Source organism: Arctopsyche grandis, chromosome 8 (genome assembly GCF_051622035.1).
Source record: "Arctopsyche grandis isolate Sample6627 chromosome 8, ASM5162203v2, whole genome shotgun sequence".
In the NCBI taxonomy this organism is placed as follows: domain Eukaryota; kingdom Metazoa; phylum Arthropoda; class Insecta; order Trichoptera; family Hydropsychidae; genus Arctopsyche; species Arctopsyche grandis.
In genome coordinates, this window is record NC_135362.1 from 3018641 (window position 1) to 3087418 (window position 68778).

A 68778-nucleotide genomic window follows, 5' to 3' on the forward strand; every position below is an offset into this window, starting at 1 on the left:
AATTTCAAAATAATAAAATTAATGTTCAAATTACATATGTACACACAAAGAAACGTACATACAAAATGTAATACAAATTAAACAAAAACCACACATACAAAGAAAACATTTTATAAAAAAATATAATATCAATCTATCAGTGTGATCTTTGGCATTGCATATCATTGGCCAGTGCCTCATAATTAGGAGAGTATGACGATAATCCTGTTAGTAAACAATCATAAAGATGCTCATCGGTGAGTCGAGATCTATATATGTACATACATATATTTTTGGGCATGCTTGGGTATAATTCCCTTGAACTTCGGAGAAACTTCTCGTTAATTCGTTTCGTTCTCCAACTATTGCGTGGTAATACGTCATGCCCGTTGTTGCTGGAACAGTTGGGACTTTATGTCCCTAATAATTATGTGCGTGATAGAAATAATCATTTGATGGTTGTACCTGCTGCTCGCACAGTTCTTTTTCGAATGGCTCCTATTCCAAGAGCTATTCGACTTCTCAATGAAATCATTGCTGCTGTCCCTGAATGTGATATTTTCCACCTTGGGGAGCGTAGATTATCGGATATTATTTTAACATATTTATCTGGTAACCTGCGCTCATCATTACTTTCTTAATTTGAATGTGATGTATGAGTGGAATCTTAATCTACTCTCTTCCATTTGGGCCTCGCTGTGATTTTATTTTTTATTCATATTTTGTTTTATTTTATTTTACTTTTTCTTTCTCCTTTGTACATTTTTATATACTATTTTAATTTTGTTCAGTATAAAGAAAGAATGGGATTTATGGATCTTATTTTTGATTTTTACACTTATCTTTTGATATCGCAAACATACGAACGAATATAATAAACCTAGGTACTCAAACAATTTTAAAACTCTCACAAATAGTGTTTGTGAAAAAAATTCTGTCGCGGTCGAATAGTGGCGGGCGCATACAAATCGGTGTGCGGGCGCGAAAAGTACTACAAATGAAAGATAAAATACCCGACTATAGATTCCAATATTTATTTTGAACAGGAAATTGACAGATTTTGAGAAATCGACCGAACAACATACAATTTGGCGATATTTTATTTATTTCATCATATGTGGTTAATGTATTTTTTAGTTTTAAAGTACATGAAATATAAATTCGTTATCAATTGAATTATTTACATATATATATATATACATGAGATACATATATTCTTATCATAAGCACTAAAATATGTATTTCACGGCAAATGCGATATTTTCAATAGTTATCTTCGATTAGTCGACTTAAATACATTCAAAGGTGAGTACATATCATATACCAAATTTATGTAATACAAAAAACAAATCTTTTTAAACTTCGATTTTACGATAATTCTCTGATTTGTGTGGAATTGATGTAATGATACATATTGAAATTGATGTTATGATACAAAAGTTTAATTTTCAACTGAAAATCCTTAAAAATAGTGCTAATTTAAAAATTTCGTATACAATTGTAACAAAAATATACATACATATGTATGTAGACTAGTTAGTGTTGTGCAAATTGATTTCAACTGGTGGTTTTGGAAAGGGATTGATACACGAATTAAAATTAAGTTATATGTTCCAATTCAATTGGTTGAATATTATATTTTTTCCATTCAAATAAATTTAATAAAAAACAAATGAATATTTACTATTAGATTCGCCATTTTTAAGCTGTTTACATTACAAATACTGAGCGAAGCCGGGTAAAACAACTAGTTATATATTTTTATAAATTATTTATATTTTTTTAAATATTTTTATAAAATGAATTTTTATAATTTTATATTTTTTGAATATTTTTATCTGAACCGGAAGTAGTACTTTTACTCTAGAGAATCGAGGTTTCTTATTTTTTTCTCAGAAACCTTTTGGGTTATTGAACTGAAATTTCATATTTAAAAGTTTAATACCAAGTTATGTATAAAATTTGGTAAGCATCCGTCAACCGAAAGTGGCAGTTTACTCTTGTTTGATTTTTCTTCCACTTTAACGTGTATAATTCTTGTATCAATTTAATGAAAATAAAAAAAAGTAGGATTTTTTCCTCTTAGAAAGGTCAAAAAAGGCCACTTCTCTGTCCACACCCCTGAACGTATCAAGCTGAAAATTTATATTTGTTTTCTTTATGTACTTACTTAGAGCTGAAATCGTAAACCGGAAGTATTTTTTTTAAAACAATGTTTCATTATTTTATTTCGACCTTTTAAATTATTTTTATTTTCTTGATATTTAATTTGTATACTACTGATAGTGATTTTAAGTAATAAAATTTGAACAAAATCCGATAACCGGAAGTAGAACTTTTGTCTTGTGCAAGTTATCTGACATCTGCATGAGGTATATCTTAATATAAAGGACGATTAACAGCCATGTTTTTATAAAGGTTTTACCTCTTAAAATTATTTTTGTTATTTTTTTTAAATACAAAAAAAAAATATCGGATTTTTCCTACTTGACAAAATTTTGAAAACTTATGGTGCCTCTATTATTTTTTTCTGTTGACACAGATCGTTGTATTTGTTTCTATTTGATTGAATAAATATTTTACAAACAAAAAAATAATAACTGACTAACATACTAGTATAAGCAATTAACTGTGAGATTTTGGTGTTTTTACTAAAAATCTTTAAAAATGAAATAAAAAAAAAACCATAAGACTTTGGACTGAGGTATGCGTGGCTCAAAATGTTGTAAATTATGTAAGCTTTCAACCCTTCAAGGCTTTGTATCGAGCTACCAAACACCCCGAACATATATTATATATACATACATATATATGTACATATATATACAGCATCATGACGGAAATAATGATCGTCAAGAAATAGTACACCTTTGTTATGCTAATATTTCAATTATGACTAGGTTGACACAGTTATTATAAATTGGGTTCATTCTTGTATTCTGAAATTAAATCTCATTTCGAAAATGAATTGTTAAGCTGATATATCAATAATGTACTTGGTTAATGCAAAATTTTATTTTAAATTCTTTAAGATTCGCATTCGAAAATACATAAAATCTCATTTCGAAAATGGACGGCTTCTATCATCACGCTCAAATGCTACACGGATTCTACCACATGCAATGTATGCGTATATTTTTTACGTTAGGAATGTATTACGACATCGAATTAATTATCAGAGACAAAAGGTAAAAACGCGTTATTATTATATTAAAATATTAATAAATGGCCGATTTCATTTCAATTTTTAATCCAATTTCAGATACAAGACTCACAAATCCATACTACATGCTGCGAGTCTACTTTTCAGGACCAAACTTAACCAAAATATGCGGGAATTAGTGATGGATTGCAAAGGGATTCACGACGAGTCTATAGCCAAGGCTTTCGAATTCCTATATAAGGGCACAGTGGGTGAGTGACCATTGACGAGTGTTATTTATTATTCCTCCGTATAAATTTAACGATTTTGTTTTTAAAGAATTGAGGCAAGAGCAGATCGCAAATGTTATAAAGTTGGCTGAAATGTGGCAAATAGATGAGCTTAAAAAGTATTGTTATTCATACTTAGAGACAGTATGTCGAACCAACAGAAAAGTTTCCCAAAAAAACGAAAAAATTGACGACTACTTACTGGATAATTTTCTGAAAGTAAGTCCGGATATTATTTATCAGCTTTCGTTATTGCAAAAATCACGTAAAAGTTCACTATGATTTTCAAGATAACAAAGCATCAAACGTTTCTCAACATGTCTGCTGATGATGTGAAAAGGTTGCTATCTTCTGATGATTTGCAAGTGTCTTCAGAAGAGCAGGTGTTCGAAGGACTATCCCAGTGGGTCAAACACGACTTCATCAACAGAAAGAATCACCTGTATTCATTGATGAAATGTATAAGATTTCCGCTTTGCTCAGTTTCGGTTGGTATTCTTATTTTCATCTACACCTGATGATAAACCGATCGCAGCGTTTTAATTTTCACGTATTGTTTGCTTTAAAAGTTTTTACTGGAAGAAGTGATGTCACTCTGTTGTGAATCTGTTAAAGGATGTCAGTTGCTGTTGGTTGCTTTAAATTGGCATGAAATGCCACAAAAGAGGTCTAATCTTCCTTTGATGAATTCCAAACCCCGAAATAAAAATAAACAAGTTTTAATTATAGGACAAAGTTTTGGCGTAAAAATATTTTATTATATTGCACTTCTTATCTATAGGTAATTTGGTATGGTTATGAAATGTTAATTTTTTAATTTTCTTAGGATCTTCTTACAATTGATGCATACAATCTAAAGTCGAAATCATGGACTGATTACCCTACAATGGATTTAAAAATCGAAAGCTTTTCGACAGCAGTGTTTAAAAACAACATATTAATGTTTGGAGGGAGGAATTCAGTGAAAGAGACACATGATAAAGTATGCAAATATGTCAATTTTCAATTTACAAATTTCAAATTCTCATTTCTTGTGAGATTTTTATTTAAAAATATTTAAACACTATTTGTGATGGTTAAATTATTTTTCCATTCCAAATTGACACTTTTTCATTTCAAATTGACCTTAATTCATTTCAAATTGGCCCTTTTTCATTTCAAATAAAACCTTTTTCATTTCATTTGAATGATTTATTAATTAATTTTCTTCCTATTATTAATATTTTTATTTATTAAAATTATTTATTATTATTTATATGTATATATACTGCATTTTTATTAATTATGTTCGTTAATCGATCAATTTCAACTATTTTCCAACCATTTCAAAAAATAAACAAATTTTTGTTTCCATATCAAACTCGATTGGAATTCGATAAAAAGGCATTTCAATGTTTTCCAGATTTAGTCACTCGAAAATCTCCAAATCGAGGTCATCTGATCTGGCTTTTCTTCTGCAATGTTTTTTTTGTATGTGGAAAATATTTGAAGGTGTAAGATACAATGTCACGATCAAAAATTTGTAATGCTTTGATTAAATCAAATGGGTCTACCTCACGGGCCGGAATGTGAAATGCCGGAAAACGCAAATATCGGAAGGCAAAGACCGAAAGTCGAAAGATAAAAAAAGGGTGCATGGTAAACGGTACATACTCACTTAATTTGCGCGAGCAGGATACAACAGGAACAAGAGGAACAGGCTTTTCCTCCCGTATTCTGCGCGCGCACAATAATACGGGAGGAAAAGCCTGTTCCTCTTGTTCCTGTTGTATCCTGCTCACGCAAATTAAGTGAGTATGTACCGTTTACCATGCACCCTTTTTTTTTGATCTTTCGACTTAAGATCTTTCGATTTTCGATCTTTGCCTTCCGATAATTGCGTTTTCCGGCATTTCATTTCCGGGTTAACCTTAAATCGGTAAAATTGCGAGCAAAAAGCTCGTACTAGTGTTTAATCTTATTTACACGAATCTGAATTGAATTAATAGGGATAATATATGAAATTATCTTTATATGAGAATTAAATAAAATTCCACTTGGAAAAATCATATTTCGACTATTCTTGTGGATTAATAACAAAAATTCGTTTATTTTATCGAGGTAAGCCAGTTATCAATAGAACTTTTGTTATTAATCCACAAGAATAGTCGAAATATGATTTTTCTAAGTGGAATTTTATTTAATTCTCATATGAAGATAATTTAATATATTATCCCTATTAATTCAATTCAGATTCGTGTAAATACGAGTAAACACTAGTACGAGCTTTTTGCTCGCAATTTTACCGATTTAAGGTTTAGCACACTTCTAATTAACCCTTTTAAACGAAAACAAAAAATAGTGTGGTCAGAACACTATCTCAATGAACATGTTTCAATAGAAAAAACTCAATATGAAATAGTATTAACAGTGGGAAAAAATCCCAAGTGAAAATACGTACTTTTGACTTTTGATTTGAACTGGACAACTACTTAGAGAGATTTGAAAGCTGAAAAGTACTACAAATGAAAGATAAAATACCCGACTATAGATTCTAATATTCATTTTGAACAGGAAATTGACAGATTTTGAGACATCGACCGAACAACACCAAGATATAGAAAAATCGTGCGATTTAAAAAACACATATATCTCCGAATCTCGAGCCAATCAACATTTTTTATCACCAGATTCGTGTTTACTGGGCATATATCTATAAGAGAAGTCATATCTCGTCTCTAAACCATTTTTCGTGTCGAACAGTGTAATTAATAAAATGGAATAAATTAATAATTCACAGAAATCGTTCGAGTGCAATCCAAATTCTCAAACGTGCCAGCTAGGTTCATCCCTGTTCTATACTATTGTATTTATTATCTATATATTATTTATATGGACAATGGGGTTTGCACCCTTTCGTCTGGAATAATATAGTTATTATTATTAGTATTTTTTAAAATTGACCTTGAAAAGGGGTTCAATTTGAAATGAAAAAGGTTAAGTTTGAAATGAAAATGGGTCAATTTGGAATGAAAAATCTGTATGTATATTAAATTTAAACCTCTTTCGCTCAATTTGAAAAATAAGGAATTACCATAAGATTTTATATTTCACTGTCATTTTTGTGAAAAAAGTTATGCTGAATTCTTATTTCTATGAAAATCAAGTTGACATGTCACTGAAATTAAATTTAAAATAATAATATTATGTATGTATGTATGTATGTAAAATCATCCGTGCTTTTTAAAGGCGTACTCGTTTGATCTAAATACCAAAGCGTTAAAACATTTGGCACCGATGAAATACAAACGGAGTGAATCAACAGCAGCTGTGGTCAATGGAAGGACTTTCGTAATGGGAGGATATTGTGATGAAGATGAATTGAATGCTGTTGAAGAGTTAGTACATTTTGCTTTAATTTCATATTATCTCCGTGTCGACCGTGTTATTTTTCAGTGCTATTTTTCAGATATGATTACGTCGAAAACAGTTGGAAAAATGTTGCCTACATGAAATGTAAAAGATACAACCACGCGTCAGTAGTCTATAAAGAAAACATTTATGTTTTCGGTGGGATGGATGATAGAGGATGTTTGAATTCGGTTGAAGTGTTTAACATAAAGAAAAATCAGTGGAAGATCTTAAGTCCGATGAAATGGAAGAGACGATCGGCCGCTGTAAGTATAAAATACCATCTGTAGAATTATCGCGTAGAAAATTAACAATGGTTTTTTCGTAAATGAAAATTATTTTCTTAGAAGAAAATGACAAATGAAAATGACTCGCAATGCCCGAGAATTTCCCGCAGTTAATTGATTCTGAAACTGTTTTTATCAAAACCATAATTTGTAAATAGTTTTTGTTCAAATCCCGTTAAATAATCGAATTTGATTTTACTAATTCAATATTGTTCGACGTTTCACTTTCAGACGAAATGAAATCAGAATCATTGCTAAAAATGTATTAGTTTGGTATTTGTTGAAGTTTAATCAACCAATGTGCTTCCAACTAAGCTAGTTTAAAGCATTTTTTTTGTGTATCTATTGATTTAATGTTGTTGTGACTTTTAGGCGGTCGTTGTCGACGATTACATCTATTGCATTGGTGGTTATGGTGATTCTTCACTTAACAATGTTGAAAGATACCACGCTGAAAGCGACTCTTGGACTGAAGTGAGCGATTTACTCGTAGAAGATTTTGGACAAAGTGCAATTTGTCACGATGGAAAGATCATTTGTTTCGGTGATATTACGCTTACATCTGTTCGATTGTTGAGATTAATCAAAATTATTTTTCGAATTCAATTCAACAATTTGCTTTGGTTTTTTCAGGGGGCTACTGTTACAGATCAGTCCAGGAATACGACCCAGCAAAAGACCAGTGGAGAATCATCAACAAAATGCCGACTTTGGGATTTCGTTGTGGGGCTCATGTTGTGGATTTAAATTTATAAGTCGTTTTTCTTTCATTTTTTGTCTGAAATGTATCATTTTAATTAATTTACTTTAAAATACATATTAAAAATTTCTAAAGACATTTGATTTTAAAAAACGTATGTACATATGTTTATGTAATACAAGAAATATTCATAATTGAATTTAAATTTTCATAAATTGAAATATTTTAAATGAAGAAAGAGGACGGGTAAATCGATCTCTGTATTAATATTTTTATACTGTTTTTTTTTAAATAAAATATAAATTTAAACAATTAAAAAGATCATATGGTCAAATGTGTTTCATATGACTGTATTTTGGAGATATTTGAAATATCTTTCATCCTATCAAACTGAAACATAGCATCAGTTAGTGAAATGTTTATCGTTACGATGTGATTTTTTTTCAAAATTTTAAACTGACTTGAAGTGGTAGGGTAGACCGGGGACAAACTTAACATTTTGACTTTGGGATTTTTTTCTAATTTAACTATTACATTTACAATGAAACAAACGTAGCCATAGTATAAACCATATATTCAGGAACATATAAATATTTATTTATTTCATATGATTCATAAAAAAAGAGATAATAGAGTTTAAATCAAGATTGACAAATTGTTACAATTGTCCCTTACCCTGGGACAATTGTAACAGAGGCAGGGGACAATTGTAACAAACTGTTATTATAGACATATTTGGAGCATAGTTTGAAAATATAACATTAAAAATTTCAATGAAATCAATTATAATGAAAACGAAAGAAAACAACAATGAAAACACAATTTACCATGGCAATATTGATGAGTTTTTATTAATTTGAGTTAAAGATGATACAAAGACATAAAAATAAAACAAGACGCAGAAATAAAACGAAAGACACATAGAAATATTATATATTGCTGTCGGTTCCCTCATCACTGAGGATCGTGACTATCATGTCCGGTCAACCAGCTGCCTCCATTCAGTTCTAAATTCGGCCAGGCGAAGACTTGGCTGCAGATACTTGGTCAGTCCAGCGTGCGGGGGATCTGCCTCTGGCTCTTCTGCCTTCGACGCTACCAACCACAACCAACCGCTCCAGGCTCTCCTCACCTCTTCGTGCAATGTGGCCGAAGAACTGCAATATACGTTTCAGGCATATTGTTGACAGTCAATCCTTGATTTTTAATTCTTCAAGAATAGACACATTCGTGCGTTTGTCGGTCCAAGGCACGCGCAGTAGCCGTCTCCAGGACCACATCTCGAAGGCATCGATTCTCCGTCTATCCGCCATCTTCATGGTCCACGACACCATAAAGGCAGACAGAAAAAACGAGACTCTTCACGAGACGGATTTTGACAGCAGTTGTAATGGCTCTATTCTTCCAAATCTTCGTTAGTTGTGACATTGCCGATTTTGCTAATGTAATCCGGCGCCGTATTTCCAATTCGCTGCCGCCGTTGTTAGATATGAGTGACCCCAGATAGACAAAATTATCGACCACCTCTATACCGTTTAAAGCTGAGTTGTCGTTTTGCAGCTGTTGGTGACGGTCAATTATCATAATTTTTGTTTTGGGGCGGTTTATTTGGAGGCCAAGCACATTAATCTCTGTCTCAACACGACGGATCAGTTCGGCCATTTCTTCATGATTATTAGCTATGTGCGTTGTGTCATCCGCATACCGAAGATTGGATAGTTTGTTTCCACCAATGGACACTCCATCCTTCCAACCATCCAGTGCTCTACGCATTATATACTCTCCATATATATTAAATAGGTCTGGAGATAATATACACCCTTGCCTTACTCCACGTTGTACTCGAAAATTTGTCGAGTTTAGCGAATTGATTCGAACTACTGCATTGTTATCATTATACAAGTTATATATTATTTTTACAAGATGCATGGGGACTCCCATGTCTAGTAGAACTTTCCACAGATAGTCCCAGTTCACAAAGTCAAAAGCTTTTTTATAGTCTATAAAACAAAGAACGGCTGGAGTTCGAAACTCCCGACATTTTTCAATAAGCAGACGTATATTCAGTATTTGTTCCCTCGTTCATTTGCCTTTTACAAACCCTGCTTGTTCGTTCGGTATTTGCCATCCAAGGTAACTGCTCAAACGATCTTTAATTATATACAGCAATACTTTACTAGAGTGCGATATTAAGGCTAAGGTCCTGTAATTCTCGCATTTTTTTGTAGATCCTTTTTTGTGTAAGGGAATGAATATTGAATTGACCCAATCTTTCGGCCATACTTCGTTTACCCAGATCTTGTTGCACATATTACATAGCGCCTTTATCGCAGTTTCACCAAGCTCTTTCAGAAGTTCAGCTTGTATACCATCGCTGCCAGGAGACTTTTTACATTTCAGTTTCTTTATGGCATTTACAACTTTAGATGTCAATGTCAGGCTCCCTGACATCATCAATTAGGGAAACAATTGAGGTCGACGAACTACCACTGTACAATTCCGAACAGTATTCTTTCCTTAAATAATCGAATTTGATTTTACTAATTCAATATTGTTTGACGTTTCACTTTGGGACGAAATGAAATCAAAATCATTGCTAAAAATGTATTAGTTTAGTATTTGTTGAATTTTAATAGTATATTAAAGTATTTAACACAGTGTTTCTTAACCATATTGAAAGAATCGCCCCCTTTACAACAGTAAAATTTACCAGCTCATTTGCTTTTTTCTGAAAATATCAACCTGTGTCGGATTATTTATTAAAAAAAAAGAATATTTTTTTCAGATATACATATGCTCTGGCCACAATGCTTAATCCAAAGGATAATCATTGGGAGCTATAACAGTATCATTTTTACCTTTACTTTCTTCCTCATTTTCTTTTTCAGAAAACTGTTCTTCAGTACTTTCAGGGGTCTGTTCTTCAGACGTTGTAGGATGCTGCTCATTAATTTTTCCAAAGGGGTCTTCATCAGTTCTTCTACAGGGCTGCGTTTGATCCTTTCCAGTGGTTGGTCTTCGTTCCTTTCAGAGCGCTGCTCACCAGTTCTTCTACAGGGCTGTTTTTCGGCCTTTTAAAGAGGTTGATATTCATTCTTTTCAGGGAGCCGCTCTTCAGTTCTTCTAAAGGGCTGCTTTTCGGTCCTCTCAAGAGGTTCGTTTTCATTACTTTCAGGGAGCTGCTCTTTAGTTCTTTCAGAAGACTGTTCTTCAAGTTGTTCCGATATTCTGCCATTTTTAATGTAATTAATTAGCGAATTCTTTTGTAGCAGTGAAATTTATCTAGAAAGGCCAAACAATCGACGACGGCGAGTTTTGTACTTTACATAAAAAAGTAGTCGTGAACTCCAATATTTTATGGAAAAATGCATAGGAATTTCCGAATTATAATTTTTCTCAGAACGATTTGGAGGCCCCTTAAATTTAGAGGCCACAGATATGCGCCAATTTTGCTGTTCGATAGTCCGCCACTGCATGTTATTCTTAACGAATCTAATAGTTAATTTCGAAAGAGCCTTTGTAAATTCATAAGTATTGTTGGGTGGTAAACAATACAAACTTTCCATGACGACATTTCAATTGATTGAATATTAAATTTTTTTCGATTCAAATAAATTTATTTATATTTTTTTTGTGTTTATAGTGCTATTTTATTTTTGTATATATAATATAAGTGCAAAGCCTTAAAAGATCGATAGCTCATATCATTAAGAACATTTTGAGCCACACATACCTACGTCTAAAGTCTTTCAGTTATTTTTAATTTTCTTTTTAAAGATTTTTAGTCAAAACACCAAAATCTCCCAGCTAATAGATACTAGTGTTGGGCCCGTTGATTTCAACGGGTTTCGAAAAGGAATTGAAACTCGAATAAAAATAAAGTCAAAGATATTGAATCGACTGGTTGATGCACGAATTAGAAATTGATGCACGAATTAGAAATTACGAAGTGATTACGAATTACGTTTTGTGCATCGCCGATGCCCCGACGTCTTTACCCCCAGTGCCCCCGATGCTTCCGGCACCCTAGGGCCTTCGCCCCCAGCGCCGCAGACGCCTCCGTTGCTCCCAGCGCCCCCGATGCCTTCAGCACCCCGGGGGCTTCGCCCCCGGCGCCCCCGATGCCTCCGGCACCCCGGGGCCTTCGCCTCCAGCACCACAGACGCCACCAACGCTCCCAGCGCCCCGATGCCTTCGCTACCCCGGCGCCTCCGACGCCCCGGGGCCTTTGCCCCCAGTGCCACACAAATGAAAAATATGAATAAAATGAAAAAAAAAATCAAACTCTTTTCCGATCAAAGATCGATATTGTCACCTTGAAGGACGACTTTACTTCAATCGTGTAATTTAGATAAGGTATTTTTGAACAGATTAACAAAACTATTTTTTATCTACAATCTAAATCAATAATCCCACGGTAAATCAACCGTTCTTTTATATAGTATCGTATTTTAATAAACAATTGTTATTAACTTATGAAATTTTGAATGTTTACTTGATAAATTAACGCTGGTCTAAAGTCGATTCTTATCAATACATATGTACATAGATATGTATGTATGTATTTATATAAATGTCATAAATGCTATCTCCAATTTGAATCGGTAAATATACATACGAAAAAGTTCAAAATATACAGACAAATTTGACTAAAATACATCAATATCGGAAAATAAATCAAAATATGAAGTGCATACGTATAGTTCAATTAGGAAAAAAAATTCAATAGCTAATATATATATATATATATATATATATATATATATATATATATATATATATATATATATATATATATATATATATATATATATATATATATATATATATATATATATATATATATATATATATATATATATATATCTCTATTGAATTTGGTAAAGTATACATTTAGTAATATTTTCAACCAAGTTATAAAATTTTAACACAATAGACGGCTATACAGGTTGGAACTTCCAAGACATCTAAGCGTGTCTCGCGCGCTGAGGGCATGTTCGCTAGGACATGTATAGTAGTCGTACGCGGTGGAAAGGTTAAATAAATAAGTGTTGGCTGCAAAGATATGTTCTTTTTTGAAAATATTGATGAAATAATACTAAAAAAATTCGGGTGTGACCAACCCATGACTTTATCTATGTATTTGAGGAATATAAAAAGGTAACAAAACAAAATTCGATATTGAACCGTACAGATAGATTATGAAATACAAATAACTATGACAGCATTTTCGATACAAATTGAGCGCAAATGTATGGAAACTTGCACAAGACAAAAGTTCTACTTCCGGTTGTCAGATTTTGTTCAAATTTTTTTATTACTTAAAATCACTATCAGTAATACCCATTAAATATCGAAAAAATAAAAATAAAAGGTCAAAATAAAATAATGAAATATTGTTTTTAAAAAAAATAGTACTTCCGGTTTACGAATTCTGACCAAAACCTAATCAGCTCTAAGTTAGTAAATAAAAAATATAAATGTAAATTTTCAGCTTAATACGTTCAGGGGTGTGTACAGAGTAGTGGGCACAAAATTTTTGACATTTCTACGAGGAAAAAAAATCCCACTTCCGGTTCATTAACTTAAGTGATTTTATTTTTTATTTTTACTTAAAATCACTATTTTTATTATACACAATAAATATCAAGAAGCTTAAGATAATTTAAAAGGTCAAAATAAAATAATGAAATATTGTTTTAAAAAAAAATACTACTTCCGGTTTAAGAATTCTGACTAAAACCCTACCAGCTCTAAGTTAGCACACACACATTTTTTTTAGATCATGAAAACGTGATCAGTAATCGATTCTGAGTTCGAATCAGTCAAAATCTCGAGTTCGAATTTTAGGCATTATCACAAAACTTGATTGTTACTTTATTGTTATTACGTACATACATAAAGTAAAAAAATATTCAGTTTCGTGTAAATAATAGAGCGAGCTATTAGCACTCAATTTTACCGATTTAAAATTCAGCTCACTTCCAATTAACCCTTCTAAAAGAAAAAAAAATAGTGTGGCTAGAACAGTATCCCAATAAACATGTTTCAATAGAAAATACTCAATATAAAATAGTATTACCAGTGGGAAAAAATCTCAAATGAAGATACGTACGTATTTTTGACTTTTGATTTGAACTGGACGACTACTTAGAGATATTTGAAATCTGAAAAGTACTACAAATGAAAGATAAAATACCCGAATATAGATTCCAATATTCATTTTGAACAGGAAATTGACAGATTTTAAGACATCGACCGAACAACACCAAGATATAGTAAAATCGCACGATTTAAAAAACACACATATCTCCGAATCTCGTGCCAATCAACATTTTTTATTACCAGATTCGTGTTTACTGGGCATAGATCTATAAGAAAAGTCATATCTCGTCTCTTTTCATAAAGCATTTTTCGTGTCGAACAGTGAAAGATAAAATGACGGCCTGAAAACCAGACTGGTACAAGCGACAAAAAGATGAAAGGGAGAAAATCAAATATTTGTGTATATTTTTGAGGATTTTTATTATAAAATTACTAAAATAAATCTCAACATAGTCCTTACATAATAAAATACTTCTGACATGAAAAGTGTTAAATACAATAATTATTTACCTTACAAAATTAAAAATAAAATCACTTATACCCTGTGGTTCATAATAATTATAGATTTTTGGGAACAAGTTTAATTATTTATATCAGGTATATAGTCGAGAATGTTTTCTTCATCTGTGTCCACTACCGGTGCATCAGTTTGTCTTCGTGACGACCTCTGAAGTTGTAGCTTGATTTTCGTCATACTCTAGCGACTTGTAAAGGTTATGGTGTATTACAGGAATGTAATCTAAAAGAGTCATCAAGTCTTGATGATCGTCAAGAAGAACTAAACATTTGTTACGCTAATATTTTGATTATGACTTGGTTGACACAGTTATTATAATTTTAGTCTTTTCTTGTAGAATTCTTAAATAAAATCTGAAATATTATTCTGAAATAAAATCTCATTTGGAAAATTTATTTTTAAGCAGATATTTCAATAATGTACTTGGTTAATGCAAAATATGTTTTCAATTCTTTAAGATTCGCATTCGCAAATACATAAAATCTCATTTCAAAAATGGATGACTTGGATCATCCCGCTCAAATGCTACACGGATTAAACCACATGCAATGGATGCGTACATTTTTTACGTTAGGAATGTATTACGACATCGAATTAATTATCAGGGAAAAAAGGTTAAAGAAAAAACTTCTCGCGTTAATTATAATATTAAAATATCAATAATTGGCCGATTTCATATCAATTTTCATATTAATATTAAAATATCAATAATTGGCCGATTTCATATCAATTTTCATATTAATATTAAAATATCAAAAATTGGCCGATTTCATATAATCCAATTTCAGATACAAGACTCACAAATCCATCCTACATGCGGCGAGTCTACTTTTCAGGACCAAACTTAACCAAAATATACGGGAATTGGTGATGGATTGCAAAGGGATTCGAGATGAGTCTATAGCCAAGGCTTTCGAATTCCTATATAAGGGCACAGTGGGTAAGTGAAAATTGACGAGTTTTATTTATTATTCCTCCGTATAAATTTAATGATTTTGTTTTTACAGAATTGAGGCTAGAGCAGATCGCAAATGTTATAAATTTGGCCGAAATGTGGCAAATGGATGAGCTTAAAAAGTACTGTTATTCATCCTTAGAGACATTATGTCGAGACAACAGACAAGTTTCCCATAAAAACGAAGAAATTGACGACTACTTACTGGATAATTTTCTGAAGGTAAGTCCGGATATTATTTATCAGCTTCCGTTATTGCAAAAATTACTTAAAAGTTCGATTTGATTTTCAAGATAACAAAGCACGAAAGATTTCTCCACATGTCTGTTTGATAACGTGAAAAGGTTACTATCTTCTGATGATTTGAAAGTGTCTTCAGAAGAGCAGGTGTTCGAAGGACTATCCCAGTGGGTCAAACACGACTTCACCAACAGAAAGAATGACCTGTATTCCTTAATGAATTGTATAAGATTTCCGCTTTGTTCAGTCTCGGTTGGTATTTTTGTTTTCATCTGCATCTGATGATAAACCGACCGTAGAGTTTTAATTTTTACGTATTACTTGGCTTAAAAGTTTTTACTGGAAGAAATGACGTCACTCTGTTGTGAATCGCTCGAAGGATGTCAGTTACTGTTGGATGCTTTAAAATGGCATGAAATGCCACAAAAGAGATCTGCTCTTCCGTTGATGAATTCCAAGCCCCGAAATAAAAATAAACAAGTTTTAATTATAGGAGCACAAAGTGTTGGCGTAAAAATATATTTTTATTATTTTGCACTTCTTATCTATTGGTAATTTGCTATGTATATGAACTGTTAATTTTTTAATTTGTCTTAGAAACCTGTTACAATTTCTGCATACAATCTAAAGTCGAATTCATGGACTGATTACCGTACAATGGATATAAAAGACGAAAGCATTTCGACAACATTGTTTAAAAACAACGTATTTGTGTTTGGGGGGTGGAATTTCCTGGAATGGACACATAATAAAGTATGCAAATATGTCAATTTTTCAATTGACAAATATGAAATTCGCATTTGCGCTTTTCTTAATGAAATTTTTAGTTGAATACATTTAAATATTCGTTCACAAGAAAATAAAATAAAATCTTCATTATTTTTTGATGGTTAAATTATTTTTCCTTGCCGTATATTTGAGGTTATACAAGTTTTCCATTCCAAATTTTACTCTTTTTCATTTCAAATTAAACCTCATAGGTCAATTTGGAATGAAAAGCCTGTATGTAAATTAAATTTAAACCTTTTTCGCTCAATTTGAAAAATAAGGAATTTTAATTTGAAAAATAAGGAGTTTAGGAGTGAAAAATAAAGGTTTTATATTTCACTGTCATTTTTGTGGAAAAAATTATGCTGAATTCTTATTTCTACGAAAATCAAGTTGACGTGTCGTTGAAATTACATTTAAAATAATAATATTATGTATGTAAAATCATCCGTGATTTTAAAGGCTTACTCGTTTAATCTACACACCAAAGCGTTAAAACATTTGGCACCGATGAAAGTCAAACGGAGTCGTTCAACAGCAGCTGTAGTCAATGGAAGGATTTTCGTAATGGGAGGATATGGTGATGAAGATGAATTGAACGCTGTTGAAGAGTTAGTGCATTTTGTTTTTATTTCTTATAATCTTCCGTGTCGTATTTGAAATGTTAAAAGTGTTGTTTTTCATTACGTTTCAGATACGATTACGTCAAAAACTGTTGGAAAAATGTTGCCTCCATGAAAGGTAAAAGATCGAACCACGCGTCAGTAGTCTATAAAGAAGACATATATGTATTCGGTGGGCAGAATGCTAAAATATGTTTGAATTCGGTTGAAGTATTCAACACAAAGAAAAATCAGTGGAAGATCTTAAGTCCGATGAAATGGAAGAGATCATCGTTGGCTGTAAGTTTAAAATCTCATCTGTAGAATTATGGTTATTTCGTAAATTTAAATTATTTTGGTAAAAGACAATGACAATACCCGAGAATTTCCCGTAATGAATTGATTCAGAAACCGTTGTAACCAAAACCATCATTTGTAAATAGTTTTTGTTTAAATCCCATTAAATATTGTTTGACGATTCCCTTTGAGATGTAATGAAATCAAAATCATTGCTAAAAATTTATTAGTTTAGTATTTGTTGAAGTTTAATCTACCAATGTGCTTCCAGCTAAGCCAGTTCAAAGCATTTTTATTTGTGTATCTATTGATTTAATTTTATTGTGACTTTTAGGCGGTCGTGGTCGACGATTACATCTATTGCATTGGTGGTTATTGTGATTCTTCACTTAATAATGTCGAAAGATATGACCCTGAAAGCGACACCTGGACTGAAGTGAGAAATTCTCTCGTAAAAAATTCTGGACGAAGTGCAATTTGTCACAATGGAAAAATCATTTGTTTCGGTGATTTGACGCTTACGTCTGTTTGATTGCTGAGATTAATCTGAGTTATTTTACGAATTCAATTCAACAATTTGCTTTGGCTTTTTCAGGGGGTGTCCATGAGAGATCAGTCCAGGAGTACGACCCCGCAAATAACCAGTGGAGAATCATCAGCGAAATGCCAAATTTGGGAAATTGTTTTACGGCTCATGTTGTGGATCTATAAGTCGTTTTTCTTTCACATTTTGTCTGAAATGTACCATTTTAATTAATTTACTTTAAAATACAAATTAACAATTTTCCAAAGACAATTGATTTTAAAATACGTATGTATATGTATTATGAATATATGTAATATAAGATATATTCATAATTGAATTTAAATGTTTTAAATGAAGAAAGACCGCGGGTAAATCGATCTCTATATTAATAATATTATACTGTTTTTTTTTTCAAATAAAAAATAAATTTAAACAATTAAAAAGATCATATGGTCAAATGTGTTGCATATGACTGTGTATTTCGGAGATAATTGAAATATCTTTCATCCTATCAAACTGAAACATATGTAGCATCAGTTACTAAAATGTTTATCGTTACGATGTGATTTTTTTTCAAAATTTTAGACTGACTTGAAGTGGTACCTATTATTATATATTTCGCCTATATTTCATAAATTTTTGAATTCTTATGGATACTCGAATATTTTCAATTTTATTCGAATATTATTCGTTATAATTTAAATATTGTGACAGCGGTCTAAGTCAGGAAAAAAATCGATTTTATTGTTTAATATCAGTTATATTGTAATATGTGCCCATAATTAGAACACTTTCGTAATTATGGGCACATACATATATCAATTAATAATAGCATCATATCGGATAAATCGAGATGAGAACTATTTAAACACGAAAGTTACAAATTGTAAGCATTATCCTTATTGATATTTACAACACGAAACTGCAAAAAAATCTGAAATTTGAAACGTTTAATTCACTTTTATTTTTAAAATATGTATTTTTAAATTTTAAATAAATATTGTTGTTATGCTCATTTTTTTCTTGTGGTTATTTTTTTTTCAACATCTAAAAATATATAAAATTTTCAAGTATATTCGAATACTCGAACATTTCATTATTTTAATAATCGATGTTCGAATAATTCATTTGACGAATATTTGGAATCTCTAGTATCAGGGCATGCACCCCCTGGACACTTACCCCCGGTCAAAAACCGCCTGGACATTAACCCCCGTGCGAATAACCCCTGTATAAATTCTATAATTATAATCATTATGACAATAATAATTTTTTCCCCAATATTACTTTCATTGACGTTTATGCCGCTAAATTCCTAATAAGATTCGCGATATTCGCAAAGGTATTTTTTTGGACTAACATGAAAGATAAATTCGTTATCAATTGAATTTATTACAAACATTTGACATATTCTTATCACACGCCCTAAAATATGTATGTATTTCACGGTAAACGCAATATTTTCAACAGTTATCTCCGATTGGTCGACTTTAATACATTCAAAGGTAAGCATTATATACCAGATGTAAAAATATCCAAAAGTTATATAAATCTTTTTAAAATTCACAGCATCATGACCAAACTAATGATCGTGAAGAAATAGTATACTTTGTTACAATAATATTTCGATTATTTTATTTTATTTTATTAATTGAAAAATCAACAGACAGGATGTACATAGATATGTATAAAAAAAACAAATAGTAAATAAATAATATATGTAACATCCGAGTCCAATAATAGATTTTTACAAAAATGAAAAAGATAATTATGACTTGGTTAACGCAGTTCTTATAATATTAGTCCATTCTTGTAGACATGCTATTCTGAAATAAAGTCTCATATTGAAACTGAATTGTTTCAATATTGTATTTTGTTAATGAAAATTTTGTATTCAATTCTTTAAGATTCGCGTTCTCAAATATAAAAAATCTCATTCCGAAAATGGACGACTTCGATCATCACTCTCAAATGCTACACGGATTCAAGCACATGCAATGTATGCGCATATTATTTTCGTTAGGAATGTATTACGACATCGAATTAATTATCAGGGACAAAAGGTTTTAGAAAAACTTCACGCGTTAATTATAATATTAAAATATTAATAATTGGCCGATTTCATTCCAATTTTTAATCCAATTTCAGATACAAGACTCACAAATCCATATTACATGCGGCGAGTCTACTTTTCAGGACCAAACTTAACCAAAATATGCGGGAATTGGTGATGTATTACAAAGGGATTCACGATGAGTCTATAGCCAAGGCTTTCGAATTCCTATATAAGGGCACAGTGGGTGAGTGACCATTGACGAGTTTTATTTATTATTCCTCCGTATAAATTTAACGATTTTTTTTTAAAGAATTGAGGCAAGAGCAGATAGCAAATGTTATAAATTTGGCTGAAATGTGGCAAATGGATGAACTTAAAAAGTATTGTTATTCATACTTAGAGACAGTATGTCGAAGCAGCAGAAAAGTTTCCCAAAAAAACGAAAAAAAATGATGACTACTTACTGGATAATTTTCTGAAAGTTAGTCCGGATATTATTTATCAGATTCTGTTATTGCAAAAATTACGTAAAAGTTCATTATGATTTTCAAGATAACAAAGCATCAAACGTTTCTCAACATGTCTGCTGATGATGTGAAAAGGTTGCTATCTTCTGATGATTTGCAAGTGTCTTCAGAAGAGCAGGTGTTCGAAGGACTATCCCAGTGGGTCAAACACGACTGGACCAACAGAAAGACTGATCTGTATTCACTGATGAAATGTATAAGATATCCACTCTGCTCTATTTCGGTTGGTATTCTAATTTTAATCTGCATGTGATGATAAATCGATCGCAGAGTTTTAATTTTCACATTTTATTGGCTTTAAAAGTTTTTACTCGAAGAAGTGACGTTACTCGGTTGTGAATCCATCGAAGGATGTCAGTTGCTGTTGGATGCTTCAAAATGGCATGAAATGCCACAAAAGAGGTCTACTCTTCCTTTGATGAATTCCATACTTCGAAATAAAAATAAACAAGTTTTAATTATAGAAGGACAAAGTTTTGGCGTAAAAATATTTTTTTATTATTTTGCACTTCTTATCTATTGGTAATTTGGTATGTTTATGAACTGTTAATTTTTCATTTGTCTTAGGAACTTGTTACAATTGCTATATACAATCTAAAGTCGAAATCATGGACTGATTACCCTACAATGGATAGATTCGGAGCAGTGTTTAAAAACAACGTATTTGTGTTTGGGGGGGTGGAATTTCAAAGAAAGGACACATGATAAAGTATGCAAATATCTCAATTTTCAATTGACAAATATGACATTCACATTTGCGTAGATCTTGATTGGATTATTAGTTAAAAATATTTAAATATTCATTCACAAGAAAATCAAAGTTTATCTTCATTATTTTGTGATGGTTAGATTATATTTCCTTAGCGTAAATTTGCAGCTATATTGTTTTTCCATATCAAATTGACACTTTTTCGTATCAAATTGACATTAATTTCAAATTGAACCACTTTTCGTTTCAAATTAAACCTTTTTCATTTCATTTCATTGGTTAATTAATTAGTGATTCTTCCTATTAAAATTATTATTTTTATTATTTAAATAATTTTTTTTAACTTTAGTTTTATTTTATAATATTGTTCTATGTATACTATTGTAATTATTATCTATAAATTACTTATTTTGTTTTTAGTTTGATCTACATTCCAAAGCGTTAAAAAATTTGGCACCGATGAATGTCAATCGGGTTCATTCACAGATATTTTCAACAGCAGCTATTGTCAATGGAAGGATTTTCACAATGGATTTAATGATAAAATTCAATTAAATACTGTTAAAGAGTTAGTGCATTTTGCTTTAATTTCTTATCATCTTCCTTGTCGTATTTGGAATGTTAAAACTGTTGTTTTTTCATTATGTTTCTGATACGATCACGTCAAAAACAATTGGAAAAATGTCGCCTCCATGAAAAGTAAAAGAGCAAATCACACGTCAGTAGTCTATAAAGAAAAAAATTATGTTTTCGGTGGTATGAATGAAAATGAATGTGTGAATTCGGTTGAAGTATTTAACACAAAAAAAAATCAGTGGAAGATCTTAAGTTCGATGAAATGGAAGAGACGATCGTCAGCTGTAAGTTTAAAATCTCATCGTAGAATTATCGCGTAGAAAATTAACAATATTTTTTTGGTAAAAGAAAATGACACTACCCGAGAATGTCCCGCAATGAATTGGTTCTGAAATTGTTTTTACCAAAGCCATCATTTGTTAATAGTTTTTGTTTAAATCCAATTAAATTATCGTATTTGATTTTAATACTTCAATAAATGTTTGACGTTTCATTTTTAGATGAAATAAAATCAAAATCATTGCTAAAAAGTATTAGTTTAGTATTTGTTGAAGTTTAATAAACCAATGTGCTACCAACTAAGCGAGTTCAAAGCATTTTTTGTGTATCTATTGATTTAATTTTGTCGTGACTTTTAGACGGTCGTTGTCGACGATTACATCTATTGCATTGGTGGTAACAATGATTTTATAAAAGCTGAAGGTCTCAAAAATGTCGAAAGATACCACCCTGAAAGCGACTCCTGGACTGAAGTAAAAGATTTTGGACAAAGTGCGATTTATCACGATGGAAAGATCATTTGTTTCGGTGTATTTACGCTTACATCTGTTCGATTGCTCAGATTAATCTAAATTATTTCATGAAACAATTTGATTTGGCTTTTTCAGGGGGCTACTGTAACAGATCAGTCCAGGAGTACGACCCCGCAAATGACCAGTGGAGAATCATCAGTGAAATGCCAAATAGTCGAAATCCATATAGCGCTCATGTTGTGGATTTAAATCCATGAGTCATTTCCCTTTAATATTTTGTCTGAGATTCACCTTATATGTACCATTTGAATTAATTTACTTTAACACGTGCAGCCCGGGGCGCGCATATATGCGCGTTTTGAATTTTTGACCGGGCGCCGGGGCGCGCATATGTGCGCGTTTCATTTCGATAGCTTGGAGACGGGATTACTCACATATGCGCGCTTTAATATTTTAATCTCTGATAATAGATATCACTACTAGGGTTTGAAAAATATTATTTTGAAAAAAAAAAATCTCGAAACGAACAAAAAGAAAAAGTATAATTTTTAAATAACTTATACTTTAATTTTAACAAGATCTCATTCAAAATTCCTATTATACAGATTTTTTTAATTCAAATATTACGGTGACCAGAGTTCCTACTCGTAAACGTTGATGTACGCGTGCTATTGGTGCGAAATTTTAGTGATAAACAACCAACACGGTATGCTACGATATATTTTGAGAATGCAAAATTACGCAAAATAATGTTTTACAAACATATAAACACTCCGTTTTCGCTTTTCAAACACGTGCATCGGCGCAGAGAAATGTAATAATAATAGAAGGGCCAACAATAAAAAAATATTGTTGTCAATATTACGCGGTATGTCTCTTTAAATACGCTACAACGCAAAAAATAAAATCGGATTCAATTTACTCAAAAAAACTGTTATTGAACTTTTTTATATAAGTAGATTTTGTATGCGAATTTGATATATGAAAAATATAGCATGCTACTATCTACCTACATAAAGGTTAGCAATTGATTTTGATGACTATAAATGTAAAGGTTTGTTTCTATTTAGTAAGATGATAATCCGCATCACTGCGCCATAAACCTTCTAGCGTTTCTGGAGCATTTTTTAAAAACTATAACCATTTTTTTCCACTGTGAACATTCAGGTACACGGCATTTCTGGTGAATATTATGGCATACTGCGACCAGAGAGATATAATAAGAATAGAGGGGCCCTTACCAATAAATAATTGTTGTCAATTTTACGCGGTACGTCTCTATAAATACGCTACATCGCACGGAATACAATCGGATCAATTTACTTATAAAAATGTATCCCATGTTGTTTATTGTGTGTTTTTGAATGCATTGTGCAATTTTTACGGATGCTTGCCCATCTTGCGAGTAATATAAACAAACAGAGAAGTTTTTATCGGACATACGTCGAACAACAAGCATTAAATATGACTGATGCTAAAATTATTTAATCTTGTCTGTGGACAATCATCACTTGACAACAATATGACGCCTAAAGCCACTTCTATTAATATAACATTTCACTGCATCGGCGGCTTTGTGCATTTCAAAGACAAAAGGTGACTTTACTGGAGAAAAAAATGGTCACAAATAATAAACATTGGTTATGTTGGGTACAAGTAATTTTCTCGCTATTTTATTATTTATTGGTTTTTGTTGCAACTCCTCAGTTTCTGTTGCACCTCCGTTGCACTCTTTCGGTTGTTTCCGTACTTAACTTTTTCATTTTTTCGAATTTTAATTTTGAATTTGTCCATCTTCAAAATGGATGATTTAGAAGAAATTTGTCAAGACAGTAAGACAAATTTGTCAAGATCTAGTGCAGAGAACACTAGATCTGTCGAATCACGAATCCAAGGATTTTTGTGGCCCTATCACAAATCTGATATAAATAATTCTCTTAAAATAAGAGATTCATGAAATTTGTACGAATACTCAAAAGGAAAACATGAACGAGAGTAAGAAATGACCCGACACTTTAAGATATTAAAGGGAAGCTTATTGACATCAGACAAGCCTATCTCAATTTTTCCGAAATCACCAAATCGTTGATAATTTCACCATATTCTGGTATCTTCAGCAATTTCATGGTTGAAAAGTGGTCTACCCGTTTAATCAATAAATGGTGAAAAAAACAGTCGTAGTTTTAATTTAAATGCATTCAAACTTTTCACCATATCATGGACATATAAATTTTCCCCTTGGAACACAGTGATGAAAGTATTTAAATGTGTTACGATGTCCAAAGTAAATGCAAAATTACACAGCCAGTAATTATCAGTTAATTCGGGAAAGTTGATAATATTTTTCATTTCTAAAAGTAGAACGATTTCTTCTTTTGTATCCCATACTCACCGAAGTATTTTTCCTAGGCTAAGCCATCGAATATGATTATGATAAATAATATCTGTGAACTCAGATTTAATAACTTGAAGAAAAGCAATGAATCGTCTGTGTTTCAAGACATTCGATCGTATTAAATTTACAAGTTTAATAATACAAGATGTCACATGTTCAACTTTTAACACATTTTTGCACAATACTTGTTGATGTATAATACAATGAATTATAATTAAATTGTAATCAATACAATTTTCGCAAATTTATCCTGGATTTTCTTTAATGGTCCAATATTTTTACCGGTCAAACTTGGTGTCCCATCAGTTGTTATTTTTTAAGCAATTGACAACTTTTTCAAAAATATCAGCTCCTGCTGTTTGATCTTTAAGTGATTCCCATGACAAAAACTCTTCAATAATTTCAAATTGAGTTACATCCGCGTATGAAAATTAATAACTGTGCGGTATCTTTTCGATCATTACTTTCGTCGAGAGCTATCGAGTACCATGTGATCGATTCTAATATGGATGATAATTGCTTATTAAAGTTTGTATTCTAGTTTGCCGTCTAGTTTGGCCCAAATTCGAATTATATCTTATGTCAGAAACGATAAAAAGTAAACTTTTTTGAATTTTGCTCGTGGGCCGCACCAAAATACTCGGCGGGCCGCATGCGGCAAGCGGGCCGCGGTTTGCGTAGGCCTGCACTATATTTTTTTACACTTTTTTACTTTCTGTACGACCAAACTTGTGAATGCTATCTCTATTTTTTATCTCTTTCTGAATGGTCAATCCCCTCCTCTTGTTGTTTAGTAAGCTTTCCTGTGATACAATGAATACGAAGTACACAAATAATTTTTAAACGAGATGAGGTTCTTAGAATAACGCCAAGTTTAGAATTCTTAGTGAATAACGAAAAGTGTAGGACGTGCCATCAGGTGTCTGATTTTAATTGATTTTTAATTTTGTAAAAAGTATTTTTATAAAAGCATGTCACTAGCCTGTATGCAGCCTTATATGTTTGACTTTTCATCTAATGAAATGCTATCAGGCGTGCAATAACTATTGAACATTTTGGTCTTATCTACGCGAATTTTAAATCCTACTTTCCTACTTTCCCTGTCCAGCTGTGTTGGTCTGTTAAGAGGGCTGTACACCCGAAACTTTAATTCTGTTACCGTTCCTTTCTTCGATATATATATTGAGTGTATGTATATATTGAGTGAATGCGACAGTTGCGCTTCGACCAGATAAAACGTATTTTAAATTGACAAAATCAAGGTTTCGTATTCTGCTATTTTCTCCTCTAAAACTGGACCAATTTTTAAAAAAAGTTCATCATCGGTATGAGAAAGATACTTTCTGTGCATCTATCGGCGTATTTTTTTTTAAATCGACCGTTAAATAAGCACGCTGGACTCGTTTCGTGGGTGTAAAATTTTATAGTGCGATTTTATAGATGTTTGGCGGCTCCTAGCTCCTATAAAAAATAATTAATCAAAAAAATAAAACGATAGATGCACCCCAATGGTGAATATCCATAGCATATTAAAAAATAATTTATCTAGTGCCATAATTGAGGAAGGGAGGAGTATAGTACGTTTGTATGGAAAAGGTGCTGCTGTCCAGCCCTCTTAAGTAGGTCAGCTGGATCGCGAGCTATTACAACTATATCGTCTGCGAACCGGAGATGACTCTAGAAGCGACCGTAGATTCAGCACAGAAAAAAGAGTTGGATAGGATGTTATATGTAATATCTACGACCAACAAATTGTTGTAAATCGCAATATTTTTTCTGGTCGTCCGTTGGACAGATCGGAGACGTGAGACGAGGCCGTTATGGCGAATCGAAACGGCAAACGCAGCGGAGCATTCGCCATATTCGCTCGATGATTGCGGAAAATTGTCGAATATAATTGGATTGTTTGCGGAACGCGACCGAGGGTCGTAATGAGCGCGCATTATCGACAACCTATCCAAAACAATACGTACAAACGTGGAAACACAATTGCCTGTGACATTTTTGCCGTTAGCCGATCGCAAGTTCACCAACTGCCGGGCTAAAAGTCACGCAGACAACGACCATGAGCCGGAATACTATTCAAATTTATTTCAGCTATCATAAGGGAAACAGCGGGGTGGACTAGTGGGTTAGCATATTATGCTTTGGCATTGGTCTGTGGTCTGTGACTTCAGGTCGATCGTTTCCTATCAGAGTTTGCCAATTTTTATGATTTTCATTGATACGCTCCCTGTAAATTGGCATCCCAATACTCCCACGCTCGTCGCCTTTTTTTACATACCTCCTTTGCATTTCACATGGTTTTCGTGTTAGTGGTAATTTTTATATCTCTTATCTCTTATCCGATCGTTTTCATAACCTATGCTTCACCTGTATGGAATAACGCCTCGAATACTAACCTTTCCAAGCTCCAAGTAATACAAAATAAATCCCTAAAAATAATTTATAATACACCCATCTATACTAACCTGAAAAAACTGCATGCCATATATAATATTCCGTTTGTTACAGACATTACTAACAAACTAACCAGTAGATTCTATGACAGAATCACTAATAACCATACTAACACACTTGTGAAGAGTCTCGGTGATTGCAACAAAATGTCTATACCTTTCAGGTATAAACACAGATTAACTAGACACAATCTGCTTTAGATCGTTGACTTAAGAGAGTCTTTAATTAATATTATGTATTAGATGTATTATGAACATTTATAAGGATTGTAAATAGGTTTTTGAGCTCTTTTTCCTATTATGCTTTAGATTAACATTAGAATAATATAATACTGTGATTACTAACCAAATTAAATTAAATTGTAAAATAGAAAATGATCAGTAGATCAGAAGCTATTAAAATAGATTATTACGAAATTATGTTCACAATACATCTTATATATATTTTAATAGCTACTGATCTACTGATCATTTTCTATTTTACAATTTAATTTAATTTGGTTAGTAATCACAGTATTATTTTATTCTAATGTTAATCTAAAGCACAATAGGAAAAAGAGCTCAAAAACCTATTTACAATCCTTGGGTTGAGATTTGAGATAGATGAATGTTGCCCAAAACAGAGACGAATGCGAGCGTATTGGAGATGCCTTCATCCAATAATAGATAGTCAATGGTGATTAAATTGAAATGAGCATTACTATGATTAATAAGATATATATTTTCATACAATACAAAAAATTTAATTTGGTTTAGTTAAAATAAAATCACGAGAGGTGCTACTATAATCTGTAAGTCAATTCATGAACTGAGTAATGAATTCCGGCATATGTATAGTCGCGGTCAAAAAAAATGTGTCCACTTTTATTTTTCATTCGAATCCAGTATACACCTTTTTTGACCGCTACTGTATCATGAAATGGGCGAATATTTTCGACGAATTCATGAAATAGTCATTTGGCTCGCTACTTCATGAACTATCTTAGCATTTTTCTGACAAATTTATTAACTGAGCAATTTCATGAATATAAAATACAAATTATTTACTGTGAAATTTTGTCCTACCTACAAACTGACAGTACAAAAAAAATACCAGGATGTTTTAATATAATTGGATTTATTTTTCTGAGAAAACTTCTTAAGGTCAATAAAAGTATACTGGATAATTATTGTGTTTTTCCCTGCAGTCGTAAAATATTTACGACTGGACTTTCGGCCCACCGTGTACGAAATGACAATAAAAAGGAAAAAAATTGAAATAGAATAAGACCATAAATACAATTGTATTGAAATGTCACCGACGTAATGATGGTCGCATGCAGTCATTATTCGGTTGCATACACATTTTGCATAAATGAGACTCGTAAGTGCACGATATTACTTTGTTATAAATTTCATCGACATTATCTCGGTGTATGGAATGAGCCAAAAGTATTGCACATACCACTAAAAAATAAAATAATGAAAACTACATAAATAAACTGACGATAATCCAAGCAAATCGCCTTTACAATTGACATAATCAAACTTGAAAATTTCTCGTTAGACATACACACATATTTAAAAAAAAAATTAGATGTTTAAACAAACAAGTGGACTGGTGCACGTATTCGTGCAATAGATACACGCCAGGTATGACATAACAAGAGAATGGAACAAATTCACAGTTTTACCAGCGACGTGGACTAGTGGGTTAGCATATTATGCTCTTGAGCAGAGTGGTCACGGGTTCGAATCCCACTATAGTCCCGCTGCTGGCCAGTCCTTGGTTTGTGATTCCAGGTCGATCGTTTCTTATCAGAATTTGCCAATTTTTCTGATTTTCATAGAAACAGTTCCTATAAAATTTGCTTTCCCGTTATTATGTTATATATCAAGGTTTACTGGGTCTCTGTGGATGATTATTGTATAGAAAAAAATCGTCTTGTTGTCTAAATATTTGTTGATCGTATTGTATCCGATGTTTGCAATGCATTTTGCAATGTTTGACCATAGATGTCATGTATAATTTCGAATCATATAATAATTATGGGTTCTACTTTAGTATGCGGTCTACCTTCACATATCTACTTTAGTATGGGATCTACCTTCACGTTTTTACTGTAATATGCGGTCTCACTGTCTCAGTTCTCGCGTGTGATAGTGAGACTGAATAATAGCGACCCTAACAACCTAATCTTAAATGAATAGGGCCAACCTAACTTAACTTAACCTAACCTGACCCTTAAATAAATATGTGTTGACTACTAAGATATGTTTTTTATGTGAAAATATTGATGAAATAAAACTTTAAAAACATCTATATTAGCAGCCAACACCTATTTATTTAAGGGTCAGGTTAGGTTAGGTTAAGTTAGGGTTGACCCTATAAAAAACAAAAATTATAATAAACAGATCGCTGATATGATACAAATAAAAAAATAGTCGAATGCGATTCAAAAGTAATTATGTAGATCGCATGCTAAGGTAGACCGCATACTAAAGTGACACCTAATTATGTATGTATATATTTTGTGTTTCTTGATCTGTATAGTACACTCGTCACATTGGAGCGATCTGTAATGACGGGTGTGCATACATAGATTGATGGAGTAAAATAAAATAAATAAATGTTAATAAAAAATAAATGGTTGTATACCTGTATAAATAAAATAAATATAAAAAATTAAAGAAATCTAGGAAAAACTTTTGGTAAAAGTCGGAATTCTCGACAGGGCGGACCCTCTGGGCTCGGAAGCGAGGCTCGGTCGACCCGCTCCTTCCTGTCATTGGTTGCTCTTTGCGACTACTCTAGTATTGCCGTGCCCTGAATTAACTCGACTTTTACCTGACGAAATACTCCGACATATACTGCCTGGTTCGCATATAATTTCGGACGGTTGGGCAGCGTACGAAATCTCATCAGGTAAAAGTTCCGACTTAAATCCAAAAAAAAGAATTCCGACTTTTACCAAACTTTTCGTAATTTATTTAACGTTTTTTTGACCATTATGGCATTACAGGAAAAACCTAATGCGCCACAATGGCCTACATAATAAAATAAAATAAAAGAGGGAGAAAACAAAAAATAATAATAATAAGATCGTACAAATTAACAGTGACGTAGGGCACGCCCATTCACAGCTGGAGTCTACCTAGGCATGCCGTGCCGTACGATTATGTGTGTCGGCGCCTGTTAACTGCGTCGGACGATAGTGTGTTAACGTAATAATAAGGACAGTCAGTCAGCTGAGTGAGCCGCAGACCTACCCCAATTCTCTACAAATTGAGTACGCGAAATTGCATCGGAAATCATTGTTAGTTAAACACACACGCGGTCGGCCATTATCCACTAAGCGGCCATGTATTGTTTAGGCGGCCATTAGCATGACATGCAATGCCACAAAACACTACACGACACACACACACGTGGACGCATCAATAATAATGTTAAATGTGCCGCAAACCACTCCCCTAGCCTTAAATATTTTCATAATTCAAAATGAAACCCAACCCCCTAGCATTGAAGACTACAAAGCTCGGACTCTTTGAAGTAATGCACAATGGAGTTGTTGTGCAATGTTAGCGAATCGATTGCATGTTTGATGTAAAATTGCAGTTTCTATGTTTCATTTTACGGCCGTTTACAGTGGGGGGAAAAGTACACGTTTCAAGAAATAGGGCGAGTTGCTTGCTACGAAACTTGTCGCTACAAATCGGATTGCTTTTTCTATAAGTACATAAGTACGAGTGGCGTGCGTGACTTTTCAACTAGAGGATGCTGTTCAAAAAACGATCGGTCTATTTTTTTAAATTTTATTTTATTCTTCCAAACATTGTCATATTTATATTTATTAAAATGCCCTCGATATGTTTTCGTTTTTGAATGAATATTCAATATTGGTGTGGGTTTTGGGATCTTAACAATAATCTCTTTTTCATTATATGGTAGAAAAGCAAATGTACTTTTTAGTACATTTTTAATTAAACAATTGCAATCATTATTAACAACGGCGATAAATCCACTTGAATTGTTACTTTGGCTATCTATATTAAGGGCCATAATAAGTAATAATTTAGGACGTAAAAATTACAATGAAATAATAAAATTAAATAACTTACAAAATATTAATCAAAAAATCAAGCGAAAGTCCATACATAAAAAGCGAATCAAGTCCATACATACGCAAAAGAAGATTTTGCTTCCAGAGCAAGTGTCGCGCGAGAGAGACGACTGTAGAGTCGTCTCACTCATGCGCATACGCAAGTGACAGCTCACTTGTGCGCATGCGCAAAAGATTTGTAGAGAACTTCAGCATCCATGGCGATGAGAGCTTCATGTGAAACAAGGACCGGCCCCACCAGTGGGCTCAAGCTCTTCAGCGGGGATGCTCGTTTATGTCAATTTTGGATCAGACAAAAGGTCGTATATATCATAATCACGTAATCAAAAATAAATGAAAAAGAAACAAAACTAAGAAATTCAGAAAACAAACGGTATGAAAATATTTTTGACGTAAATTTTAAAGGATGCGCAGCATCCACAGCATCCATAGACTGATAAGTACATAAGTGCTGATAAGTACATATTTTTATTGGTTCTAGGACACTTACTCCCTAGACACATACCCCCCGGACACATACCCCCGGTCAAAAACCCCCTGGACATTAACCCGCCGTTCAAATAACCAAGGATAAAAATTTTTTATAAAAATTGACAGTATCTTTAATAATAAGTCAGTATCAATGTTAATTTATTTCAGCCAGAAAAATACAGATATTAATAATACACATATCAGATTCTTTATAAATAATCAATAATCAATAATAAAAAATCAGTAATCAATAATAATAATTTAAAATATACAAAACTCCAAAATCAATTGTATTTTATTTTATTTTCCTTTTCTCGGTTTTACAAATTCCATCATGAATAGTCTAAAAATATTTAAAATATAATAATAATAATATAACAATAAGATATGCTTTTATTAAAATTTACTTTCAATACCACAGAACGCAAACGCTAACTGGTGACTAAAAGTCTTTTAATTTGATATTTATTCTATTTATTACAATAAATTGAAATTAAATATTGTATATAAATTGAAATTCGATATGCTCTACCACACTCAATTTATTCTTATTTATTACTTTACTTTATTACTATTTTTATACATGGCGGGGGTTAATGTCCAGGGGTTTTTGGCCGGGGGTATGTATCCGGGGGGTACTTGTTCAGGGGTACATGTCCGGATACCATTTTTATTAATGACATTGCATCTGTTGTGAAAAACTTCCAAATACTTATTTTTGCAGATGACATAAAAATATACAAGGAAATCATAACCGATGACGATCATCTTTCCTTGCAAAAAGATTTGTATGCCCTTTCCCTGTGGAGACAACACAATCATTGAAGGCATTCTTTTTATTTGCTGGGCCGATAAATGGTACCCTAAAAAAATATTACATATGTACCTACATATGTTCAAATTTTGTAATTTTATTTTTTACATATATACCAGGAAGGCCTTACAGGTAAACCCCAATGCGCCTTCCTGGCCAATTACAAATTCCAAATACAATGCAGCATTTTTATTACAAGTCGTTGAATTACGAGACACTGAAAAACTCAAAACAGGCTTTTCCTCCCGTATTAATGTGTGCGCGCAGAATACGGGAGGAAAAGCATGTTCCTCTTGTTCCTGTTGTATCTTGCTCGCGCAAATTAAGTGAGTATGTACCGTTTACCATGCACCATTTTTTTTTTTGATCTTTCGACTTAAGATCTTTAGATTTTCGATCTTTGCCTTCCGATATTTGTGTTTTCTGTAATTTAACATTCTGTCTCGTCACGTAGACCCGATAGAAATGTACCTTTGTAAAATAAAATAAAAATATGATACTATTATATATATTATAATCAAGTCGTATCGATTCGATACAAAAAAGGTTTTTTTATATATAATATTATACATATAAAGCCTCAGTTGAATCCAAGAATACACATTATAATCATTGCTACTATGGCTATAGGACTTTTGGCGTTGACAAAAAGCTCAGCACGTTTTACATATAATATCTGCATATTATGAGTATGCGGTGTAATTATTATCGTGTGCGCCGTCAAATATGGCGGTTCTTCGACTCGAGTGTATAAAATTATAGTTGGCGCAGAATTTAGAATGGTTTTTATTGGTCGAATAAGGGAAGGTTTCGCCCATTCGTTACAACCCAAATTACACGTTACGCCACGTGAGATGATTTATCGTTACTCCAGTATACGTCGACGGACCAGTACCAATCCACACCTACTTACTTACTTACATACCTACGTACATACATATATACCCGCCTATATACACATCACACTCTTTTTTCAACGTGTATGTGGTTATTTATGTGTGTAAATATTGTAATAATTGAATAAAACGCGATCAATCGTCGTAGAGAGCTTTTGAGGGTGCGGCAAAATTGTGGGAGATACGACTGTTGCGTCGACTCTTTTGACATTGAAATTGTTTTTAATGATATTAATTAAATATATTAATTTATTTCTATGTATTATCCAATGATTTTAAAAAGAAAATCTTAATTCGTGTGTGCTAAAATGTGTACGAACGTTCTTTAATAAATGTATGGAAATTTTATTATATTTTCAATATGTTGATATTTAAGCATTCAATATAATTTAATTAATAATTTTTATTTAATAATATTAAAATGTAATATATATTGCTTGATTAAAGTTGTTTATTATTTGAGTTATTATTAATTTTAAATAATTAATTGATAATTTACATAAGACCGTATTAATGCCGCACTTTGGATATACATATGTACATATGTGGGAAGCTTTAAAGGTGCGGCACATATTATATTATGTAGACATTTTATTTTTATTTTTAAACATAAATATATAGTATACCAGCAAGGTCTAACAGATATACTCCAATGGACAATCCTGGCTAATTATAAATATAGATCAATTTTACAGAGCATCAAATTCTACAAATATTTTTGCAGAATTTTATAAATCAGCAAATTAGATATGCTGAAAACTGTTTGTTGGAATCGTTTCAATGAAATCAGGTTAATTGACAAACTTTGATAGGAAACGGTCGATCTGGAGTCACATATTCAAGGTTTGGCCAGCATCATCGGGCCAGAGATCGAACCCGTGAGCACTCACTTGAAAGCATAACATATCAATTTTTTATTTAGTTCATACTATGATTAACATTTGTAAATCTCAATAGAAATCCAATTACTTATTATCATTAGCCAGCAGCATGGCTCGATGGTTGGGGTTTTACCTAGCATCTAGAGGTCACTGGGTTCGATCGCATGAGTTGACCTCGATCGAAAGAAATTTATTCCGAGTATATGTATTATCTGTTATGCTGCTGGTCATTGGATATTTGTGACTCCAGGTCGATCGTTTCCTATCAGAGTTTGCCCATTTATCTGCATTCATTGTTGAAACGGTTCCTCCATTAAATTGATGAAAACCATCTTACCTACCATGTCACCACTATTTGAGTAAGATTTATGTTAAAGTATTATATATTTATATTCGTAGATGTTTGGTTAATTTGTACAAGTATTATATATATTTATATTCAATTTTCGATTTATGTACAAGTATTATATATATATATATATATATATATATATATATATATATATATATATATTTATATTCGTAGATGTTTGGTTAATTTGGTTAATTTGCATTGATTGTAATTGGCCAGAAAGGTGCATTGGGGTTTACCTGTTAGGCCTTCCTGGTATATATGTACAAATAAATAAATTATACTTCAACTAGTCGTGGGGGCACTATTTTAAATTTATTTTTGCCTTTTTTCTCTCTTGCTTTAAGCACTGATGGAGCGATCTATTGTTATTTACAATTGCCCTGAGGAGCAGTCGAAGTATAACGATCATCACTATTCACCATCTACTACTGTTGGATGAAGGCACATCCAACAAGCTTCCATTCGTCTCCGTTTTGGACAACTCTCATCTACATACATATCTCATCCCACTCATTTTTCTAATTTCATCCAAGCATCTCCTCTGTGGCCTTCTTTGCATCGTTTTACATTCTCTCGGGTAACATTCGGGCACTTCATTCGTCCATCTATCGGCCGTTCTTCTAGCAACGTGACCCTCCCATTACCATTTCAATGTCTATATTCTCTCCATTACCTACACATATCAACTATCTCAACCATTTATTCCATTTTCTGTCCTTCCTCAATATGCAGAGCATACAGCCTCCTAAATCCAAATAATTTCTTATAAATTGTTATAATTAATTATGTTTTTATTTCATTTTCAAATGAAAATTTATATTCTCGCTTTTTTTGATTTATAATAAACTAGTGTTTTTACCCGGCTTCGTTCGGTATTTGTGATATAAACCGCTTAAACATGGCCAATCTAATAGTAAACATTTTATTAAATTTATTTGAATAGTTTTATTTTATTTAAATTTATTTGAATATTCACTTGTTTTTCTACGAGTTATACCGTTAAACCGTCTTTCGAAATTATATATTAGATAATAATAAAATAAACTGTTATATTATATATGTATGTATGTATGTATGTTAATAAATTGATTAAAAATCAATTAAAACTGTATGCATTCTTTTACGTATATTTGATCTGTACCTATGTACATACATATATATATATCTATGTAGATGTTGGTTTTGAAAGTAGATATAATTATCTGAATTTATGCAGTTTATATGACTCAATGTAGTCAAAACGAGGGATGTTTTTCCGGTTGACGTGTCTAAGTTCAATAATGCCGGAAAAATCACTAAATATACCCACACACGTACGACATAATTGAAAATAATATTCGGTTATTCAGTTTCCCATTAGGTAGATAATGCGGCTCGTCGTCGTCGCAGGGAAATTGTTATGTTTATGACATGGCGATTATGGTTGGTGCTCCAAATAAATCATACTAATCCCCGTCGCCATTATATGCAAAATGGTTACTTAAAAACAAAACCGAAAATCCTATACATTTTTATTAAAAAAAAAACTCATTTATTAAATATATCAATACGGTATGCGTGTTACGTTTGTTTGTGTTTTATTTAACATGTCTAAAACACTATCATGCTCTCAATTTTATGATACAAAACACGTACCCGAAGATTACAATCGCGATATGTGTACATATGTACGTGTGTGAATAATTGAACCGTTCTTTTCCATTACATATATTGGTTATTTCATATTAGAAAGCTCAAATAATGATAAAACAACGGTCAGATACGATCAGCTTTCAATGTCTTTATTAATTGAATTGAATATTCATTTAGTGAACGCGGACAACGCTGCTAGACCCCGAGCACTATCGGAAATTTGACTTAAATTGGCACTATATAATAAATAAACAATTTAATTAAAACATTATAGACATCAATGACGTCACAGAACGTGTTGACACTCTTTGTGCTTTAATTGCACAATAATTACAGTTAATTAAATCACCTGGAAATTTTTTTTGGGATTTTAAGCCCAATTTGAGGAGTCGTTTATGCCTCATTAGTCATTAGCTACACCCTGACGTTTTTTTTGTTGTAATTATAGAAGATTTTTAGTCCATTATTTTAATTGATCAACAGTGCATTTCGAAACCGTATAATTATCAACAAGGAAATATTGAAACGCTATTTTTTAATTTATTTTAAAAAAGTAATCTAGTTTTAATATATATATATATATATATATATATATATATATATATATATATATATATATATATATATATATATAAATATATTATTGAATAAAAACAATTGAAAAAAAAAATAATAGTGTATTATTAAAAAATTATAGTTTTTCTATTCGATCATAGGTGTCGCTATATAAAGTTTGATACAATTTTTTGCGGCGTTCATTGAAATTACAGCAATAAAATGGTTATCAATATGAAATGAAGCGTACATTTCAGTGTGGTGTTTTTTTACCTGACGTTTAGTGTTTTATATTATTTATTTGAATGACAGTTTGTGGCAGGTAAGTTTTCCCGCGCTCGTGCTTTCGCATATCCCTTCACCGTCGAAGGCCGCCTATTGAAAAATGATAATTCCATAGCAGTTCGGAATTCACTTCTGCAACCTTTCACCGTCGAAGGAGTGATTTTGCCGCGACGATTTCAAAACGACGCCTTTTTCATAGGCGGAAAAAACCGGTGTAGATATACCTGTAATGTAATGTTGCGGTGGTGTCCCACCCGGGAACAGGTTCTGCTCGCTGTCCGTCATTGAAAACGTGTACTACTACTACTACGTGAGGATGGCGACTTCCTCTGCATCCTTGGAACGAGATCAGCATCACTATCCGGCAATTAAGCATTTAACGCGTGGTAACCTGCGGTAATGATATTCGTGTTTTGCCGCGATCACGACCACCTGAATTGCCGCTGAATTACGTTGCGTAACGTTGCTCGTGCCTGCTAGGCTGCTGCGCTTTTTTACTTCTCGTTCAGACCTTGCCGTACACGAATACGACGACGACCCTATCCCTTTTCAATATAAAATTCATCAATTTTCACGATCAAAAAAGAAAAACGACGAATTTTGAATAATTAACGCCATTGAGACATCTAGCGGCGAATTTTCTAACTAAAAACCGATAAAAATTAACCAATTAATTAATTGCTCTAAATAAAATGGTATGAATCTTTGCTACATTTTTCAATTTAATTGTATAAAAATATATATCTCACTTAGTGTTAACAATCTCTTGGGTACTATGCGAACACTTTTTATGTCCATTCTTCTAACCATATAAATAATAATTGGTAGTTAAATATATTTCGCCTTTTACAGCCATTTACGCATTTCGTATTCTGTATTTCCTTATTATACTGCATGGGCAACGTTCCAAACTTCTCTGAATGGATTAGATTTGATGCAACATGATTAACCGGGATTGTAGAGCCGTTAACCCTTTGAGTGCCGACGTCTTTTCTGTTGAAAGCCCGCCAAGCTGAAAATTTCACCAACATTTCCAACTAGAATTATTTAGAAATCCAATAGAAAGTAGGTATAAAAATTGTAGCTAATCCAAAAACAAACCTTAGATCACTACCCTAGATAACTACCGCCGAGGATTTCAAGTTTTGTAAAGGTGTGTTTAGACTCTCTAATATATCTTTCAACAATATAAAATAGACAAAAGAAGTCTATTAATGAATGTATTTTTCAGAAACTAGTTCCATCTTCTTCATTGTTGTTAACATGTAATGTAGGGATTTCCATCGGGAAATTCTGCTATGGTTATAAATTCAGAAATTCCAGTGTAAACCAGTCTTTATAAACATTAACACGGATTAAACGACCCATGTTCAATGTATTTTTTTTCAATGCTACCTGGAAAGGCTTAGTGGGTAGTATTCCTGTTTATTTTTTACGCCCACCGACGTTTTTCAGTTCCGTAGAATTGTTGGCAAAACGCCGATCGGCGTTGATCAGCATTCAAAGGGTTAAAAAAAACATGACTGACGTAACGAATTTGTCAAATATCAGATCTTTTTTCAAATTGAACTAAACACGAGAAAAAGACATAGATCGTGTCTCAGATATGCATACATTGGATATTATTATTGAGAAATTTTTAGTTAGTGATTTAATATTCATAATAAATTATTATTTAGTAAAATAATAAAAATAATAAGTAAAATAATAAATAAATGTAACATCAGCGATTTTCTAACGACTCCGACTTCAGGCAAAAAGCCACGACTCTTCGAATCCGACTCCAACTTAACAGCTCTGTTTCTAAAAAAACATATCTATCTGTATTTTTTCAGACAAAGCAGCGTTTTGATTTATTTAGGCTTATATTAAGATAATGATATGTAGCCTAGCATAGGAAGAATATGTAATGTAATATAATACTAGCAGTCAAGTATTTCTTATACATTAATTCATGTACATTTAATATTATTCAGAAGTCGTTCAAAACACCGAGTCTCATTAAGCCGGTTTGAATACTGCTTGAATTTTCAATGCATTATTTATTGTTTTATTAACTTAAAAATATTTTTTATTACGCTGTATAAAGACGAAATGAATAATTGCCGGTGGCTCGTTGCAGGTGTGTATAGAGATAGATCAAAATTTAAACAGAGCAAAAAAAAAGTAACATCAGTTAGACGGGTATAATGTTCATAGTCGAATATACGTGTACGGACAATAAAACGGAAAAAAGGGCGGGCTTTTCGGGACGTTTCGCCCGCGGACTTTTTTGAGGATCCCTCGGATCCTTGCCGCCCTCCTCCTCCTCTTCTACGTATCGTGACCGATGATTGACCACAGCCCTGGGCCACAGTGTACCTAAAAAAAGGAAAAAAATGTGGAGCAAACAAAGGAAAACGCACGACTGTGCGCGCGAACCAACACGCAACAACTCGACTGTCTGAAACCGCATGACCACACACACCATTTCTATATAAATATAACCCTATGATAGATTCAAATAGGCAATGAAACACTTTGAGAAGCGTTGCTCATCGGAAATTTCCATTCGGAATGTATAAAACTCAATCTAAAATCACACTGAAAATATATAAAAAAAAATTCACTCACTTTTTCTATTAAAATCATATATTCAAGAAGTATTGTCTTGTAAGATCGTAATTAAGGCTTGTAATTAAGGTGCTATTTAACGGTGTATTTGTACAAAAAATAACTAAGCTCCTTAGAATGAATCATTTGCGCGTTAGACTAAAATAAATTGCGCATTAAATATATGTATTTCTATTAAATAAAAAATGTTACATTGGGTATATTTTATTTGTAGTATGAAATAATAAAAAAATGACAGAAATTGACAGATTTTGAGACATTGATCGAACAACACGAAGATATAGAAAAATTGTGCGATTTAAAAAACACATATATCTCATTTGTTATTACCAGATTCGTGTTTACTAGGCATAGATCTACATATAAGAAAAGTCATATCTCGTCTCTGAACCATTTTTCGTGTCGAACAGTGTACTTGTTCAAAAGAAAAATGTGATTTTTCAACTCAATTTACTAGTCGAGTGACGTCTTCACGAGAGCCTAACTTACATATATTAGAAATTACGTATGCATATTAGAAACATTTTAAAACTGGAACTTTTGGGCGTCCCGAAAGGTTCGTTCGGGACATTGGGATAGGAGGCTTAAAACCGGTGACAATCCCGATTAATCGGGACGCCTGGCAACCCTACATATGAATCAACTTACGTGGGTTAGACGGAATATGGCTATTCCAACTAGTCAAAATATATTACGACCGAAAATACACTTCAACCATAACAGTAGTTGCTAGATGTACAAGGTTAGATGGACTAGTCAAAACATATTTCAACTGGAAGATACACTTCAATTGTAACATACATATATAGATACTGAGTAGACTTTGAATCAATGCATGGAACATTGGCGTTCTCTGTACGCGATGCGCTCCCTTAGGTAACTTATTCAATTAGACCGATTTCAGAGTTGTAACTGTTGCGTGCCACAGTTTGAAAAGCGATGCATTTGAGCAAGTTTAAAGTCGATTCCGCATCAATGGGACGTGCCGTTCGTTTGTCAGAGGTTGCCGAATCTGCGCTCATAATTACACACACCGAGCGGCACTCGTTACAATTACCACTGAAAAAAAATTGTTGTTGGATGCATTAGCTGCATTTTTTGTGCATTTCCACGAATGCATACGAAAGAGAGAGGGTCCTGGCCGCCGGGGATTCGAACCGGGGATCCTTCGGTATCGCGTGGTTCACTCACACAATAAAAAGTAAAAGGTTAAAAACCCTCAAGCCACACACACAGGCATTTGTAAATTCATAAAAAAGACATACAGGATGTCTTAAACGAGCTGTACTAATCAAAGGTCGACACATTAGGTCTTGGCGCAAAAAATGTCATTGGAAAGAGCGGTATATAATTAATCGTTTTTGAGGAAAATAAAATTCGTACCAACATTAGTCGTATTGCTTAGATGCTTAGACGCTTTTAAATATATTTTTTTGATAGTCTAGGTCTATGGAGTCAGAGCTGGAGCCATTACAGATTCAAGCGACTCCGATTTTGTCTTTAAATATCATTTTTTACTTTATCTGTCTACGTAGTAACAATAGATGAAGTTTTGTTTTATATAAATATTGAGTCTAGTATACGAATATTGAATTACTAACCTACATAATATATGCAGATCTAAGAGAGTGTTTCTATTTTTGTGTTTTGAGGAGAGGAGAGATATTTGACAAATCTCTTTTTCTGAATGAAAAGATTGAAAAAAAATTACTTAATGAATAACATCTTTCCGAAGCCTATTTTAGCTGTCATTCCTGAGTTGATTCCATTTTTTAAAACCTACAAAACATTTTTCATGTACATACATATGTACATATGTATTCATTAATAAAACAGTACAATTTATGCAATTTCAATTTGCAGGGAGGCAAGAATTTTTATATATAGCTATAAACAAAAGCTAGTGTATTTTTGGGAATTGAAAATGTATATGAAAATATATATGTACATACATATATGAAAGCTTAACTTAAAGCGTAACTGTTACATACAACACATCGTTCCAACAGTGTTAAATGCAAGAGAACAAAAAAAAAAAGGTTTTTTATAAAGTTAACAATAGCAAAACTCTCTGCCTCAATCCCTATCCGATGTCTAGTTTTATTTTTATTTAATACAACATTAACACTCGCATTTACAGATCGCTCCAAAGCTACGAGTGCAGTTATACAGATACAATACAATCAATATAAATAAGGATTTTATACAATGCGAATTTATACAAATATCCACAGTGACATCTATGAATAAATTTTTGCAGCGTTTTATAATCAAAATTGGTGAACCTCAAGACGCTGAATAACTTGAGATTAGAAACAGAGATAGGAAAGGAAATGCCAATTTTTATAGGAACCATTTCAATGAAAATCAAAACAATTTGATAAGAAACGAACGATCTGGAGTCACAAACCAAGTTCTAGCCGGCAGCGGGACTCTAGTGAGATTCGAACCCGTGACCACTCTGCTCGAAAGCATAATATCCTAATCATTAGTCCATGCCATGGATTATAACTGTCCTACTACGTAACATGTGAAGTTGCGTGGAGGTGGCGAGAATGCATGTCTGAACAGCCATTTGTCATCGCGTCGATCTGACGTATGATACTGATTTTATTTTTAATGATTAAATTCCTCTAGCGTCATGTTGGAGATGTTTGCCTATTTTATTGACATCTGACCCCCTTTTGTATGTCAAGTATCAAAGCGATCGGAAGAGTGGAAAATCAGTTCATATATTTCGAACAGCTAAAAATTTCAACTAATGAAATTAATAATAAATGTGGGTGATAAAAGTATCTTTGATCACTGTCTAAGCAGGTTGTGAAAGGGTGGTAGAAAGCTGCGTTTGGATAGCTAGTTATCATCGCTCCGATCTGACACAAGATTCCGATTTAAAATTTAATGAGCCCATTTAGGATTAAACTACTTTAGGTCAATCTTGAAGACATTAGCTTACTTCAATGTTACCTAACTTCCGTATGTAGGTAAAATATCAAAGCTAATCTAAAAGTGGAAGTGGTTCAAAATCATTTCATGGAACTAAGAAAATAAAGCTTATAAAACGCTTGGAAAAATAATGAGTACTGAAAATATTCGACAACTGATCCAATGCCTTATAATGAATCTGACATTTTACAATCGGTATCAGATGGTGAGAAAAAGTCGGAGTCGGAATTGGAGTCGTGTTATATTTAACGAATCCACAGGCCTGTATAGTTCTAATAGGCTCAACTTAACAAACACACCCTCTATTTATTAAAAATATAAAATGTTGGAAAACTGTAGTATAATGCAAGTTTTACGACACAAACAATACTTATCTAGTTGGGGCGTATTGCTAAGGCACGTGCTCACAACACTTAATTAACTTTTAATTATAGGTTAAAAATATACGGAAAATGAAGCGTGTTTTTCGTCAAATTTCAATCAAAAGGTTTATCTTCAAAGTCACAATTTCAATACAATAATAAAATTTGCTATGTGATTTTCGTGCGTTTATTGCCCAGTTTGAATTTTCACACACAAGTGGATGATAATCATTGTTAAATGTTATGAGAGATTATATGCGAGAAAAGCGAATCACGAGAGCACGTAAACAATGGTAGATAACCGGATTATATTATTATTATGTATGTACACAATTTGTTAATTGCCGTTATAACGCTCGTTACACTAAATTCGTTATGTCATCGGAAATAATTAATAGTACTGCTCGCGGACCAGTCATTGTTATTAGTATATCGCGCTAGAAAAAAGCTCTTAAAATGTATATTATTAATTTCGCAAGCTTTTTTCTGCATATGCATACCAATTGTCTACTGTGAATATATTGCTACTGTATGTATATGCATATATTAATTAAATTTCGAATTAATTTTCATACAAAATATTTGATTTTCATACAGAAAATGAACTCTTATGTTATGTTAATATAAATTTGATTCATTTATAAACAAATTAACTTAAACGGGAATAAATTATATGGAAAGTAGGGATTGTCAAAGTTGAAAAAACTACATATTTAAGCGATTGAATCATTAATCATAAGATTATACTTATATTTAGAATGTATCTCTTTACCTGTATTTATATAATAATTTGATAAACTATAGTTCAAATAATATGATCAAAAAATGTACACAAAAAAATCAATAGATTTTTTTAATATATTTAAAAAAAAATATATATATACATATAATAGAATTTGTATCAATTAAAAATTGAATCTAGTTTATTTATTAAGATATAAGCTGTTATATTTGAGAATGGCAGAAGTTCAATTTACAGTTCTAAAAACATTACTTCAGTTTGATTTATCACAAATTGTTATCATTTCTTTTAATTTGATATGTTCAGAATTACGAAGAAGTAGAATTAACTTATTATAGGTTTCCAGTATTTTTAAATATTGTAAAATGTAAAACATTAGGTATATTTAATTTTTTGCGAGATATTTCTTGAAATTAAGTAAAGTGGCTTTTAAAGCGGCTCATGTATTGACATTCTATAATATTATATAATATTTAATGATGCAATCGTTCATTGTATATTATACTTAATTATATGTTTGCTTTTATATAGAAGCACTAAAATATGCTTTTTTAAATATTGTAAAATGTAAAACATTATGTTTAATTATTTGCGAGATATTTCTTGAAATGAAGTAAAGTGGACTTTTATAGCGGGTTACATATTGATAGTCTATAATATTTAATGATGAAATCATTCTTTGTATTTTATACCTACTTAATTATATGTATAGAGCTTGCTTTTATATATACTAAAATATGCTTTTCTAAATATTGTAAAATGTAAAGCACTATGTTTAAGTTTTTGCGAGATATTTCTTGAAATGAAGTAAAGTGGATTTTTATAGCGGGTTATATATTGATATTCTATAATATTTATTGATGAAATCATGTTACATCTACTTAATTATATGTATAGAGCTTGCTTTTATATAGTAGCACTAAAATATGCTTGATTTCAAGCATTGCCACTTCACCATGACGGACGTTTTTATCACATGTAGTATTAGTTTAGTCAAGTGCTTAAGAGAGATACTTTTCAGTGATTTATTACACCTGCTGAAGAGGAAAGAAGGCAATGAAAATGAATTATACTCGAAGGATTTTCTTAGCAAATTTTTAATATAGAACTTGATGAATTGTTGATGAAATTTACCAATTGAATGAGTCAATGTTGACGGAAGTTTGAGCATTGGCCCTGTTAGACATTGATATCTCCCCTGCAGTGGGTGAACGAAGTTGATGACCTCTCCCCTTGAGGATTTAAAGGATCGTACCCTCGCCCCAACCGACGGGTGACTTCTAGTCGAGAATTTGAACTTTGGGAGTATTTTTTCGATTCGAAAATGGGTCGTTTCGTGCGGCGAAAACGCCTGGAGCTGGCCCTGACGCAGGATGCGTCCTCGGGCCACGAAACGCAACATTGCGTGCTTCGGCAGCCGGTCGAACGTGAGGCCTTTGTTCTTAAACGGGGAGGGGAAAAACAGAGACTCAGACCCTCCAAATAACAACAAAAAAATGTAAAAATACTAAAAGTAAAAATATAAAATAAAAAACATCACGGAAAAGCAGCACGAAACTCGAAAAAGTAGAGAGTAGAAACAAAATGGCGGTGTGGATGGCGTCGAAAGCGAACTCGGATGTTAGTTTGTTGTTGTTAGCCCGATCGGTGCCGGAAATTTCCATCAAACTATTGTTCACTTGTATTTCAATTTTTTTTAGTATTAAATTCGACTTGTTCGGTATAATATTGAATTACATACCAAATTTATTTATTTTATACTAGCTGTTTTAGCCGGCTTTGCCCAGTGTTTGTAATATAAAGCAGCAGCGTGGTCTAATGGCGAGTATTGAATTCTTTCGTGCTCGTGATGTCATGGGTTTGATTCCGATTTCATCAATATTTTCACATAAAAAACATATTTTAGCAGCCAGGTGTGTCTTTCGTGTAAGACCAATTTGGAATCGTTGATCAGCTTTCGAGAGGCCTGTTTTCGAAGCAACCAAACGTCTCAACTGCGGTTAGATGACTGCTTGAAGATCAAGATGGAAGAAGTTTTGTTGGAAGATGTAATATGGGACGATGAGCCTTCACTACCGACCAATCACCCAAAAAGTAGTGAAATTTGTTCAAAGCCATTGCCCAATGAATCTAAACTTGTTTTACATAGAGAAAAGTCATTCAAATGTGACATTTGTTTAAAATCATTTCGTAGTAAATATTGTCTTGTGATACATTTAAGATCTCACACGGCGGAAAAGCCTTATAAGTGTGAAATTTGTTTAAAATACTTTCTTTATAAATCTAACCTCGGGTTACATGAAAAATTGCATACTAGGATAAAACCACTCAAATGTGAAAAATTTATTTAAGGGCCAGGTTAGGTTAGGTTAAGTTAGGGTTGACCTTATAAAAAACAAAAATTATAATAAACAGATCGTTGCAATGATACAAATAAATAAAAATAGTCGACTGCGATTCAAAAGTACATATGTAGATCGCATGCTAAGGTAGACCGCATACTAAAGTGTATATCATTTGGTGTGTGTATATATCTGCATAGTACTCCCATCAGGTACATTGGAGCGATATTTAATGACGGATGTACATAGATTGATGGAATAAAATAAAATAAATAAATGTTAATAAAAAATAAATGGTTGTATACCTGTATACATAAAATATATATAAAATTAAAGAAATGTAGGAAAAACTTTTGGTAAAAGTCGGAATTCTCGACAGAGTGGAGCTTCTAGGCTCGGAAGCGAGGCTCGGTTGATCCACTGCTTCCTGTCATTGGTTGATCTTTGCGATACCAATGGTATTGCCGTGCCCTGAATTAACTCGTGCTTGTCAAGGTCAATCGTTTCTTATTAGAATTTGCCAATTTTTCTGATTTTCATTGAAACGGTTCCTGTAAAATTGGCTTTTCCTGCCCAATTTTTTTGTTGCAAACCTTGAGTTAAATTGCAAATCTCAGGTTTCGCCAAATTTCTCACCATATATGTCACTGTGGTTGTTTATCGAATGTAAAAATTCGCATTGTTACATGAAAAATGTTATTAATCGTATTTACATGATGTTTGTAATATCTGAAAGTAGATGTCAGGTATTGTTTCAATTTACTTGTGTGTGTATGTAATAATTATGTATTTAGATGTCTCGTTAACTGTGAGTTTTCAATGTCTTGTAATAAATTAGCCACAGTGACGACGTGGAGCTAATCTGTAATGTCACTATGGTGAAATTGTAAAAAATAAATAAACAGCTTAAACGTGGCGAATCTAATAGAAAATATTCATTTGTATTTTTATTAAATTTATTTGAATCGAAAAATATATACATATATATCGAATCGTCGTCATAGAAACTTTTTTTTGTTTTCGATGTTCCCAACCAAAAATACTTACAAACATACTAACATACTTACAAAGTTTCTTTCGAAATTATATATTAGATTTAGAAAGCTGTTGAAACGCTGTAAGGTTTTTCATTCGTTACATACAACAAAACAAGAATTCAATGAAAAAACAGTGACACCAAATAATAGTACAGCATAAGAAGAGGATACAGGCAAATATATATAATAGTAAAAACTAAAACAAGTAAAATTAGTTTGGGAAACATTGATTGACTAATTATGCTATCTTATATGTATATGTATATCTATTTAAAAAGTTTTGTCGTATTTTTGTATGAATTTTGTATGAAAAACTGAGACAAAACTTTTACATTGAGCAAAAGTTTTGTAAAATTTGCATTAAATGAAAAACCTTATAATGTACAATATATATATATATATATATATATATATATATATATATATATATATATATATATATATATATATATATATATATATATATATATATATATATATATATACACTAGTGTTTTTACCCGGCTTCGCTCGGTATTTGTAATATAAACAGCATAAACATGGCTTGATCATTTACCGTTTATCGGCTTATGAAAATTGATTTTTGACCGGTTTATGACTTGTTGGTGAATTGCAATCACACAAATTCAAATCACACCCGAGCATATCCGGGTGCTTCTGCTGATGATATTTGCCTTAAATTAAATTAAACCTCGCATACAAAGTCTCTTTCGAAATTATATATTAGATATGTTGGTACATATCTATTAGGGTTTTCAAAATACGGCTTAAATATGAATTCTTTAAATTAATTAAATTCATTAAAATGCTACAATACTCATTTTTCCAACCTTTAGTTGGCCAGTTAATTTACAAGACTATCCACGGAAAACCGGTTATCATTATTCATTATTTCCGGTTAATTGGAAACTCTACATAGTATATATGTAATTCAAATTTAAAAGTGTGTTTTGATTGATTTTTTATTTATTTATTTATTTTTATATTATGCTTTAACCTTCGAAGGACGGATCGAGCGTCGAGATCGAACGAGTGTCCCGAACCGGAGTCAAGTAAGACCCCAGTATTTTTTAATCAAAATACAGCTTTTCTCAATACAAATGGGTTCAATATATGTTATATCTTATTAATCATTTTATACATCAACATAGAAAAGATTTAGTCCTATAGCATGTTTTTGACTATTTTTGTATTAAAAAATAACAACAAGCATCAACACGCAAACGCACATAGGTAAGGCCAACAGGCGGCTGCACGACTCAATAGCCACGCGCCAAAAGCGACGAAAGCAATAGCTTACGAAAATATAGCTGTCTCTCTCTCTCTCTCACGTTGATCCATCGATCAACAAGAATATGCAAGCGAATAGTCAAAAACACGACTTATCGCTACTGCCTTTAAATCATACTTTGGAACGTAGAAATGTATAAATGTATTTTTTTACGATGTACCCCTTTTCTAATTAATACAAAATATATAAAAATAAATTTCTTTTAGTTCATTCTAGGAATACAAGAAATAAAGGGTGTATAGCTTTGAAAACCACATAGTTATTACGAAAAACGTAAAAATTGGAGCACTTGCATACCCCACTTCGGTGAAGAAGGGTTAAGCCAGCGATTTCCAAACAAAAAAGGCGCGAAAAGTTAGCTTATAACATAACATAATAAAATAAAATAACCTAGTAAATTAAAATGGCACCAATTACACGCTGCGACATAAATCTCTTTGGTATCGAAAAAATATATAATGCTATTATTTACATATTTCGGTTTTCTTTATTTTATTTACCAATAACATGTTGGAGTTTTATTCAATCATGGAACTGTACACAATTGCAGAACGCAACAAACTCGTAATCTTGCTCCTGCAAAATAATCGATCTATCGATTTAAATTTTATTTTTAACTGTTCTATCATTGAAACTTTGAACTTAGCACGAATAATTTATGCACTATTGAGTAAGTTTGAACGATAAGACATGGGACTTTGAATAATATCACTGGAAAAACTTAGAAAGGTAATGAAAAACTACACAGTGCTGTATCGTTCATAAATGATATAAAAACAAGCTACATATGTATATATTTTATTTTATTTTTACATATATGAAAATATACCAAGAAGGCCTAACAGGTAAGCCTAACAGTAAGCCCCTTCCTAGAAAATTAATTAGAAACATTTTTTTATTAGATAAATCGCTGTATTTCGAGAGGTTGAAGAACATGAAATTAACAATTAATTAATCCATAGAGACATTTTATTTTATATTTTACATAGATATATACCAAGAAGGCTTGACAAGAAGACCCCAATGCGCCTTCCTGGACAATTAATTACAAGCAATGCAGCATTTTATTATGACATAAATCACTATTTTGAGAAGATGAAGAACACGAAATAACAATTAATTAATTAAATAATTAATCTATTGAGACATCGATGGATTTTTAGGTTAGTATTATACATAATTTTTACAAATTGTACATACATACAATAAATACAGAGGATTTGTGACAACAGAAAAAATGATTTTTTTCCAATTTTGAGGAACCGTTTCAACAATGATCAGATAAAATTGGAAAACTCTGATAAGAAACGATCGATTTGGAGTCACAAATACCCCCAATTCTAATCAGCAGTATAGTGGATCGAACCCACTGATCACCTATTACCATTGAGCCATACTGCTGGCTACATCTATGGATTTAGATTTGTACATACATTTTTAAACATTGTACATAAATTAAATTCAGATATTTGTGACATAGCGAGTAAAATGGTTTTTGCCAATTGGATGTAGGAACCGTTTCAACAATAAAATCAGATAAATTAGCAAACTCTCATAGGAAACGATTGACTTGAAGTCACAACTATCCAAGTCTGACCAGCAGCATTGAGGATTAGCACGGGATCAAACCCGATAATCTCTCGGTGCTAAACATAAACGCAACCACCGAGCCATACTGCTGGCTAAATACATATGTGAATAAAATGCTAATAAGCCAATATTTGATCAGTTTCATATTTATATAACTACATATGTATATCGCGCGCTCATATTACCATTATTAACCTATGCTTCACCTGTATGGAATAACGCCTCGATACAAACCTTTCCAAGCTCCAAATAATACAAAATAAATCCCTAAAAATAATTTATAATACACCCATATATACTAACTTGAAAAAACTGCATGCCATAAATAATATTCCGTTTGTTACAGACATTACTAACAAACTAACCAGTAGATTCTATGACAGAATCACTAATAACCATACTAACACACTTGTGAAGAGTCTCGGTGATTACAACAATATGTCTATACCCTTCAGGTATAAACACAGATTAACTTGACACAATCTGCTTTAGATCGTTGACTTAAGAGAGTCTTTAATTAATATTATGTATCAGATGTATTATGAGCATTTATAAGAATTGTAAATAGCTTTTTGAGCTCTTTTTCCTATTATGCTGTACATTAACATTATAATAATATAATACTATGATTATTAGCAAAATTGAATTAAAATTGTAAAATAGAAAATGATCAGTAGATCAGTAGCTATTAAAATAGATATAATATGTAATGTGAATATAATTTAGTAATAATAAAAATGTTTTATAACGTTAGGCGCAAACTCTCTTATATCTCTCTTATGTATATACAGTCAATTCGTACGATATTTTTCTGTAAGCCGAACTTTACAATTCATCCAAATCGTACCGATACCTTTTGACATACAAATTCTATATATTATATACATACATATGTATATATCGGACCCTAGCACGCCACACATTATATTATACGGAATTGATTGACAAGGATTCGTCTTGATCCTTTGCACCCGAGGCGTCCGGTTCGAATCCTGTGTCGGCTATTTTTTTTGTATTTTTTCTATTTTTACTTTACCTCCCCGACGATTGTCTTTCGACGGGACAGGGTTAACGCCCAATGGGGCGCCAACTTTTTTCTAAACGCACTTCATACAACTACACACTCACATTTTCAATATAAAACATATATGTATATACAGCTTTAAAGAGAAAGATACATACTATATAAAAACGCACCAAAAAGCTCAAGCATGTCACCGCTAGGGATCCCAAATATTCGTCGACTTCAACTATTCGAATATCGAATAGTAAATCAAGAGCTATTCGAATATTAGAATATATTTGAAATTAAAAAAAAAGTAATAACATATGTACTAAGCACAAATTACATTATATTTATATATGTAATATATTACAATTAATAAAAACTAATTAACTAAAACCAATTAACATAATTTAAGAAAATTAAAAAAACATATAAAACTAAAATACACACATAAAATATAAGATAAAAATTTATAAACTCCTTCTGCTGTTATTAAAGATGCACTATTTTTGCTTAATTCTTTGATTGCAGTTTCAACGGGAATAAGAACATCAATCAAAATTTTCATAATATCAATTCTTAGAAACAGTATTGAAATTATATTCTTTTAATGCTATGTTTCCACTTTCATCAACTTGAATAAATCTTCTTATCATATTTGCCACTGAATTTCACCTCGTTTTTACATCAAATAATATTTTCAATTATTTATTTTCTTTTTTCATTATGATTTCTTAAGTATTCGTATTATTTTCCTGATATTTTCTAAAATTTCATAGAGATTATTATCGATCGAAAAGTGATTTTCTTCAAATATTTCTGTATTTAATGAAAAAAAATTCGTTTCTTCACATGTAGACATTTCATCTTCCTCATTATCTTAATTTTCATCACAATTATCCACATTTCATATTTTAATTTACTTCATAATCGTCGGCTTCTTCGTCATCACTACTTTTAATATTGATTTTGTGTATTTATTTTATAAAAAAATATATACACGATAATATTCGAATAGTTGATGAAACATTCGAATAACGAATGGCTGATAAATCAGACGAATAATTCGAATATTCGATTGCGATCCCTAGTCACCGCCAAGTCGATCAAAACTCACCCAAACCCAAACTACACTTAGAAAAATGGGTATAAATTCCCGTATACATTCGGCACGTTTCCGCTGATAGTTGAAGCGTATATTAATTAGTAAAAATGTCCATTCGAACGTGAGTTTTGGGTGTGGCGCCAAAGTTTAACGGTAGCGCACATTTGTGTAACGTTTCTATGGCGCTTAATCCCTTTTATCACGCATGCTTTCACACATCGTTCGGTGGGATGTTTGAGAGGCATCGTCTACAAAAACGTAAATGTTTACGACAGGTAACAATGGCCAATCGTTTACGACGTGTGTGTGTAACGCGACCGGACACCTCGCCTTTGTGCGTAGCCGCTTTTTCCATAGTAAAAACGAGCAATAATATATTATAATAGCACACTTTCAGAACACCCTCGTTAGCGTGGAAAACTCCACAGGATATGGGGGATGTAAATTATTAAATATTATATTTTCGAGACGATTTTCAGGTCGTGATGATGTTGTGCGTTTTGTCCTTCACTTATGTACCGTTGCAAGCAGATGATTAAAATGTACTTAGCTGTAATTAAAAGCTTAAAATATGCATGAAGTGCTGTAAGTGTGCGCGCTTTAATTTATTATGCCTTTAATTTTTATGGTCTTGTTTGAAATCAATTTTTTGAATTGAAACGGCCGTATGTTAAAATTAATTGCGTATATATTTGATGCAAAACGTATTTGCAGTTAGCGTGAGCCGCGGTGATAAAATTCACATTTTCCGATACACGTTCGGTGTTTTTATAAGAATTAAATCTTGTTATGCCTTATTGATGATGAAGTATTGGCATAAATGTATGCACTTAATTATTATTGATACTGATACTATTTATCGCCTATGATATGATTTGCTTAGATATGATTTTGATTTTTATGCAATTATTATCATCCCATAGTACTGTTGCCTTGCTTTTTAATTAATTTGTAAATCATCTGGAATTTGTTACTACTGTTTGGAATTCTTCCTATCGTATATATATATATATATATATATATATATATATATATATATATATATATATATATATATATATATATATATATATATATATATATATCGTATATATAAAAATTATATGTTAATAATTTTTATATAGTCTGATGTACCGTGAGACTTACGAGAACCTAGCATGCTGTCGCATTTGTGCAATGTGTTTTAACATTGTAAGGACGTAAAATTATTTATTTATTTTTATTAAATTATTTCTTATTTAACTATATAATATTATTACAATCTAATTCAATGCAAGGTCTTTAATAATATTACTGTAAGTTTTGCTGTCCATAACATGACGTTGACAATTACTTTTATCGTCTAAACATATAAATTTCCATTAATATCAAATATATACGTATTCCATAAATAAATTAATAATATCAACTTACTTTTTTATATTAAAATTTTATTATTGTAAATATTTCAAAATACGAAACACGAACACAAAACTTTACAAAAAAAAAATAAAAATCCAATTTTACCGACCGCTATACGCACCAACAATGTTATATTTCTTGACCAAAATGCAATTGCGAAACTGAAACGAAGTGTAATTGGCCATTGCGTGTTAAGTGGGGGTGAATGCGAGAGGGGGGATGACTATAATATTTATTTTTTTCATAAAAAAAATCCGTTTCTATTGCAATTTCAGATTTCTTCTCAATGATCGTTTTTTCCTACAATTTATAAATTTGTTTTTTTTTTAAGCTTTTGATTTATATAATTGTCATTATTTTTCAAGTAATAAACTATTCCAATGTCCAATCAGATCCTTCCTTAATTCTTCATTATTTTACATTAATTTCCGTTATACCAACTACTACTGTAATTTCTTTTTATATATGTAAATCTTGCTCTTTTTTTAACATTATTCCCCCTCATGTTGATTCATTTTATTGTTCCTTTTCTTGATTTAAATTTCTATTGTTTGACTATTTTTCTTAGTAACATTTATGTAAATATATCTCATTATTCAAATCTTTTCTTCTTTGTTTTATATTATTTTATTATTTTCATTGTTATTAATTTTTGGAAACTTTTTTTGTGTCAATAAAAGTCTTCATAAATAAAATGTACATTTTGGGTCTATTTTATAAGCTAATAATCCGATTATTATTGCAGCTACCTATGTATAGTATTATTTTATTCAATAAGATATATTTTCTTTATGTTTGGAATAAAACTTAGTTGATGTAAATAATTGTTTAGAGATACTTAACCCTTAATAGACAAAGAAGTTGTTATAAAAAGTATGCCAACACTTTTAGTCGGTGAATTTTTAATCTAAAACTTGGAGATAGTGATAGGTTTGTATTAAAAAGTCTAATTGAATAAGCCTGGGGCAAACGGACAACCCTTTAAGGTATTCGACCCTCATTGTCTGCAGAAATATAGTAAATTAAGGACATGCTTAAATTTGGAGACTACAAATTCCATCGGCAAACATAATAAAGATACTTAGTGCCCTTGGTAATGGAAATGAGAAATGTTTTCGATGCAAAAATCACGATTGAAATGTAGTGTCATTTCGGAATTTTTTTACAAACCTCTTCTATGTTTTAACATATTTATTCACTTATTTTAAGTTTGTATAAAAGTGCCTATTATTATGCTGTGAGTAGGTACTCAAACCCTCATTTTATAATCCATAGATATGCAGCTAAGAAGAATTTTAAATAAGTTTTTGAGCTCTTTTTCCTATAATGCTGTACATTAACATTATAATAATATAATAGGTACTATGATTACTAACAAAATTAAACTTAAAATTGTAAAATAGAAAATGATCAGTAGATCAGTAGATATTAAAATACATAGATATACGATGTATTGTCAACATAATTTAGTAATAATAAAAAGCATTTAAAAATAAAAATATGCAGCTAATCGAAGTAAATAAAACCTGTCTGTTTGTTCCAGGGTTACTCTATTATATTATTGCGGAATTTTTAATCGAAAGAAAAATTAGTTCAATATAATATGTACCCTTTTGTATAGATTTATATAACAGAATTCAATAAGATTTTTTAAATCCATATAATCGAAAGATGTGTTTTATAAGCTTGAATAAATAAAAGACTGAGCAGCAGCCTTTATCTTATAGAAAGCAATACTTGTAAGTAAATTGATTGATAAGCATTGAACGTGTGCGGGTTGAATAGCCGCCTTCAGTACAAAGCGATTTTTTTTCGCTCTTTTTATTTCTGGAAATATTTTTGCACTGTTTTTTCGCTTCCTTAAGTTCGGCTTAGTCCCAGTGGTGTACACAAGCATTGTATATTATATACATATAAGAAAGACGAAGTCGACTCTTAAGAGCTGAGAGCAGCGGTCTGTTACACCTTTATTTAGGATTGGCGCCAAGGCGTGTTCGGTTCCCGAATATTATTGTTATATTATATGTTTCTCGGATTCTCCATCTCTCCTCACCATACGGACACACTATACTAAAACTTTATGGACGAACTGGGCCAGGGCCTTCATCCAAAGGGACCGCGGCCCGCGGCAAGACTAAAAAGCGCCGACGTAAATTGGCGCCCAGAGGAGAATAAAAAATTGAAGAAAAAAAAAACAAAGGCGCCCGACCGCGAATACCGACAATTCCTAATGCAGATACGATCCACTTCCTATTGCCGATTTGCGGTTTATGACAAAACTACAATATCTTACGATAAATTGAAGAGGTTGGTAGAAGAAATGTGTACCTATCTATCTGTTTACTTGATGAAAAACGTGCTTTGAATAAAAACGATTCCTTCTATTGTAATAGTAATATAAGCGATTTTTATTAAGCAATGTGGTCGTTGATATGAAACGATCCGACTTTGACATCTCTTGTATTAATTAAACAACGTTTGTATTCATTATTAATTAAATAACTTGTATTAATACATCAATTAACTTGTATTAATACATTAATTAAATAACTTATATTAATACATTAATTATTTATTTATTTAACGTTTTTGACCATTGTGGCATTAATACAAATAATAAAATAATAAAATAAGAGAGGGAGAAAAAAAAATAGATAAAACAGAAAGCAAAAGCAAAAAATAATACAGCATTTAACACATTAAATAAATTGTATAAATACATTAATTAAATAGCTTGTATTAATACAAGTTAATTAATATATTAATTAACATGTATTAACATATTAATTAACTTGTATTAATATCGTTCTTGTAATTAAATACATTGTATTAATTAAATAACTTGTATTTATTAAATAGCTTGTATTAATTAAATAAGGTTTGCATCCTGCAGCCTACTTGCACACATGCCAGTAAGGCATACCACTCTCACATTGGTAAGAAAACATTAAAGAGTGCGGCATGGGACGTACTCGTGGTTTCCAGATGTAATGTGATCTTCATGTAACATTTCTTCAAATATGGGAATTGCTGTTAGTGATGGCTATCAAACCAATGTCAATTCAAGGAAAAAATATCACCGAAAACACTCCAGGGGGTGAGTATTGCCAATGATCGCGAAGATATACATATATATTAGGCATACTATTAAAAAAAACACGTACCGCGTAATATTCTGTTTGTCTGCCTTAGTCTTATTTGGATGAGCAGGATGCAACGTTCAGAGTAACAAGTTATAAAATATATTCAACCTTTTGAATGCCGACCATCGCCGATCGGCGTTTTGCTAACAAGTCCATGAGCCTGAAATGCGCCTATAGGCGTTGTATTTTGAGTGTAAAAATAATCAAGAATAATACCCGCTAAGCCTTTCCAGGTAGCATTGAAAAAAATGCATTGAACATGGGTCGTGTAATCCGTGGCAATATTTATAAAGACTGATTTACACCGACATTTTTGAATTTATAACCATAGCAGAATTTATCGATGGAAATCCCTAACCGCTGGGTATTTTAGATTTGGGCTTTGAATTTATATTGTGAGCATTACAGTTAACAACAATGAAGAAGATGGAAATAGTTTTGGAAGAATACATTCATTAATAGACTTATTTTGTTTATTTTATATTGTTGCAAGATATATTAGAGTCAAAACACACCTTTACAAAACTCGAAATCCTCGGCGGTAGCTATCTGGGGTTTATTTGGATTAGCTACAATTTTTATACCTGCTTTCTATTGGATTTCTAAATAATTCTAGTTGGAAATGTTGGCGAAATTTTCAGCGTGGCAGGCTATCAACAGAAAAGACGTCAGCACTCAAAGGGTTAAATGACTTCCAATAATTTCCAAAATTTATGTATGACTACGTGTATGTTTACCCTTTAGTTTATTACTACCAGCGGAAACCTAAAATTGGTCTTTTGTAATGTATTTTATTATTTGTTCTGTTTTGATTTAAGACTGTTGGTTTTCCTTTTAAAATAAAATAAAATAAAGCCATATTATTGGATAATATTACATTAAAAATCGATTCAAATGACGTATTGTGGATTAGGTTGTCTGGAATTTGTTTATTTTAAGTATTAAATGTGGCAATTTAAAATGGATAAATTCACTGGTAACACAGACTAACCAAATCGTTATGAGTAAAAAACAAAATCAAACAATTGTTTCAATTATGATCGAAACATTCAAATGGTCCAAACTTTCAATCAAATAAATATGATTGACTAAAATAAAAAAATGTATTCATTATTACGAATTTACTTTAATGCATTTACATATATGACATTATTCACCTGAGATTGATTTTTAATTATTTACGATTCAATCTAGGCTAAAGAGTTTAAAAAAAGTAACGACATACAGTTATCTAATCCACGAAAAAATAAATTTCATTTACCGGTAAATACGGGTATACCAGTAGTAGGAATAATCATTTACCATTTACCAGTTTATGAAAATTGATGGTAAATTGCAATCCTAGCTGTCACACAAATTCAAAGCACGCCCGAGCAAAGCCGGGTGCTTCTTCTGGTGGTATTTTAAAATTAACGATGCTTGGAATTTAAATTGAATTAAAGATCTATAGAATAAAAAAGATGGCAGAAAAAAATATAATGTTATTAATCAGAAGACTTTTGAGTTGCTTTACATTTTATGTGGAATATACATACATATATTAATTAATCGTACATTTTAATTTTAATAAATTTTTCACTCATAATACATTAGTTGTTTTACCCGGTTTCGCTCAGTATTTGTAACATAAATAACTTAAACATGGCGAATCATATAGTAAATATTCATTTGTTTTTTTTAATTAAATTTATTTGAATCTAAATCAATATAATACTCAACCGATTGAATTGTCGTCATAGAAACTTTGTTTTGTTTACTTACAAACATACAAAGTCGCTTTCGAAATTATATATTAGATTATTTTTCAATTTTGACGAAACTATAGCATAGGCACACGAAAAATATGTTTCTTCATATATATAGATATATATATATATATATATATATATATATATATATATATATATATATATATATATATAAATATATATATATATATATATATATATATATATATATATATATATATATATATATATAAATATATATATATATATATATATATATATATATATATATATATATATATATATATATATATATATATATATATACATATATATCTTTATTTATGTGTATTTATGTGTTTATGTGTATATGCATATATAATGTTTGTATGTATGTATATGGATGTACGTATTGTATGTGTATGTATATGTATATATATATATATATATATATATATATATATATATATATATATATATATATATATATATATATATATATATATATATATATATATGTGTACATATATGTATGTATATGTGAATATAATGTGTAGGTGTGTATGTATGTATATGTATATATGTGTATTTTTATATTTATGTATGTATGTATGTGTATTTGTGTATACGTGTAAGTATTTGTGTATATATGGATGGTGTTCATATATGTTTATATAATTGTCTTTGGCCAGGAAGGCGCATTGGGTTTACCTGTTAGGCCTTCTTGGTGTAAATTAAATAAAAAAATAAAAATAAAATATCGTTTACATTGTTGTACGATTTTAATACCATGACGTAATCTTATATACACATGTATCCTACATTGACATTTAAAACTACTTAAGCATTTATCATTTTGCCTTTGATTTTTTCAACTACATAGTTTGAGTCATTTGTAGACAAGTTTTTGTCACTGTTATGAATCGGAACTCTGTTCCGGCTTTAACTAAAAAAGTTTGCATTCATAAGAATCTTTGTCAAATGTGTCAAAGAGAGCTTTGACATTCCGTTTGCACTTTTCTCACGGACTATGGTTTTGTATGGTATGGCATGGTGTTGAGGATCTGGTCAGCATGGCGCCTGCGCGTCATGCTGCACCTCATTAATTACGATGACGCCATTTGGAGCCTACCACCACGGGGGCCAATCTCACCTGCGGCAGGGGAACCTGGGTACATTTAAACACTTCATATACCTTGAATGTATCAATTCAAACAATTTAAGACACACGGTGACAAATGTAAACGTGACTAATCGCATTTATACTCGCGCGTTGTGTCTCTGCAGAACGCTTGTGTCTTCATGCGTGTTTTAGTGTCTCTGTGTGCTTGGATTTTTGGACGGCTTTAATATGTATGTTTGAATTTAAACTTAAGCATTGCTATAATAGCCAGTGGTATGGCTCAATGGTAGTGTTTATGTTTAGCACCAAGTGATCAGGGGGTTCGATTTCGAGCCTCCCTTCTAGGTCGGAAGGGAGGCTCGGTCAATCCGCTCCTTGGCTACTCTTTGCGATGCCAATAGTATTGCCGTGCCCTGAATCAACTCGACTTTTACCTGATGAAATACTCCGACATATACTGCCAGGTTCGCATATAATTTCGGACGGTTGGGCAGCGTACGGAAATATATAAATGAATATTCAAATAAATTTAAATAAAATAAAACTATTCAAATAAATTTAAAAACCAGTAGCGTGGTCTAGTGGTGAATGTTGAATTATCTCGTACTTGATGTTACGAGTTCGATTCTCGCTATTGGCCAGACCTTGGTTTGTCAAGGTCGATCGTTTCTTATCAGAATTTGCCAATTTTTCTGATTTTAATTGAAACTATTCCTGTAAAATTGGCGTTTCCTTCCCGATTTTCTGTTGCGAACCTTTAGTTATTGTTATATCTTAGGTTTCGCCATATTGCTCACCATAGATATCTCTGTGGTTGTTTATCGAATATAAAATTCGTATTGTTACATGAAAGTTATTCATCGTTATTTATCGTATTAATACGATGTTTGTAATATCTGACCATAGATGTCAGATATTGTTTAGATTTACATGTATCTATGTAATAATTATGTGGACCAGGAAGGCGCATTTGGGGTTTACCTGTTAAGCCTTCCTGGTATATTTGTATATATGTATGTAAAAATATGTATGTAAATAAATAAATAACTTTTTTTTTACTATTAGATTGGCCATGTTTAAGTGGTTTATGTTAAAACACTAGTAATTAATAAACGGGAGTTGAAGTTATAGTGGTGAATTTCGGACATTTTTGATAAAAATTGAGTCTTGATATGTAATTATCTTATTTTTATTACAAAATGATTTTTTAAATCCTTCTTGTAAGAACTTTTATAAAAATGCCATTGACGTTTATGTACTTCTCAAATTACCATCAATTTGAATAATATACATTTAAAAATATGTGTATTAATAAAAGCCTTTCGATTAGAGAGCTTACAGAATTTTTATACAGTGTCATCCCATCCCAGCCTCCCCTGGTGCCGTATTAAAAAAAAGTGTAAATTCGAGTCCACGGCCTTTCGTACGGTAGCCGGAATCTATTAAAACATCATCTATTAGTTCCTTAAAAGCCGAAGCCAATCACACACTTTTACGATAGTACATGTGTACGTATATATCTATAACATTCCCATGAGGTGACTTGCGAATATTCGCCAAGGAGAAATTCGATCATTTATCACGAAAATTTTGACCGGAATAATTTAATTAGCAGACACTGCATTAAATCAACCTTCGAACATTCGAAATGTATTATAAAAAAAACAAAACAGTAATATAATAATATTAATAATACTCGGAAATATTTATATAAAAGAACAAACGATTCTATGTATACTTTATATTGGTATAATAAATTTAAAGTATAGATATTGAGCAATCTTACGATTTTACGACACTCAATATATTTTACAACGCTGAATATGTCGGCTCTGATATAATTAGATATTTTCACACTGCTATATTTAATGTTCGCTAATGCTGTGTAGCTTTTGAGAGCACTTGTCTACCTGTCCAGGTATACATGTACCCATATGGGTCGGAATATCCACTCGAGATGATTCACGACGGTGGAAATGTCATAAAATTTGAAAACCCACATTAGTTCTCGACTTTCTTTCACTTTTTTCCGTTTATGTCTGTCTGTCTGGATGTTGCGTTAATTGTTTGTTGTATTTCTTCTATTTTTTTTTTGTTCTCGCCGTTTGTCGGTCTTTTATGTCGAGAGTTTATCCTTGTGGCGCTATCGAACAGGTAGATCCGCTCTATAGGTATATAGCAAACTATACTCTGTTTCGTTTGAGATAAATATATTGTGTTTGGCTTCAAATTCTATCATTATAATATAATTATAATACGTTGAACTAAGCGTCTACAATCTTAGCCAGCAGTATGGCTCCATAGTTGTGTTTATGTTTAGTACCGAGAGGTTACCGGATTCAATTCCGTGCTAAACTTTAATGCTGCTGGTCAGATTTGGATAGTTGTGATCCAAGTCGATCGGTTCCTATCAGAGGGTTCCGCGACAAATCACTCACGGATTTTACACTCAACGGCTTTAAGTTTTTGATTGATGCAATGACACATGTATTAAATTATATAGAGTTCAAATTAACGTGTAAATTATGATCACTGCAATCGTTTGTTTTAAAAGTCAGATCAATTATTTTGATAAATCTGCGGATTTTCAAAAGCTTTTATTTAGTTTATAGTACCGGTAGTACCAAAAACTTGTTTTCGGTCAAATACCGATACCACCGGTATCGGTACTATCGGTACTGTAATCCCTAGTGACGACAACAGAGTGTATTACCCATATTCGTTTTTTTTGACAAGTCCGTGAGTGATTTGTCGTGACACCGATCGTTTCCTATCAGAGCTTGCCAATTTGTCTGATTTCATTGTTGAAGCGGTTCCTCCATCAAATTGGCAAACACCGTCATACCCGCTATGTCACTTACATATATCTGAATTTGATTCGTGTACAATATGTATTAATTTATGTACAAGTCTAAATCCTCTATGGATTCATTAATTAATTTCGTGTTCTGTAGCCTATCGAAATATAGCAATTTATGTAATAAATATGCTGCAATGTCTAAGAATAATTAATTGTTTAGGAAGGCGCATTGGGGTCTACCTGTTAGGCTTTCCTGGTATATATGTATGTAAAATAAATAAATAAAATGTACATAAGTGAAATTGATTAATAAGATGAAGGAGTTACTTGAATAATTCAAGCATATTAAAGTAGTTAAAACGACGTAAATTTTGTATCCGAATGAAAAATCTACTTGTAAATAAATCAGGTGATTTGTAAGTGGGTTAAAATAAATACGATATTGATATTTTTTTAAGATTTTCCACTTTTTTCACGGAATATGTATTTTCAATCTAATATATAATTTCAAAAGAGACTTTTTAAGTATGTATGTAAGTATTGTTGGTTTGTAACATCGAAAACAAAACAAAGTTTCTATGACGACGATTCAATATATATTTTTTCGATTAGATTCGCCATGTTTAAGCTGTTTATATTACAAATACTGAGCGAAGCCAGGTAAAACAACTAGTAGATTATAAAAATATGGGGTTTGCTTTAAGATATAATTATGTATATACGTACATATGTTGAATTCTCAAGTTGATTAATTGAGGTGAAAAGTGTATAGAAAAGTAATTGATCAAATCGTATCAAAGTAGGTATGTATGGCTTTTCATATTTAAAAAAATGTTAGGTTTCATGTACACATATTTCATATCAGAATTGTACATGTACAATACAAGTACAACATTATCATAGAAAAAAACGTATAATAGATATTAAATTGATGTCAAGTATACCGGAACGGACTATACAACTCACCCAAGCGGTATACCTTTTTGCCGAGTGTGTTGAAAATTAGTCACGGAACATTCAAAGGACAAACGTTTGTTCACCGTCCTTTTCATCCTTATTTATTTTATTATCTATTTTGTTTCGGAACTAATATATTATTTAAATCGCTTCATTATACCTACACACACACACACACTCACGTAAAAGTTTATATTTTTAATACAAATCTGTACCTATTATTAACACAAACCAAACATCACGTACAAATTTATGTATGTACTTACAAACTGATGAGAATTATTCAGACGTTTTTGGATTGGTTATATCATTATAAATTATTTATTTATATCTCAGTTTCCGGTCGTCGGCTCTTCTCAATGAGGTGCCTCCCGGTGGGTCCTATGGTCCAATTAACTTTTTCAAAAGGCCAAAACAGATCACCGTAAAAGTCGTAAAGCAAATATATTGCACAAAATATAGGAGCCCCCCCGCACATTAGCGACTATGACGTCTTCCCCTTCGATCATGTCGGTCCCCTTCCACAAAGGATTTTCTATATGGAGCCGACAGCTCGTTTGTCAGACACCGACCTGACCAGGTAAGGTGAAAAAAATTCACCTGTAGCACACACATACACACGCCTACAGTCGGAGAGACAGAAACACGCGTTTTTATGTCATAATCATATTAGCGAAATGTTCACCTTTAAGACGCTCGCCGCCCTTAACGAAATAATTTATTATAGTACGACTGCTATGAATGTAATCGTTTAGCACGTGTATAATTGTAGTGGGTTGTTTTCAATACATGTTCTTAATTTTGGGTTTTTAATCGGGTAAAGTTCGTTGAAGAAAAGATCATTTTTTGCTGGAGTGTACCTGCCTTCAGTAGGTACCTGAGTTCAATGTCTTATATTTTATTAATTATGAATAATGTAGAATTGTTTACAGATTGAAAAAACCGTGTGGAAGTCACATTACATCTCATGTTAATAAGTAAATGTATATTTGATTTTAAATGCTTTTTATTATTACTAAATTATGTTCACAATACATCTTATATCTATTTTAATAGCTACTGATCTAATTACTAATACTAATCTTGTTAGTAATCATAGTATTATATTATTCTAATGTTAATGTACAGCATAATAGGAAAAAGAGCTCAAAAACCTATTTACAATAAGTAAATGCATATAAATCATACTGTGAGTCGGCTTTTCACTTTGTGTGTTATAAAAGCGGTCGAATTTGAAGGACGTGGTTTTGCGTAATGGATTTAACCCTAATGAATTTTTTTTTATTTTGATATTTCAAATTCATTAAATATAATGATATTGAAAATTAGATAAACACTTACATATACATATATATATATATATATATATATATATATATATATATATATATATATATATATATATATATATATATATATATATATATAATATTATTATAATATTATTCCCTAATTTTCATTATAATATTCAATTTAAGGTTATTTTTAAACTATTTTATAAATATCTTTGGTATACATATATGGTTATATAATACATTCATATATACCGAAGAGATTCATAAAATTGACGATTTCATAAATTTATTCTTAAGAGATTATGTATATATTTGGTTTATTTTATTGTTAAGTAGTCATAATAATTATATTTAACTTAAAATTCAGGTAAGAATGTTTTATTGTTATTAATATTTATAGGCATTTATTAAGTTGATTAATTGCTTCGTAAATCAGGATTGTGTGGATTTTAGCAAGATCGACTTTTATTGCCAACGCATAAACTTGTAAGTACACAATAAAGATAAAAATAATTTTTATCAAATTATAAAAAATGAAGGAATTTATTGAATAGTTGGTAATTAAATAGGTATAAATAAAAAGTAAGTATCCGAATAAATCAATGAGAAAAATAGGAATTAAAAAATATATCTAAGACGGAGGAAGCAATCGGTTTTGGCCACACGGCACATTAAAATAATAATTCAATATTTTTTTACTTTATCTATGTACGTTGTAATAATAGATGAAGTTTTGTTTTATAATGTTACTTTAATTCTTGTTTTTATAAAGAAAATATTAAATTAAAATTTATTAGTGGATTTACTTGAATAAAATTGGAGACTCTAGTTGACACATATATACCGTAATACTATTAATTAAAGAAAATAATAAAAAGTAGTCGGAGCCGGTTGATTTTACGACTTCGACTCCGACTCCGACTCCACTTGAAATGCTACGACACCACAACTCCGACTACGACTTCACAGCTCTCGAAATACATCTTTTTGAGTTCGTGTAGTTATAATGCTTTTTTTTTTTACTTGAAATTCAGTTAATAATGTTTAAGTGTTATTAATATGTATAGGCCTTTATTTAGTTGGTCAGTAACTTTGTTTGATCGGTCACTTACTGTTCGACTATTTATTGTCGTTTGTTAAATATTTTAAGCAATTAGCGCTTTTCTGATCGTTTATTTTTATCTACGTACATACATTATCACAGAATTTTCATTACTGACCATTTAAATAGTTGCCATATTTATAGTCACACAACAATAAATATTCGATACGAGTATAATATAAAATTAAGTGATTAATCATTTGTTTATTTGATCAGTATTTAATTCAAATAAGTAAAAAGTCAATATGATATCTATGGTCGCAATCAATATACATATGAATAAAACAACTACCTACCTCAATAGCACTAAAATACTATAAGGATTTGAATTACATATTTTAAAACATCCATAATCGGAATGATTTCACAATCGAATCGAAAGCTCTAGCTTTGAGCAGTAAAACCGAATAGTTTCTGACAATTTTGATGGAGAATAATTTTAATAAATTATATTTTAATTTTAATAAACTATTCTACGAAACTGTACTTTGCCTCAACCAAAATTGCTATTTAAAATTGTATACTAAATTTTTTTGTAAAAACGCTCTGGGTTTTATTAACAGGCTTTTTTTTCAATTGTCACTTACCTATGCAAAGCCAGACAGTTGGAAGTCACGAGTTTTGATGCCTAAAAATGACATATAACACTTACTCACCTCTAAAATATTCTTATTAATTACTCTTTTATAAATGATAACGGTTCTGGTTTCAATTCCACTGTTGCTATTTATAAAATTATCATGAAATACGGCTTCCAAATTCCCATTCAGCTGGATCGCATCAAAGTCGCCGATATTGATTACTACCACACATTTAAAAGCACACTTCGATCACTGAACGTCATCATCTACACACACATACATACATAGCTATACCTTTACTGCTACATTTACCTGTCTGCATTCAGGTGTAAAGATACTTACACGTGTAGCCACCGGTCGGTATTGTGTGTGTATAACAACGTGGCGTCTAACGAAACATGGCTACCGTTCGGAGCCCATAGAGAGAGAAAATTCTGTCGATTCATTCATAAATTGAATTTAATTATCAAAATGAATGACTTGCGATTTTACACCGAGCGTACACTTCTATTTTTTTTCATATTATATTTCTTATACCCGACTCTATATACATATGTAGTGTGTGTGTGTCTAATATTTTTACACCTACCATTTTGTACCCGTGGCTTTTTCTCTCTCGGCCACTATTTTTTTTTGTTCTTATATTCAAGACGCACGTCAGCTTCGGAGAACGGACGGACAGACGGACGGACTGACGGATAGACACGCGGAAGAAGGGAGCCAGCCAAAGATCTGGCGACTTTTCACTTTGCTTTTTATTTGTTTTACTATATTTTTTTGTTCTATACTATTTGTACAGATAACGTCAGTTGAGTATCGACGATTTTTTTTTTGTACCAAGTCGAGCTTTTAATAAGAACCTTTTTTTTAATCGTCCGTTTTGAATGTTCTTTGCAAACTTTGTGCCCATTATATGTATGGTGTGTGCTTAAATAGTATTTTTGGTATTGGCCAAAACAGGGTCGTCGCAATCTGTGTGGAAAATGGGGTAATTTGCCAAAGGCATCCAATTAAATAGGCGCCGGATTCGGCGTCTCAACGCTTAATTATAAAGTTTGCGGTTTTTCGAGGCAGACGTCTGTTCTATTTTGTATTTGTGTAGGTTTAAAGATGTCTATTGAAAGATTAAATTTACGCTCAAATATTCTAAAAGACGTTCTAATGGTGTTGTGTTGAAAAATTGCGGCGATTTTATGAATAGTTCGATCAATCGAAATAATTGAAAATCTTTTTTTAAAAAAAGTTTTTGTAATTTTTTTCTTAAAATCATCTGTATTAAAAAATGAAAATTAATTAAGAATACTCAATACAGTTATCCAAAGAAGAATGGAATGCTTTATGCTTGGTATAATGACAAGATATATTTAGGAAACGGAATAAATGGGTGAAAAATATGACATGGGTAGTTGATATAGTGGAGAGAGTGAAGATAATTGACATTGGATGAGTCACGTGGCTAGAAGAACGGTCGAAATTTGGATAAAAGAAGTAATGGAATGGTATCCCAGAAAATGTGAAAGGGTGAAAGGACGGCCGCAAAAAGATGAGTGGATGAAATTAGAAAAATGTGTGGGGTGAGAGGGATGAGAGTTAACAATGACGAATGGAAACGTGTTGGAGAGACCTTAATCTGGCAGTGGTTGTCGAATAGCTTTAAATGATGATGATGATAAACTTCTGACTGAAAAAATGTAAGAAAATATGTATCATATCTACTGTCAAAATATTTTAATGAATTTTATTTCTTTGAATTTTGAATGTTTGACGGTATTATTGTGAGATATTTAATTATTCATTTTACCAATTTTATATATCGATAGCTTGGTGCACAGATATTGTATGTCCATTTTTGAATTTATATTCAATTTTTAGTTTGTAGATGCTGGAATAATTCAGGTTTTTCCTTTCAAGGTAATTAATTTATGTGGTATATATAAATAATAAATTGTTATTAATCCACAAGAATAGTCCATATATCATTTTTCTAAGTAGAATTTTAATTAATTCTCATATAAAAACAATTTAATATATTATCCCTATTAATTCAATTCAGGTTTGTGTAAATACGAGTACCAGCTTTTAGCTCGCAATTTTACCGATTTAAAATTCAGCACACTTCCAATTAACCCTTTTTAATGAAAACAAAAATAGCGTGGCCAGAAAACTATCCCAATAAACATCTTTCAATAGATAATACTCAATATAAAATAGTATTAACAATGGGAAAAAATCCCAAGTGAAAATACGTACTTACTTTTGATTTGAACTGGACGACTACTTAGAGAGATTTGAAAGCTGAAAAGTACTACAAATGAAAGATAAAATACCCTACTATAGATTCCAATATTTAT

At 31.6% G+C, this 68778-nt stretch overlaps 2 protein-coding genes across 3 annotated transcripts; both read left to right on the top strand.

Annotated features, from left to right (window-relative positions):
• The first annotated feature begins 1261 nt into the window (after positions 1-1261).
• On the top strand, positions 1262-7919 carry LOC143915681 (kelch-like protein 15). Its single transcript, XM_077436406.1, has 11 exons — positions 1262-1284; positions 3012-3167; positions 3242-3393; positions 3461-3630; positions 3702-3899; positions 3981-4154; positions 4238-4393; positions 6640-6788; positions 6860-7067; positions 7461-7632; positions 7722-7919. The coding sequence occupies exons 2-11, from the start codon at positions 3049-3051 to the stop codon at positions 7841-7843; spliced, it is 1620 nt and encodes a 539-aa protein (XP_077292532.1). The 5' UTR covers positions 1262-1284; positions 3012-3048; the 3' UTR covers positions 7844-7919.
• Positions 7920-19946: 12027 nt separating this feature from the next.
• LOC143915649 (kelch-like protein 4) lies at positions 19947-22922 on the top strand. 2 transcript variants are annotated; one of them, XM_077436362.1, is made up of 7 exons: positions 19947-20335; positions 20407-20604; positions 20686-20862; positions 20949-21090; positions 21511-21658; positions 22305-22473; positions 22554-22922. In XM_077436362.1, the coding sequence occupies exons 2-4, from the start codon at positions 20434-20436 to the stop codon at positions 21084-21086; spliced, it is 486 nt and encodes a 161-aa protein (XP_077292488.1). In that variant the 5' UTR covers positions 19947-20335; positions 20407-20433; the 3' UTR covers positions 21087-21090; positions 21511-21658; positions 22305-22473; positions 22554-22922. The 2 variants fall into 2 exon arrangements, with proteins under 2 accessions (XP_077292488.1, XP_077292490.1); XM_077436364.1 differs by having other exon boundaries at positions 20165-20604.
• Positions 22923-68778: the final 45856 nt, after the last annotated feature.

Coding starts and splice junctions, on each gene's coding strand:
- LOC143915649 (XM_077436364.1), top strand. CDS start 20,395: ATGATTTTCAAGATAACAAAGCATCAAACGTTTCTCAACATGTCTGCT. Junction 20,605..20,685: donor ATCCACTCTGCTCTATTTCG/GTTGGTATTCTA, acceptor TGGCTTTAAAAG/TTTTTACTCGAAGAAGTGAC. Junction 20,863..20,948: donor TAGAAGGACAAAGTTTTGGC/GTAAAAATATTT, acceptor CATTTGTCTTAG/GAACTTGTTACAATTGCTAT.
- LOC143915681 (XM_077436406.1), top strand. CDS start 3,049: ATGGACGGCTTCTATCATCACGCTCAAATGCTACACGGATTCTACCAC. Junction 3,394..3,460: donor CCTATATAAGGGCACAGTGG/GTGAGTGACCAT, acceptor TTGTTTTTAAAG/AATTGAGGCAAGAGCAGATC. Junction 7,633..7,721: donor TGGAAAGATCATTTGTTTCG/GTGATATTACGC, acceptor TGGTTTTTTCAG/GGGGCTACTGTTACAGATCA.